The sequence below is a fragment of the Sorex fumeus genome, unplaced genomic scaffold (genome assembly GCF_029834395.1).
Source record: "Sorex fumeus unplaced genomic scaffold, SorFum_2.1 ptg000006l, whole genome shotgun sequence".
NCBI lineage: Eukaryota > Metazoa > Chordata > Mammalia > Eulipotyphla > Soricidae > Sorex > Sorex fumeus.
The window spans coordinates 62080865-62152953 of NW_026606063.1; the positions used below are offsets into that span (position 1 = coordinate 62080865).

General features: G+C 40.3%; 2 pseudogenes; one reads left to right on the plus strand and one right to left on the minus strand.

Moving 5' to 3' along the window:
- The first annotated feature begins 33887 nt into the window (after positions 1-33887).
- On the plus strand, positions 33888-34170 carry LOC130037385 (transcription and mRNA export factor ENY2-like; annotated as a pseudogene).
- Positions 34171-69885: 35715 nt separating this feature from the next.
- Positions 69886-71564, minus strand: LOC130035275 (small acidic protein-like; annotated as a pseudogene).
- Between the last annotated feature and the right edge of the window lie 525 nt (positions 71565-72089).

Genomic DNA, 72089 nt, shown 5'->3' on the forward strand with positions numbered 1-72089 from the left:
AGTTCTTGATAAGGGAGCAAGAAATGTGAAATGGAGCAAGGAAAGCCTCTTTAACAAATTGTGCTGGCAAAACTGGATGGCTATTTGCAAAAAAATATGAGTTCAGGTCTCTTCCTAACACCATGTACAAAAGTAAGATCAAAATAGATTTTTTTAAGATTAAATAAAATTGAATCTCATGACATCATGACCCAATTTTAAACACCTAAGAACTGAAAATTGGTTGTTTCTTTTGGGGCAACCAGAGGAGTCCCTTCCCCATCCCAACAGAGCTCAGGGCCACTCTCCACAGACTTGTGCCAACCCTTATCCACTAGTGAATCAGAAGAAAAGCCAGATATGCGGGACTTGTGAATGAAAACTCATGGTGTTTCACTAATAAACATTAAAAAAAAAGAACTGGAAAATGGCAGAGGAAAGACATAAAGCAAGAATGTGGTGCAAATTAAGTCCAATCTCCCTAGGAATATCCTCTGGAAGCGTGTGAAAAGTGAGCCCCACAGAGTTCTTTCCCCTTGAAGGAAAGGACCTAGACATCTTTACCCCAACATTATCATTTTTGGAACACTCCTGACGAAAACAGAGAGGAATATATAACCATGCTGGCAAGGTGATCATTCTTCAATAAAGCCTATTCTGCGGTACAAAAAAAAAGTGGGTCATATGATAGTTCCATTCTTAATTACTTTTTTGTTTCTGAGCAACACTTCAAAGTGCTCAAGGCTTATTCCTGGATCTGCTCTCAGTGATCATTTCTGGGGAACTCAGGAAAGTCTGAGTCCTCGAATCGAACCTGACAGCTGCAACCCACCCATTGTATTATCTCTCCAGCTCCAATTTTTAATTTCTTGAGAATTAAGCTCTTATACAGCTGACTGGCAAACTTACAGTGCTGTCTTTGTCTGCTTTTGATGTCAATGTAAATTTTGCCTCATAGAAATTGTTTGAAATAGTCCTGTTTCTTCAACGTTTTGGAAGAAGTTAAGAAGAATGGGTAGTAGGTTTTTCTTAACGGTTTGGGAGAACTTGCTATAAAATTTTTGTGTTGAAAAAAGATTTTTAAAACTGTTTCAATTTCCTCATTAGGAATTGGTCTTTTGGGGTACTCTTTTTTCCTAATTTTTGTTTTCTTTTAAATGGTATTTTGTGTGCTCTGTATTACCTATGTTGAGTTTATTTTATTTTTTTTGTTTTGTTTTTACTTACTTTTTATTTACTTCACGTTACTTATTTATCTTTAGAAGCACAGGACTGGGGGTGAGATGCTGCCAGCAGGTCTACCAGTACATGTGGGGTGAGTGTATCAGCAGCCTGATGGTGGCTTCAGGCTTCCTAATACCCCAAAATTGCCACTGTGCCTCGGGTCAGACCCAAAATACTCAAGACAAAGTTTCCTGAAAAATTAAAACCCAAAAGTTAGATATGTGGGAGCCACGCCCACAAATCACCTCCAGTTCACCTATACAAGGTCATTTATCTGTCTTGCTTCAGAAACCCATAAATAAATATTGAAAGAGATTTAAAAAAAATTCACAGTTAATCTCAGATCTGTACAAGGCTGAACAGACCAGGGTAAATTGGAGGCAAGCGGGTCAGCCTGGTGCTCACCCAAACAGAGACCCTTGTAGCCAGTTGCTCCCACACTCCAATATCCCCACCATACCATACACCATACCCCAGAATCTACTATCTTAGAACTAATTCTACCATCTCAGGACGGATCTCACAGAGATATAATCCATTGAAAATCTGGGTATGCAGGTTTTGTAACTGAAATTTCTAGGCTTTCTCAGGGTCAGGATGGGCTATCTGCTTATCCTATACTCCTGGAAGCACTGACAGTCTCTCCCACAAATCAACTTCAGCACCCCCATGTAAGCAATTCTGCCAGCCTTTTTTGCAACGACCCATAAATATATCTCAGAAGAGATCAAAAGCCACAATTAATCTCGGACCTGCACAAAGCTGAACAGACCAAGGGAAATTGGAGGTGGGGGCAGGTCAGCCTGGTGCCTGCCCAAACAGAGCCCCTGGAAGCTGCTTGCTTCCACAGAAGTTCTGCTATGCCCTTAACTAGACTCCACCATATCAGGACTGACCTCACAGAGATATTAATCTGCTGACAATTTGGGTATATGAGTTTTGTGACTGAAATCTCCAGGTTTCTCAGGGTTGGTATGGGCTACCTCCCTCCAACTCCTTGTACTTCCATAAGACTTGACAGTCACATCCTTGCCCCAAAGCTGCAACCCAGTTAAAAAGCTACTCCAGCCTTACCTTCCCATTACAAATACTGAATGCCCTGAATAAATATAATGACCTCCTAGTACCTGTATTACAAACCATAATGCACATAAATAAAAGGAGAGAGAAAGAAGAAAAGTGCCATAGAGGCAGGCTGGGAGTGTTATTATGTTTGGTCCCTTTTATACTTTCAGCACATATCTCCCATGGCGAACGAATCCTATAACCATCATTGACTTAGTGATCCCCTCTTTATTACAACTGCCTTCTCCCCCAGCTATAAGGAAAGCTTCCAACTATGGGGCAATATTTCTGGTCCTCCTGTCTACTGTCCTTGGGTGTCCATCTCATATTATGGTATTTTATATTCCACAAATGAGTGCAGCCCTTCTATGTCTGTCCCTCTCTTACTGACTCATTTCACTTAGCATGATACTTTCCATGACCATCCACTTATAAGCAAAATTTCATGACTTCATCTTTTCTAACAGCTGAATAGTATTCCATTGTGTAGATGTACCAAAGTTTCTTTAACCGGTCATCTTTTCTCAGGCACTTGGGTTGTTTCCAGATTCTGGCTATTGTGAACACTGCTGAAATGAACATATAGGTACAGATATCATTTCTACTGTGCTTTTTTGCACCCTCAGGATATATTCCCAAAAGTGGTACTGTTGGATCATATGGAAACTCAATTTTTAGTTTTGAGGTACTGTGCATATTGTTTTCCAGAATTGCTGGACCAGTCAGCATTCCCACCAACAGTGAAAGAATGTCTCTTTTGCCCCACATCTATGCCAGCATTGGTTACTTTTGTTCTTTTGAATGTGTGCCAGTCTCTTTGGTGTAAGATGATATCTCATTGTTGTTTTGATTTCCATCTCTCTGATGATTAGTAATGTGGAGCATTTTTGCATGTACCTTTTGGCCATTTGTATTTGTTTTTGGAGGAAGCTTCTGTTCATTTCTTCTCCCCATATTTTGATGGGGTTAGAGGTTTCTTTTCTTGTTCATTTCTACTAGTGGGCTGGAGCGATAGCACAGTGGGGAGGGCGTTTGCCTTGCACGCAGCCAACATGGCTGACCCGAGTTCGATTCCTCTGCCCCTCTTGGAGAGCCCGGCAAGCTACCGAGAGTATTCAATATGCCAGACACAGTAACAACAAAGTCTCCAATGGAGACGTTACTGGGCCTGCTCGAGCAAATCGATGATCAACGGGAGGGCCTTTACTTCTACTAGTGTTTTATATATCCTGGATATTAATCCCATATCAGATGGGTCACTGTCACTGTCACTGTCATCTCGTTGCTCATCGAATTACTCAAGTGGGCATCAGTAACATCTCTATTCCTCCCAGCCCTGAGAGTTAGCAGCCTCTTCTTACTCATCTTTTCCCAACAATTGGAGGCTCTTTCAATTTCAGGGGAATGCGGCCTTTTGTCCTTACTGTATTTGGCTTATTGAATACACCATGGAGAGCTTGCCAGGCTCTGCCTATGTGGGCAGGACACTCTCGGTAGCTTGTTGGACTCTCCAAGAAGCATAAATGGGTACGAAGTGTCTTATAATGTGTTGCACAGCCACTTTGCAGCTGTGCAGTCTAAAAAGTGGCCCAGAGTGTGGCGGTGGTTGGGTAGTGGAGGTAGCTGCTGGGGCTGGATCCCTTGGGGTGGGGCGGGCTCTCACCCACCCCACAGCATGGCACAGAGTATGGTGACATGGTTCTGGGAACCTCATTTTATACTCCTGTCTGGGAGGAGCATCCTGAGTTCTGGGGGGTGGCCGATGAGGAGATTATCATATGGGTATAGGGTAAATATTTTTTCCCATTCTGTGGGCTCTTTCTGTATTTTGGTCACTGTTTCTTTGAAGTGCAGAATCCTCTTAGTTTGATGTAGTCCCATTTGTTTATGTTTGTTTTCACTTGCTTTGTCAGTGGTGTTTCATCCTTAAAGATGCTTTTAGCTTCAATATCATAGAGGGTTCTGTCTACATTTGCCTCCATATACCTTATAGATTCATGTCTGATATTGAGGTCTTTAATCCACTTTGATCTGACTTTTTGCCTGGTGTTAGAGAGAGATCAGAGTTCACTTTTTGCAGGTAGCTATCCAGTTTTCCCAGCACCACTTGTTGAAGAGGCTTTCCTTGTTCCACTTCACATTTCTTGCTCCTTTGTCAAAGATTAAGTGGTCATATATTTGAGAGTCTTTAACAGAATATTCAACTCTCTTCCATTGGTCTGCTGGTCTGTTTCTAGACCAGTACCATGCTGTTTTGATTATTACTGCTTTGTAGTAGTTTGAAGCTGGGGAGGGTGATGCCACCCATCTTCTTTTTCCCAAGGATTGCTTTAGCTATTCCTGGGGGTTTATTGTTCCATATGAATTTCAGAAGTGTTTTGTCTATTTCTTTGAAAAATGTCATGGCTATCCTGAGAGGGACTGCATTAAATCTGTATAGTACTTTGGGGAGTATTGCCTTTTGATAATGTTGATCCTCCCTATCTATGAGCAGAGTATGTGTCAAGGGAGGATTTTTCAACTGGTCAGATTTAATTCCCAAAACAAGATTCCTCACTTATACCAGAAATCAAAGATTTACCAGAAATTAAAGCTTTAACGATGGAAGATTTTAGTAAAGTAAATGAAGCATCCCCAGAAAATTAGGGGAATTATTTCCAAAAAGAATAGAAACAATTACTCTTCTAAAGATCACGGTCACGGTCCTCCCGTTGTTCATCGATTTACTCGAGCGGGCCCAGTAACGTCTCTATCATGAGACTTGTTGTTACTATGTTTGGCATATCGAATACATCACGGGTAGCTTGCCAGGCTCTGCCGTAAGGGCGAGATACTCTCAGTAGCTTGCCGAGCTCTCTGAGAGGGGCGGAGGAATCAAACTCGTGTTGGTCATATTGACTGCGTGCTAGGCAAACGCCCTACCCACTGTGCTATAAATTTGAAATGTTTACATAAATCTATTTTATTGACAAATCATGCAAAGAAGCTATGCTTTTTCTTTGTTTTTAGAGACTTGACTTGAAGATAACTTATCTAAATTAAGATAACATATAGACTAAGAGTCCATATGTATTTCAAGCTAATGTTCTGTCTCTTGCACTTTCCCATATAATTTTCCCAAAACACTGTTCATGTTGAATATTAGTGGCTAGAATTCAATTTAAATTGGGTCAGCGGAAATTCCCTTCCATGCCTATATCAGTATATTATAGGACTCGGTATTCCTTGCATTTCCCACTCTCTAGCATTGCTGAGAAGGTACTTGAGATTCTTTGACATAAGCTTGTTAGTTTGGGACTCATTTGAGTGCAAGTCAATCTCACCAGAACATATTCTATCTGCCCTTAAAGAAAAAAAAAAATATATATATATATATTTCTACTTGGAATCACCATTCGCTTTTATTTGAGGTTAGCAATTCATTATACTTATATATATTTTCTTGTTTTTCTTGTGATTGTCTCTAATTTCTGTAAAAAAATGGTAAATGTGTGCATTAACATTTTTAATCACCTGCATCTTCGGCAGGGTGATACCATTTCACCAAAAAACTCTTCAGTGCCACCCTCGAGAACATCATGCGATGACTGGAATGGGAAGGAATGGGAGTGAAGATAGATGGTCGGCAACAACACCACCTCCGCTTTGCTGATGACATTGTTCTAATAACACCAAACATTAGCCAAGGGGCACAAATGCTGGCCAATTTTGACTGTGTGTAAAGGTAGAACTACAGCTGAATCTCACGAAGACAATGTTTATGGGAAACTATCTCATTCCTGATGTTCCATTTGCTCTCAATGGAACAAACATCTCTGAATGCAATAGTTAAGTGTACCTAGGTCGAGAATTCAACATGACGAATGATCTGGCACCTTAGGTGCATAGGAGGAAGAGAGTGGCCTGGAACGCCTTCAAGAGCATCAAAGAAATAGCTACGAGGAAAAAGACCCTCCAGCTCCAGGTGCATCTCTTCAATTCCACTGTTCTTCCTGCATTAACATATGCCTCAGAGACCTGGGCCCTAGGAAAATAGGATGAGAACGCTATTCAGGTCTCTCAAAGAGGAATCAAAAGAGCTATGCTTGGAGTATCACGCTTCACTCAAATGAGAGATAGAATCCGGAGTTCCGATCTCCATCAATGTTCAAGAATCAGGGATGCTGTCTCATTTGCCAAGGAATCAAAAATCAGATGGGCTGGACACGTAATGAGGTTTACAGACAACTGCTGGACTAGAGCCATTACTGACTGGATTCCACGGGACGTCAAAAGATTGCGTGGACGCCCACCTAGAAGATGGTCAGACTTCTTTGTCAAGACCTGAATTATCGGTTTGAGGCTCTGCATATTCCTAGAATGAGCAGATGCCATTGGGCTACGCTAGCACGCAACAGGGGTGGATGGAGACGTTACTGGCACTCGCTCAAGTAAACCGATGAGTAACGGGGTATCAAGTTATCAAGTGATCAAGTGCATCTTATATTTTTATGATGTAAAATAAATGTGTGAAAAATAGTATTTTATGGATATCAAGTTGTCTTTTAGGGACCATACCTATGATGTAAACATCGTCATACTGATAATTATATATTTATCTCTAATTTTCTATCCTTCCTTAAAGACCCATCTCCCACATCTTTAAGAAAAAGCACTCTGTCTTATTATCCCTTATATTCTGCAATTTCTTTCCACAGAACATAAGCTTGAAAATATGTTTATGAATAAATAGATACTTAGGGTAATGATATATGTAGTCCAATCATCACTAAAGGATGTACTTTAGAGTATGTAATTTAAATTTTATTTACGACAAGTGCTTCTGAGAATTATTGGTTTCTTTTTTGTTTGGGGGCCATACCAAGTGTGCTTGGGGCTTATTCCCAGAGCCGGACTCATGGACTTTCCTGGTGGAGCTGCAAGACAATAAAGGGATCAAACCTGAGTCAGCTACATGCAAAGCAAATGCCTTACCCGCTGCACATCTCTCCAGTCCCAAGTTCTGGTAATCATTGGATTTCTTTGTTTATTGCATGATATTTCAAATGTGTCCATATTTAATGCTCTTTGTACAAATGCATCTGAATACAAAAGTAACAACTCTCATTTCATTTTTGAATGATAGTTTTTTATTTTTTAAAAGAGGTCTTTCTAGAAGAAATCCGAATGGCAAAAAAGCACATGATAAAATGATCTACATCATTAATCATCAGGGAGATGCAGATCAAAACCACAATGAGATACCATCTCACACCTCAGAGACTGGCCCACATTCAAAAGAACAAAAGCAACCGATGCTGGTGCGGATGTGGCGAGAAAGGGACACTCTTTCACTGTTGGTGGGAATGTCCACTGGTTCAGCCCTTCTGGAAAACAGTATGGACGATTCTCAAAAAATTAGAAATTGAGCTCCCATTTGACCCAGCAATACCACTCCTGGGAATATATCCCAGAGAGGCAAAAATGTATAGTCGAAGTGACATCTGCACTTGTTTGTTCATTGCAGCACTCTTTACAATAGCCAGAACCTGGAAGAAACCTGAATGCCCAAGAACAGATGACTTGTTAAAGAAACTTTGGTACATCTACACAATGGAGTACTATGTAGCTCTTAGAAAAGATGAAGTCATGAAATTTACATACAAGTGGTACAACATGGAAAGTATCATGCTAAGCGAAATGAGTCAGAAAGAGAGGGATAGACATAGAAAGATTGCTTTCATCTGGGGGATATAAAGTAACAAAATATGAGATTAATACCCAAGAATAGCTGAGATCAGCACCAGGAGGATTACTCCATAGCTTAGTGGCCAGTCGGGCATTCTAGAGGAAAGGGCAGCTCAAATAGAGAAGGGAACACCAAATAAAGGGTGTTTGGAGGATCCTCCCAGGAGGGGAGATGCATGTCGAAAGTGGACTATGGACTGAACATGTTTGCCACTCAATGCCTCTTTTGCAGACCACAACACCCAAAAGGAGAGAGAGAACACAGGGGATTGCCCTGCCACAGAGGCAGGGGGTGATGGAGGAATGGGGGTGGGGGGGATATTATCCATGGTGGCAGAAAATGGGCACTGGTGGAGGGATGGGTATCTGATCATTGTATAATCAAACCCAAGCACAAAAAATTGTAAATCTACAACTGTACCTCATGGTGTTTCACTAATAAAAAAAAATTTTAAAAAAAAAGAGGTCTTTCTAAGATAGTAAGTATAGTTCTTCTACCATTGATAGCATGTTTGACTTAGAAAAGTTCAGATGTTTAAAGCCTAAGAGTTAGTATAGCAGGTAAGTGCTTGCCTTACAGTGAGTCAACCTGAATTTTAGCCCTGACATTTGGTTGCCCAATTTTACCAGTAATGATTCCGGAATGTTGAGTCAAGAGTAAGCCCTGAGGACCAGTTTTAGAAGTGGCTCCAATAAAACAAGAACAATTAAAATTTTTCAATTGTGGTTACTGCGGTTATCATTTCAGAGGCTTAAATAAATTTCTTCACTTTAGACTGTTAGAGAGATAGATAGCAGTAGATTGAAGGTGAGAACACAGATCTTATAGTTCCCGGGGAGGAGTTTATTTCATTTTTACAGGATGTCTTCTAATTGGTCCTGAACCATATCCAGTTTTTTTCTGTTCTTATAGAGACTCATGTTTTCCTTCAGCAGAGTGTAAATGCTAGTAAGATTCAATTAAATTTTTCTGGCCTCCATGCAGCAGGAAGACCAAGTTCTGTCAGAGGAATTTAATCTGCATATATATATATATATATATATGTATATATATATTGCTGAAATAGAGCAAACGTATTTGCACATAAATATATACCTGCACATGCATGTACACATACAACAACCAATATTTAGCTACTGAAGGTTTGTTAACCTATAAATATTTAACTAGTCAAAGCTCCATTTTTGAACCTCAAAAGATTTTTTTCTCTGCACATTTCTCAAACCAGTGAAAACAAAGCCAGCAGAAACTCCACAAGGAATATCAGTTGACCCCTTATAACACCTAGAGAATTCCTAATTTGGTGACAGAGTTCTGGGTGCCCAGACCACTCAGAAAATAACTAAAGTTTAGCCGTGATCACATTGTCCTTCTAAATCCAGAAATTGGCCCTCTAACCTGTGCCACTAAGAGTAATTACATAAATGGACAAGAAACTTGACCTTCAGAAAGAAAAACTCTCTATTTTAGCCCTCAACTTGCCTAATTATGGAGGTATAGTGGTTACAAGTCAGTGCTAACCATGATCCTGAATTGACTCTGCAGAATTCATATATGGTCAGAAGATACATTGAGAACTGAAGAAAAGTGACATAATCAAGTGCTCCTTGCAAGCTAATTTATTTCTTGAACATCTTGCACAATTTCCCTCTGCACAAATTTACTCTAACTTCACTTTTCATACAATATTTAAATAAAATCTCTATAAGTTTCTATTAAACTCTAGTAAGAGCATAATATATTTCCATGAAATTTTTACTTTATCTCTATTCATGTTTGCAACTCATTCAGTGTGTGTAATCAGAATGTTTAACTCATTATACCTTACTTGGTCTTTGGGAAAACGGTTTTCATATGGGGTGGGGGTAGGGCCACACCTGGCAATGTTGTTGATTTACTCTTGGCTTTGCACTCAGCAATTACTCCTGGTGTTGCTCAGGGGATCATATGGGATGCAGAAGGTTGAACCCAAGTTAGCAAGCACTCGACCCTCTGTACTATTGCTCCAGTCACTTCTCATAACATTGAAAACAAAACCATATTACTCTCTTGGGTTCAAAGTCCACATTAAAAATATGCACATCAGCAGAAACACAAGACCGGTAGACAAATTTTTCTTCTGACACCTGGAGAGAATTTATAAATTAGAACATGAATTTGATAGAAAAATACTTATTATTGGCAAGTTTAGATAAACCATGTTACCTCTATGCTTTGAGATGAGTGTATGAAAATGTGGAATGATTGTCACGTTGGCAAGTCCAAAAATAAAAGTTACAGAAACCAAGTCATTTCCTTTTTGTATCATTCTACTCTCTCACTGAGGGAAAAGAACAAATCTCTATTTTAATGTAAAGCAGTGACTAAAATAAAAACTTCCAGAAAACACTTTGTGGGTATCTAATCCAATGTCAGGATCAATACATACAGTAAGTTGAATTGCTGAATAACAAAAACAAATGTGTAGCAATTCCCTCTGTCACTTACATTTAGACAAAATTAACACTTAAAGAGGAGAGGGTGGTGAGAAAAATCTTTGTCAAGTATACAGACGAAACATCAAACGCATTGTCTGCCCATGACAAATTTTCCCTTAGATTCCTCACAGGAGGAGATAAGAAAGGGATGTATTCTGGTAATTCTGGTAATTCTGGTAATTCTGGTAATTCAGGAAATTCTGGTAAGCATGCAGATCTCATGTAACATAGAGATGTTGGTCAAATACAGCATATTAATAGGCATAGAAATTTAGTTCAAGAAACAAAGCTGACACATCACTAGCAGTGTCTAAGAAAAAACTGACAAAAAATCGAGGTGAGAGATTAGAATGTGGAAAAATAGATAACTTATGTGCAGACAAGCTATCTTGCTATCAATTTTTGTAAAATATTTTATTAATAAATATACCAGTCTATGTGTTTGTATAAATATATGTAAATGATCCTAAGTCTTTGGAGAAAGAAATAATACAACCAGATAGCACAGTTCCCAAAGGATGAGAGGCAAAAGAGATTCGAAGTGTACATACACCTATGAACAGATGAAGTCAGGCAAGGAAAATACACATTTGTGTTTGTACCCTCATACATACACAAAACTATAAAGCATCTTGTTTTGCTTTGAGTGACAGCACAACAGGTGGGATGTTTGCCTTGCACACCACCAACCCTGGTTCAATCCTCAGCATCCAATAGAGACCTCTGAACCTGCCAGGAGTAATTCCTGAGTGAAGACTCAGGAGTGTTAATTTTGGATGTGCATCTATATGCATAAAGCAAAATGAGAAAATTATGTCTCAGGAACTAGAATTTTGAATAATTTTGCTTATATATCTCAGCATTGTTTGGATATTTAATTATGCACATGTAGTATATTAATTACACAGACACATTTTATTTACAATATCAGGAAAAACAAAAAGTATTTTACTGTGACAAAGCCTTGTCCTAGAATCACCAAGATTTTAAAGTATCAATGTAGAAGCTGCCATATATAAGGTTTAGTCAGGTCACTTAAAAAATGTTTTATTGAGGTACCATGAATACAAAGTTATTCATGATTGAATTTTGGGCATGCAATATTTCAATACCTGTTCTTTCACCAGTATCCATTTCTTTCCACCACTGTCCCAAGTTTCCTTCCCACACACCATGTTACATCTGTGATAATCACTTTTTCCCTCTTCCTCTTAGGCACTTTGGTTTGCAATACTGTTCACTTAATCACTTAACTTCCCATTAGTCATCGATTTGCTCGAGCGGGCACCAGGAACATCTCCATTTGTCCCTGTCGCGTGCTAGTGTAGCCCAATGGCATCTGTTCGCTCCGGGAACATGAAGGGCCTCAAACCGATCGTTCATGATCTTGACGAAGAAGTCTGACCATCTGGTAGGTGGGCGGCCACGCGGTCTTTTGACATCCCGTGGAATCCAATCAGTAACAGCTCTAGTCCAACGGTCGTCTTTAAATCTCATTACGTGACCAGCCCATCTGATTTTCGACACCTTGGCAAATGAGACAGCGTCCCTGATCCTTAATCGTCGATGGATGTCGGAACTCCGGATTCTTTCTCTCATTTGAGTGAAACGTGATATTCCAAGCATAGCTCTTTCTATTCTTCTTTGGAAGACCTGAATAGCGTTCTCATCTTGTTTGCGTAGGGCCCAGGTCTCTGAGGCATATGTTAATGCAGGAACAACAGTGGAATCAAAGAGATGTGCCCGGAGCCGGAGGTTCTTCGTCCTCTTAGCTATTTCTTCGATGTTCTTGAAGGCGTTCCAAGCTGCTCTCTTCCTCCTGCGCAGCTCGGGTGCCAGGTCATTTCTCATGTTGACCTCTCGACCTAGGTACACATAGCTGTTGCATTCGGACATGGTCGTTCCGTTGAGAGCAAATGGGGTGTCAGGAACGAGGCTGTTTCTCATAAACATTGTCTTCGTAAGATTCAGCTGTAGTCCTACCTTTCCACACTCACGGTCAAAGTGGGCCAGCATTTGTGCCGCTTGGCTGATGTTTGGTGTTATTAAAACAATGTCATCAGCAAAGTGGAGGTGGTGTAGTTGCTGACCATCTACCTTCACTCCCATTCCTTCCCATTCCAGTTATCGCATGATGTTCTCGAGGGTGGCACTGAAGAGTTTCGGTGAAATGGTATCACCCTGCTGCACCCCTCTCTTGACATCAACGATCACTTCTTTGTAGAATGGTGAGATCCTGGTAGTGAATCCGCAATACAGCTCACGGAGGATCCTGATGTATTGGGCTTGAATGCCCTGATTGGCTAGGGCTTCAATGACCGCTTCCATCTCAAGCGGTCACTAGTAGTGGTCCATCTCAAGCGGTCACAAGTAGTGGACACTACTTCACTACCCAGCCGTCTCCACACTCCAGGATGCTTTCTGGACCCTCGCGGCTGCAAGCGGACCCACAACACATCATAAGACACTAAATACCCATCTTCTGGAATTGTCACACCATATTTGATAGGGTTCAAATATGGTAACACCTACAAGGGTGATTAGAGGTCACCCCAAAAGCCTCTATCCCTCTCGGAAAGACTGGCAAGCTACCGAGAGTATTCCGCCTGCACGGAAGAGCCTGGTAAGCTATCCGCTGTGTATTGGATATGCCAAAACCAGTAACTACAACTGGTCTCATTCACCTGACCCTGAAAGCTTCACCCACATGACAGCACTGAGAAGGATGCAATACTGTTACTGAGAGGATTTTATGCATAACACTTTACCACTTTCCAGCACCACCTCCTGCTACAAAGTGGCCACTTCCCTCCACCGTTGTTTCAAATGTTCCACTCCCTGCCCAATCCACCCCATCCCACACCACTTACTGCCCAACCCCTAACCCACGATAATTTTCCTATTGAAGATCAATTCTCTAGTTCTCAGCTTCTGTTACCTTTGTGTATTTGTTTTTCCTCCACTATGTTTCTTTATATCTCAATGATGAGAGACAACATTCTGTGTCTGTTCCTCTCCTTCTGACTTACTTTTATTTTTAATTTAATCATTGTGAGATAGACCATCACAAAGTTACTCAAGATTTGGTTTCAATCATACAATGTCCCAACATTCATCCCTCCACCAGAGTACGCGTCACACCACCAATATCCCCAGTTTCTATCCCACCACCTCCCTACCACCTCAGCCCCCTCGCCTGCCTCTGTGCCAGGCACCTTTATTCTTCCTATCTTTCTGTTTTTTTGCATTATGGTTTGTGATACAAGCACTAAGAGGTCATCATGTTTTTTCAGGGTATTCAGCATTTGGGGGGCGGGGGGAGACATACAGCTGGAGTAGCTTATTTTTTTCAACTGGGTGGCAGCTTTGGGGTGTGGATGTGACTGCAGGGACTTCCAGAATTACAGGAAGGTGGATGGAGATAGCACATTCTGGACCCAAAGATTTCTTGAGATTTCAGCCACAAAATCCACATACCTGAATTTTTAAGCAGATTAATATCTCAGTGAGATTAGTTCTGAGAAAATGGAGTCCATCCTGGGGCAGGGTTGCAATTTGGATTGTGGGAGCAAGCAGCTTCCAAGGGCTGTTTGAGCCGGCTCTGGGCTAACAAACCTCCCTCCAATGAACCCAGGTCTGTTCAGCCTTGCACAGGTCCAAGACTACTTACAGCTTTTGGTCTCTAAGATTAATGGATCTCTAGGGCAAGGTCAGTAGGAGAGCTTAAATGGTGGCACTGAAGTTGATTGAATGAGAAAATCAACTTCAGTGCCACAATGTTTATGAGAAACAGCCTTGTTCCTGATGCCCCATTCGCTCTCAATGGAATGACCATCTCCGAATGTAACAGCTATGTGTACCTAGGTCGAGAGGTCAACATGACAAATGACCTGGCACCCGAGCTGCGCAGGAGGAAGAGAGCGGCTTGGAACGCCTTCAAAAACATCAAAGAAATAGCTAAGAGGACAAAGAACCTCCAGCTCCGGGCACATCTCTTTGATTCCACTGTTGTTCCTGCATTAAAATATGCCTCAGAGACCTGGGCCCTACGCAAACAAGATGAGAATGCTATTCAGATCTCCCAAAGAAGAATAGAAAGAGCTATGCTTGGAATATCACGTTTCACTCAAATGAGAGAAAGAATCCGGAGTTCTGACATCCGTCGACGATCAAGGATCAGGGACGCTGTCTCATTTGCCAAGATGTTGAAAATCAGATGGGCTGGTCACGTAATGAGATTTAAAGACGACCGTTGGAGCATTTAGCCGAAGAGAAGGACAACATGGAGGGCGGGATCCACAGATCCCGAAGGAAAAAAAAAAAAACAGGTTCCAAAAAGAGCCGAGATCATCGGGAATTCCCAGATGGGGTCGGTACCGCATCCCGCCTCCCCCAGATGGAACCCCAGTGACCAGAAACCTCTACAAGCACAGCTCGAGTATGCGGGAACTAGGACTTTTCCTCAAAAATGCCGGGACTACACCTCCCAGGTAACCTCAGATTCCGGAAGTCACGCCCACAGCCCGCCCCCCAGCGCCATCTTGACAGCATTTAGCCGAAGAGAAGGACAACATGGAGGGCGGGATCCACAGATCCCGAAGGAAAAAAAAAAAAAACAGGTTCCAAAAAGAACCGAGATCATCGGGAAGTCCCAGATGGGGTAGGTACCGCATCCCGCCTCCCCCAGATGGAACCCCGGTGACCAGAAACCTCTACAAGCACAGCTCGAGTATGCGGGAACTAGGACTTTTCCTCAAAAATGCCGGGACTACACCTCCCAGGTAACCTCAGATTCCGGAAGTCACGCCCACAGCCCGCCCCCCAGCGCCATCTTGACAGCATTTAGTCGAAGAGAAGGACAACATGGAGGGTGGGATCCACAGATCCCGAAGGAAAAAAAAAAAAAAACAGGTTCCAAAAGGAGCCGAGATCATCGGGAAGTCCCAGATCGGGTAGGTACCGCATCCCGCCTCCCCCAGATGGAACCCCGGTGACCAGAAACCTCTACAAGCACAGCTCGAGTATGCGGGAACTAGGACTTTTCCTCAAAAATGCCGGGACTACAACTCCCAGGTAACCTCAGATTCCGGAAGTCACGCCCACAGCCCGCCCCCCAGTGCCATCTTGACAGCATTTAGCCGAAGAGAAGGACAACATGGAGGGCGGGATCCACAGATCCCGAAGGAAAAAAAAAAAAACAGGTTCCAAAAAGAGCCGAGATCATCGGGAAGTCCCAGATGGGGTAGGTACCGCATCCCGCCTCCCCCAGATGGAACCCCGGTGACCAGAAACCTCTACAAGCACAGCTCGAGTATGCGGGAACTAGGACTTTTCCTCAAAAATGCCGGGACTACAACTCCCAGGTAACCTCAGATTCCGGAAGTCACGCCCACAGCCCGCCCCCCAGTGCCATCTTGACAGCATTTAGCCGAAGAGAAGGACAACATGGAGGGCGGGATCCACAGATCCCGAAGGAAAAAAAAAAAAAACAGGTTCCAAAAAGAGCCGAGATCATCGGGAAGTCCCAGATGGGGTAGGTACCGCATCCCGCCTCCCCCAGATGGAACCCCGGTGACCAGAAACCTCTACAAGCACAGCTCGAGTATGCGGGAACTAGGACTTTTCCTCAAAACCGCGCGGCCGCGACATCTCTCTATATACAAAGTGATCCATGGGAAGTAAACCACCTAACGTTTCTCTCTGAAAATCATAGTTAAGCTTTGAGCACGGCCACAGCCCCAGAAACACAAGTACTTAATGCATAACCCAGCAGCTTGGAGCAGAAAAGTGAACGGGTTATGTGTTAACCCAGGCCATCAAGTCTGCCAGAGGGGAAAGGGTGTTGGTCCCTTCCGCCCTCCCCCCTCTGGAAAGAAAGGTGGCGGCCACATGGGAGCCTTGTGGACAGCAGGTATGAGCCGGGGGTGTGGGGGCGACTAAAACCTCATGGGAAGGGGGGCGTTCCGGTCCGTCCTTCACGCCCTACCGAGGCCACCAGTTGCCCCCCACGAGCGGCTCTCCAGCACGGCCACAGCCCCAGAAGCACAAGGACTTAATGCAGAACCCAACAGCTTGGAGCAGAAAAGTGAAAGGACTATGCGTTAATCCAGGCCATCAAATCTGCTGGAGGGGAAAGGGTGTTGCCCCATTCGCCCTCTCCTCTCTGGAAAGAAAGATGGCGGCCACATGGGAGCCTTGTGGACAGCAGGCATGAGCCGGGGGAGCGGGGGCGACTAAAACCTCATGGGAAGGGGGGCGTTCCGGTCCGTCCTTCACGCCCTACCGAGGCCACCAGTTGCCCCCCACGAGCGGCTCTCCAGCACGGCCACAGCCCCAGAAGCACAAGGACTTAATGCATAACCCAGCAGCTTGGAGCAGAAAAGTGAAAGGACTATGCGTTAATCCAGGCCATCATGTCTGCCCGGAGGGGAAAGGGTGTTGGTCCCTTCCGCCCTCCTCCCTCTGGAAAGAAAGGTGGCGGCCACATGGGAGCCTTGTGGACAGCAGGTATGAGCCAGGGGTGTGGGGGCGACTAAAACCTCATGGGAAGGGGGGCGTTCCGGTCCGTCCTTCACGCCCTACCGAGGCCACCAGTTGCCCCCCACTAGCGGCTCTCCAGCACGGCCACAGCCCCAGAAACACAAGGATTTAATGCAGAACCCAACAGCTTGGAGCAGAAAAGTGAACGGACTATGCGTTAATCCAGGCCATCAAATCTGCTGGAGGGGAAAGGGTGTTGCCCCATTCGCCCTCTCCTCTCTGGAAAGAAAGATGGCGGCCACATGGGAGCCTTGTGGACAGCAGGCATGAGCCGGGGGAGTGGGGGCGACTAAAACCTCATGGGAAGGGGGGCGTTCCGGTCCGTCCTTCACACCCTACCGAGGCCACCAGTTGCCCCCCACGAGCGGCTCTCCAGCACGGCCACAGCCCCAGAAGCACAAGGACTTAATGCAGAACCCAGCAGCTTGGAGCAGAAAAGTGAAAGGACTATGCGTTAATCCAGGCCATCAAGTCTGCCAGAGGGGAAAGGGTGTTGCCCCATTCGCCCTCTCTTCTCTGGAAAGAAGGATGGCGGCCGCATGGGAGCCTTGTGGACAGCAGGTATGAGCCGGGGGTGTGGGGGCGACTAAAACCTCATGGGAAGGGGGGCGTTCCGGTCCGTCCTTCACGCCCTACCGAGGTCACCAGTTGCCCCCCATGAACGGCTCTCCAGCACGGCCACAGCCCCAGAAGCACAAGGACTTAATGCAGAACCCGGCAGCTTGGAGCAGAAAAGTGAAAGGACTATGCGTTAATCCAGGCCATCATGTCTGCCCGGAGGGGAAAGGGTGTTGGTCCCTTCCGCCCTCCTCCCTCTGGAAAGAAAGGTGGCGGCCACATGGGAGCCTTGTGGACAGCAGGTATGAGCCGGGGGTGTGGGGGTGACTAAAACCTCATGGGAAGGGGGGCGTTCCGGTCCGTCCTTCACGCCCTACCGAGGTCACCAGTTGCCCCCCGCGAGCGGCTCTCCAGCACGGCCACAGCCCCAGAAGCACAGGGACTTAATGCAGAACCCGGCAGCTTGGAGCAGAAAAGTGAAAGGACTATGCGTTAATCCAGGCCATCATGTCTGTCCGGAGGGGAAAGTGTGTTGCCCCAGTCGCCTTCTCCTCCCTGGAAAGAAAGATGGCGGCCGCATGGGAGCCTTGTGGACTGCAGGTATGAGCCGGGGGAGTGGGGGGGGCGACTAAAACCTCATGGGAAGGGGGCGTTTCGGTCCGCCCTTCACGCCCTACCGAGGCCACCAGTTGCCCCCCACTAGCGGCTCTCCAGCACGGCCACGACTCCAGAGCACAGAAACCAATTTCTTAACTATCTGACTTTCAGTATAAATACTTCCAGGGTCAATAAGTAAAATAGCAGAAATCCAAAACCAACATTTAATTCTTGAACCCAGCTGTAGAAAGCAAATCACGTCACAATGCTTTTTCAGCATGTCTGATTTGGGGGGGGGGGGGTAAACTCTAAATTATAGTGGTGAATCTTTTATTGAAACAATGAATCTAATCAAAGCAGATAGAGTGTTAACTAGAATTCATCTGCCCCACAGGGACTGGGAGGGGTAGGGGGTGGGGTTTTATTGGGGTTCTTCATGGTAAAAAAAAAAAGTATTGGTAAAGGGAAATGTGTTTGATATTTGCATGACTGAGACCTAAACCTGAAAGCTTTGTAACCTTTCCCAAGGTGATTCAATAAATAAAAAAAAAAATTAAAAAAAAAAAATAAAGACGACCGTTGGACTAGAGCTGTTACTGATTGGATTCCACAGGATGTCAAAAGACCGCGTGGCCGCCCACCTACCAGATGGTCAGACTTCTTCGTCAAGATCATGAACGGTCGGTTTGAGGCCCTTCATGTTCCCGGAGCGAACAGATGCCATTGGGCTACACTAGCACGCGACAGGGACAAATGGAGACGTTACTGGCGCCCGCTCGAGCAAATCGATGACTAACGGGAAGTTAAGTGATTAAGTGAAGTTGATTAGTGGGATGACTGCCAGTGCTTCCAGAATAATAGGGAACTGGGGAGAGGTAGCACATCCCAGCCTCAAGAAAACCTGGATACTTCAGTCACAAAATCTCCCAATTCATACCCTAATTTTCAGCAGTTTCATATCTCACTGAGGTCTGTTCTAAGACAGTAAATCTGACAGGGTCTTGGCAGCAAATTTGGATTGTGGGAGCAAGCGGTTGCCAGGGACTCTGCTTGGGAGGGCACCAGGCAAACCCACCCCTCTCTGTTGTACCCCCGTATCTTCAGCCTTGCCTGGGTCTGAGATTAATTGCAGCTTCTGATCTCTTTCAAAATTTATTTCGGGGTATCTGAAGCAAGGAAGATAAATGACCTTGTATTTATTGTTGAGCTGGAGGTGGTTTTTGGATGTGGCTCCCGCATACCTAACTTTTGGGGGTTTAATTTCTCAGGAATCTTGGTCCCAAGTTGTTGGATTTAAGATAAAGGTCCAGGATGACAATAATAGCTGGAACTGGTCATGCTGTCTTTTGTTCGCCCTCTCTCTTTTCTTTTGGGCATTGTGGTTTGCAGTACAGATATTGAAATGTTGTCCGGTGTATTCCTTTACCTACCTTGAAAATTTAGTACTTATCCAGCATGATCAGTTCCAGATATTATTGCTATCCTGGACTTTATCTTACCTATTTTCCACCCTACACACATTTGTGATTGATTCCAACCATTGAACAGTCCTCCTAAACCGTTTTTACCCTGGCTGTGGATATGTCTTCTACCACAAATGAATGCGGTCATTCAATAATTGGATATCAGTCCCTTTCTTTCTGAATCATGTCACTCAGCCTGATATACTTCAAGTCCACCTATTTGTACATTTATAGGCAATTTCTTGACTTCAGTTTTCCTAACAGCTTAGTAGTATTCCATTGAGTAGATGTGCCATAGTTTCTTTATCCATTCATCTGTTCTCAGGCACTCAGTTTCCAGATTCTGGCTATTGTGAATAGTGCTGCAATGAACATAGGGGTGCAAATGGTGTCTCTACTGTGTGTTGAGGGGCCTGAAGGTATATTCTCAGAAGTGTTATTACTAGGTCAAATGGGAGCTTAATTTCTAATTTATTCAGAAATATTCATATTGTTTTCCAAAAAGGTTGGACCAGTCAGCATTCCCAACAACAATGAGACTCCCTTTCTCCCAAAACCTTGCCAGCACCGATTGTACTTACTCTTTTGGATATGTGCCTGTTTCTGTGGTGTGAGAGTATATCTAATTGTTGCTTTGATATGCATCTCTCTGATTATTAGTGATGAAGAGCATTTTTTCCTGTGCCTTTTGGCCATTCCAATTTGTTCATTGAGAAAGCTTCTTTTCATTTCATCGCCTCATTTTCTCATGGGATTGGATGTTTTCTTTTTGTAGAGTTCAACCAGTGCCTTGTATATCTCTGATATTAACCCCTTCTCAGAAGGGTAGTGGGTGAATATCCTTTCCCATTTCATAGGTTGTCTTTGTATCCTTGTCGCTGTTTCTTTTGAGGTGCAGAAGCTTCTTTGTTTAAGATAGTCCCATTTGTTTATCTCTGCTTCCCCTTGCTTGGTCAGTGGCCTTTCATCTTTGAAGATATCTTTAGCTTCAATGTCATGGGGGATTTTGCTGGTGGATTTTGCCACCTTTTCCTCAAAGTACCTTATGATTCTTGTCTGATGTTGAGGTCTTTAATCCATTTTTATCTGATTTTGTACGTGGTGTTAGGTAGAGGTATGAGCCCATTTTTTGTTTGTTTGCATGTAGCTGTACAGTTTTGCTAGCACAATTTGTTAAAGAGGCTTTCCTTGCTCTACCTTATATTTCTTTCTCTCTTATCAAAGATTAGATGATAATGTATTTGAGGGTGTGTATTCCATTGGTCTGTGGATCTCTCTTTGTGTCAATACCATGCTGTTTTAATTATTACTGCTTTGTAGTACATTTTGAGGTGGGGGAAGGTGATGTCTCCCATCTTTTTTCCCCAAGAATTGCTTTAGCTATTCGTGGGGACTTGTTGTACCAGATGAATTTCAAAAGTGTTTGATTAATTTATTTGAAGAAAGTCATGGGCATCCTTATAGGGATCACATTGAAAATATATAATGCTTTGGGGAGTATTGCCATTTGTCAGTTCTCCCAATCAATGAGCAGGGATGTGTTTCGATTTCCTTGTGTCCTCTTTTATTCTTGAAGTGTGTTTTGTAGCATTCTTTGTACAGGTCCTTTACCTCCTCAGTTAAGCTGATTCCAAGGTATTTAATTTTCTGAGGTATGATTGTGAACGGGATTTTTTTTATGTACTTTCTCCACTCTAATTATTTGCATATAGGAAAGCCATGGAATTTTGGGTGTTGATTTTATAGACTGCAACTTTACTATATAGTCTATTGTTTCTAGGAGTTTCTTGGTAGAAGTTCTAGGATTCTCTAAGTATCATGTCATCTGCAAATAGTGAGAGCTTGGTTTCTTTCTTTCCTATATGGATGTCCTTAATATACTTTTCTTCCCGAACTGCTGTGGAAAGTACTTCAGTACTGTTTTGAATAGAGTGGTAAACGTGGGCATCCTTGTCTGGTCTCTGATTTTAGAACAAAGACTTTTAGTTTTTACCCATTGAGATTATTGCTTGCCGTGGGCTTGTGGTACATGCCTTTGACTATAATGAGGAAAGCTCCTTTAAATCTATTTTATTGAAAGTTTTTATCATAAATGGGTGCTTGATCTTGTCAAATGTTTTGTCTGCATCTATTTATATGACCATGTATTTTATCTTTTATTGATTTGATGGATTATGTTGATTGACTTGAGAATGTTAAACCATCCTTGCATCCCTTTTGGTCATGGTGTATGATAATTTTGATCAGATGTTGGATTCTATTTGCTAATATTTTTCTGAGGATCTTTGCATCTGTGTTCATCAGGATATGGTTTGTAATTTTCTATTTATATCGTGTGTCTTTCTGCTTTGGTATTAGGGTGATATGTGCCTCATAGAAACTATTTTTGAGTGTTTCTGTTAATTTAGTTTGCTGGAAAAGCTTGAAAGGGACTGGCATAGTTCCTCTTAAAAAGTTTGAAAGAATTCACTAGTGTATCCATCTGAACTAAGACTTTTGTTCCTGGAAATACTTCTGATTATCATTTTAATTTTCTTGATAGTGGTAGTGATGTAGGCAGGTAAGTAGGGAAAGGCCCTCGGCAATGGCAATGAAACTTAGGTGAACAGAACTTCTGGGAGGAAAATCCTAAAACTGATCCTCCCTGTGGATACAGAAAACAGACCTGATAAGACCTTCAGCAGCCCCTGAGGAGATTTGACTCCTCCCCATAAAGTTCCTCAAACCCTCGACCTCTTCCTTAATCTGATTAATATGTGTTCTATCATGACAGTGCTATCGCTCCAGCCCTACATCATGTGCTACATGACAGTGCTATCGCTCCAGCCCTACATCATGACAACCCAAGAAGAGCCTATAAAAGACACCTGAACAAAGGAAGGGCGCTCAGATGCTATCTGAGCCCATGTGCTGCTTGCATCCACTGCAAGCACATGCGGTGCCTGAGCACATGAGTCACCCACATCTCCCCTCTTGATATGTGTACTTTTACACTTTCTTTTTTTTTATTTTATTTTTTTTATTTATTTTATTTATTTTTTTATTAGTGAAACACCATGAGGTACAGTTATAGACTTACAAATTTTGTGCTTGGGTTTCAGTTATACAATGATCAAGTGCCCATCCCTCCACCAGTGCCCATCATCCATCACCACAGGTCCCAGCATCCCCCCCCACCCCATCCCCCCCGTCCCATCCTGCCTCTGTGGCAGGGTATTCCCCCTTGTTCTCTCTCTCTTCTTTTGGGTACTGTGTTTTGCAAGAGAGGCATTGAGTGGCAATCATGTTTGGTCTATAGACTACTTTTAGCATGCTTCTCCCACCCTGGGAGGGTCCTCACAACACCCTTCATTTGGTGCTCTCTTCTCTATCTGAGCTTCCTTTTCACCTAGAACGTGTGGCTGGCCTTCCATTCATGGAACAAAATTCCTGGTACTAATCTCAGCCATTCCTGAGTGTTAGTCTCCCTTTTTGTTGCTTTATGTTCCCCAGATGGATGCAATCTTTCTGTGTCTATCCCGCTCTTTCTGACTCATTTCGCTTAACATGATACTTTCCATGTAGTACCACTTGTATGTAAATTTCATAACTTCATCTTTTCTAACAGCTACATAGTACTGCATTGTGTAAATGTACCAAAGTTTCTTTAACCAGTCATCTGTTCTTGGGCACTCAGGTTTTTTCCAGATTCTGGCTATTGTAAAGAGTGCTGCAATGAACAAACAATTGCAGATGTCACTTCGACTATACCTTTTTGCCTTTCTGGGATATATTCCCAGGAGTGCTATAGCTGGGTCAAATGGCAGATCAAATTCTAATTTTTTGAGAGTCGTCCATACTGTTTTCCAAAAGGGTTGGACAAGCCGGCATTCCCACCAGCAGTGAAGGAGGGTCTCTTTCTCGCCACATACGCGCCAGCATTGGTTGCTTTTGTTCTTGTGGATGTGGGCCAGTCTCTGTGGTGTGAAATGATATCTCATTGTGGTTTTGATCTGCATCTCTCTGATGATTAGTGATGTAGAGCATTTTCTCATGTGCCTTTTTGCCATTCGAATTTCTTCTTTGCGAAAGTTTCTGTTCATTTCCTCACCCCATTTTTTGATGGGGGTTGGGTAATTTCTTCTTGTGGAGTTTAACCAGTACCTTGTATATCCTTGATATCAACCCCTTGTCGGATGTGTACTTGATGAATATCCTTTCTCATTCTGTAGGCTGTCTTTGTATTTTGGTCACTGTTTCTTTGGAGGTGCAGAAGCTTCTTAGTTTAAGATAGTCCCATTTGTCTATCTCTGTTTTCACTTGCTCGGCCAGTGGCGTGACATCTTTGAAGATACCATTAGCTTCAATATCATGGAGAGTTTTGCCGACTTTGTCTTCAATAAACATTATAGATTCTGGTCTGATGTTGAGGTCATAAATCCATTTTGATCTTACTTTTGTGCATGGTGCTAGGCAGAGATCTGAGCCCACTTTTTAGCATGTAGCCGTCCAATTTTGCCAGCACAGTTTATTGAAAAGGCTTTCCCTGCTCCATTTCACTTTTCTTGCCCCCTTATCAAAGATTAGATGATTATATGTTTGGGAGGAAATGTCCGTATATTCAACTCTGTTCCATTGGTCTACAGCTCTGCTTTAGTTCCAGTACCATGCTGTTTTAATTATTACTGCCTTGTCATAGAGTTTGAAGTTAGGGAGGTTGATTCCTCCCATTTTCTTTTTCCCAAGAATTGCTTTAGCTATTCGTGGGGGCTTATTGTTCCATATAAATTTCAGGAGTGTTTGCTCCATTTCTTTGAAGAATGTCATGGGTATCCTTATAGGGATTGCATTGAATTTGTACAGTGCTTTGGGAAGTATTGCCATTTTGATGATGTTGATTCTCCCCATCCATGAACAGTGGATATTTTTCCATTTCCTCGTGTCCTCTTTTATTTCCTGAAGTAGCGTTTTGTAGTTTTCTTTGTACAGGTCCTTTACTTCCTTAGTTAAGCTGATTCCTAGATACTTGATTTTCTGGGGCACAATTGTGAATGGGATTGTTTTCTTGATGTCACTTTCTTCTCTTTCACTATTTATGTATAGGAATGCCATGGATTTTTGGGTATTGATTTTATAGCCTGCCACTTTACTATACAAGCCTATTGTTTCTAGGAGTTTCTTGGTAGAGGTTTTAGGGTTCTCTAAGTATAGTATCATGTCATCTGCTAATAGTGAGAGCTTAATTTCTTCTTTCCCTATCTGGATGCCCTTAATATCTTTTTCTTGCCTAATTGCTATTGCAAGTACTTCCAGTACTATATTGAACAGTAGTGGAGAGAGTGGGCATCCTTGTCTCGTCCCTGATCATAGGGGGAAGGGTCTCAGTTTTTCCCCATTGAGGATGATGTTTGCTGTAGGTTTGTGGTAGATGGCTTTAACTATATTGAGGAAAGTCCCTTCTATCCCCATTTTGGCAAGGGTTTTCATCATGAATGGGTGCTAGATCTTGTCAAAAGCTTTCTCTGCATCTATTGATATGATCATATGACTTTTATCTTTTCTTTTGTTGATATGATGGATTACGTTGATTGATTTCCGAATGTTGAACCATCCTTGCATCCCTGGGATGAATCCCACTTGGTCATGATGTATGATCTTTTTGATGAGTTGTTGTATTCTATTGGCTAGTATTTTGTTGAGAATCTTCGCATCCGTGCTCATCAGGGATATTGGCCTGTAGTTTTCTTTTCTTGCGGTGTCTTGTTTCCTTTTGGTATTAGAGAGATATGGGCTTCATAGAAGCTTTTTGGGAGAGTTTCTGTTTTTTCAATTTCCTGGAAAAGCTTGAGAAGAATTGGCAATAGGTCCTCTTTAAATGTTTGGAAAAATTCGCTAGTAAATCCGTCTGGGCCTGGGCTTTTGTTTTTGGGAAGACTTTTGATTACAGTTTAAATTTCCTTGATGTGAATAGGTCTATTCAGGTATTCTATATCTTCTTGATTCAGCTTTGGGAGATGGTAGGAATCCAGGAATTTATCCATTTCTTCCAGGTTCTCGTGTTTCCTGGCATACAGACTTTCAAAGTAGTCTCTGATGATCTCTTGAATTTCTTTAGTTTCTGTTGTGATATCCCCATTCTTATTTCTGATTCGATTTATTAGGGTTCTCTCTCTCTGTTTCTTTGTGAGTGTTGCTAGTGGTTTATCTATCTTATTTATTTTCTCGAAGAACCAGCTCTTGGTTTCATTGATCTTTCGGATTGTTTCTTCGTTTTCCATGTCGTTGATTTCTGCTCTAAGTTTTATGATCTCTTTCCTTCTGCCTGATTTAGGCTCTTTCTGTTGATCCTTTTCTAAGGTCTTGAGCTGTGAGGTCAAATTGTTTATGTGCATTGTTTCTATCGACTTAAGATATGCTTGCAGAGCTATAAATTTTCCCCTTAATACAGCTTTTGCTGCATCCCATAAGTTCTGAAAGTTTGTGTCTTCATTCTCATTTGTTTCCAGGTATCTTTTGATTTCATCCTTGACTTTGTTCCTGACCCACTCATTGTTCAGCATCGAGTTGTTTAATTTCCAGGTGTTTGATTTGGTTCTCCGTGTCTGTGTGTGATTCACTTCTATCCTCAGTGCATCATGGTCTGAAAAGATGGCTGATACTATTTCTATCTTCTTGATTCTGTTGAGGTAAGTTTTGTGTCCTAGCACATGGTCTATTTTGGAAAATGTTCCGTGCGTGCTGGAGAAGAATGTGTATTCTTTCTTTTTGGGGTGTAAAGCCCTGTATAATTCCATAAGCCCTTTCTCTTCTATTACTTCTTTCAAAGCCAATAATTCCTTGCTGGGTTTTGTTCTTGTTGATCTATCCAGAGGTGATAAGGCGATGTTGAAGTCTCCAAGTACTATTGTGTTGGTAGTGATGTCCTCCTTAAAATCTGTTAGCAGTTGTTTTAAATATTTAGCTGTTCTCTCATTAGGTGCGTATACATTTAAGAGTGTGATTTCTTCCTGTTGTACGTATCCCTTGATGAAGAGAAAATAGCCTTCACTGTCCCTTCTAATCTTTTTCAAGGTGAAATTAATGTTGTCGGATACTAGTATGGCCACCCCAGCTTTTTTGAGGGAGTTGTGTGCTTGCAGGATTGTTTTTCTTCCTTTGACTTTGAGTCTGTGCTTGCTCTGGCTGTTGAGGTGAGTTTCTTGTAGGCAACAGAATGTTGGTTTCTGTCTCTGTATCCATTTTGCCACTCTGTGTCTCTTCAATGGTGAATTTAGACCGTTGACATTGAGAGAGAGAATGGTTATGGGGTTTTGTGTCATCTTTCTGTGCGGGTGTGTTGTGGTTGTAGGGTTTGTCTTTTCTTATAGTAGCCCCTTTAGGCCTTGCTTTAGGTTTGGTTTTGAGTCTATGAAGTTCCTGAGCTGCTGTTTATCTATAAAATAGTGTACTGTTCCTTCGATTTTGAGGGAGAGTTTAGCCGGATAGAGTATTCTTGGTGAAGCATTCATTTCCGTGAGTTTTATAACTATATCTCGCCACTGCCTTCGGGCTTGTAGGGTTTCCTCTGATAGGTCTGCTGTGAATCTAAGGGATGCTCCTTTGTATGTGATTTCCTTCTTTGCTCTTGCTGCTTGCAGTATTGTGTCTCTATCGGCAGTATCGATCATTCTAACTATGATATGTCTTGGAGTGTTTTTGTTGGGGTCTCTTTTAGCTGGCACCCTTCGGGCTCCTTGAACCTGAATGGCTGCATTGTGCAGCTCTGGGAAGTTTTCAGCAATGATTTGTTTGACGGTGTTTTTTTCGTTGGGATTGTTTCCCTGAGGTTCAGGTAGTCCCATGATTCTAATATTGTTCCTCTTGGAATCATTTGCTAGGATTCTGATTCTCTGTAGAGCCATTTTGAGGTCCCTTGCCACTGTTTGTTGTTGCGTGTTGGCTTGTTGCAGCTGATCTTCCAGCTCACTGATTCTCTCTTCAGCTGTGGTCATTCTATTTTTAAGAGAAGAAACTGAGTTTCTCATTTCATCTATGGAATCTTTTAATCGTGACATTTCTGCTCTCATTTCTTCTCGTAATTTGTCGATTTTTTCTGTGGTGTTACTGGCTGTCTGTCTGACTGTTTCATTGAGTTGATTGAACATCTTGATGACTTCACATCTGAATTCTATGTCAGAGAGGTCCCTTAGGTGAGCTGTATTGACGGAATGTTCTAGATTGTTTTCGTTGTTCTCCCCTTGTGGTGGGATTTTCTTTGTTTCTTCATATTGCTGAGTAGGTTGGGAACTAGATTCCTTGGGGACTAGGTTCCTTAGTATGGGAAAACAACCTGCGGCCGCGTCAGCGTTGGCCCACTGGAAATTAAGCCACGCCCACTTTTGAGGCCACGCCCACTTTTGAGGAGGCCACGCCTCTACAGAACCCTGGGTTTGGGATGAGATGGGCGCCGCGGTCAGGAGTGAAGAGGGCAGGGCAGACGCTCAAAACTGCTTCTCTTCAGGCATCTCGGGGGACACCTGAGGTCCTGCAGGGAAAGATGGAGGTCCCAGGGTCACGAGCCGGCAGCTGTGCTGACCTGGATTTAAGATGAGATGGGCGCCACGGTCAGGAGTTCAGAGGGCAGGGCAGACGCTCAAAACTGCTTCTCTCCTTTTACGCTTTCTTATCTAAGTACACTTGATATGTGTACTTTTACGCTTTCCTATCCAGCAGCTGAAGACCTCCAGAAACAGCCACCACCATGCTGAGACCACTCTCCACACGCATGAATGTAACAGCAGAGGAACAAAGGCATTTGGGTCCTGGGACTGAGATCTCCAAGCCTGCTCAAATTGGGGCTGAGCATCCTCCACCCAGATCTTCCATCTTCCAGTATGCAGGGGTCACACCCACCATATGACCCCCAGCGCCGTGTAATCCCATCAATGGCCAAGACCCAGAGACTATAAAACCCAGCTCCTGGAAGCAACATCTTATTATCTCATTCATACTGTGGACAACCTGGCAGGTTACCAAATGTTACCTGCCCACACGGCAGAGTCTGGCAAACTCCCCGTGGCCTACCCAATATGCCAAATACCAGTAACAATGATGGGTATCATTCTCCTAATCCTAAAAGAGCCTTGAATATTGCATTTTTTGAAATCTCAGGGCTAGGACGAATAGACGTTACTGGGGCCTGCTCAAGGCAATCAACGAACAACAGGATGATCGTGATCGTGATCTAATGCTGGGATGTGGGTAGCTCTCTGCGCTGTTGAAGGAGCCCACATTCTCTCCGGAGCACGTTACTCTGTCTCTCTAGTTCTCCCACTTTTCTCTTTCTCCTTCCCTTCAAAATTCCTCCAAATAAAATCTTTTTACTTCACTGCTTGTCTACTCCTGAAATTCTTTTCTGCGGGCAAGACAAGAACCCAGTAATCCTGGGTCCCAGGTGTCAGAGGCAAATCGGGAGAAAGTGACTGTCTTTCTTCTCCTGACTCTTGTGAGCCACCCATGGGGTCCACCGACATCAATAGGTCTATTTGGGTATTCCAAATCTTCTTTGTTCAGCCTTGGGAGGTTATAAGAATCCAGAAATTTATCATTACCTTTAGGTTTTCTTATTTCATGGCATATAGCTTCTCAATATAATCTCTGATGATCTTTTGAATTTAGTGGTTTCTATTGTGATTTCTTCCTTTTCATTTATGATCTGTTTATTAATTATAGTTCTCTCTCTTTTTTGTGTGTCTTACAAATGTTTTAGTAATCTTGTTTATGTTTTTTTCAAAGACCCAGCTTTTGGTTTCATAGATCTTTTGAATTGTTTTGGGGGAATTCTAGATTGTTAATTTCTGCTCTAAGTTTTATTATTTATTTTCTCCTGCTTGGTTTGTGGATTTTTTTTGGTAATTTTCTAAAATCTTATTTGTGGTCCTATCTTTTGTTCTGAAAAACACTTGAAGAGCTATAAACTTTCCTCTTAACGCTGCTTTAACTCTGTTCCACAAGTTCTGGAAGCTCATGTCCTCATTCTCATTTGTTTCCAGGAATCTTTTGATTTCTCCTTTGATTTCCTCCCTAACCCACTATTTATTCAGCAATGATCTATTTAATTTCCACTGTTTGATTTGATTCTTCATTCCTGATTGTGATTAGCTTCTATTTTCAGCACATCATGGTCTGAAAATATTGTTGATACAATGTCTATCTGATTTTATTGAGGAATGTTTTGTGGCCCAGTAAGTTATTGCAATGGAGAACAAGGTGTTTTGGGGGCATGAACAACCCTAACCATAGCTACTAGCCCTCTCTCTTCCATTTCTTCCCTCAGGGCTAGTACTTCCTTGGTGACTTTTAGGCTCATTGATCTATCATGAGATTATAAAACAGTGTTGAAGTCTCCAATTACTATTCTATTGGTACCAATGTCCTCGTTGAAGTCTATTAGCAGTTGTTTTAAGTATTTTGATGGCCTCTTATTGTGTGCTTATATGTTTAGAAGAATAATTTCTTCCTGATGTCCATATCACTTGATTATTAAAAAATATCCTTTGTTGTCCCTTTTTCAACCTGAAATCAATGTTTTCAGATACATAGCTACCCCAGCTTTCTGAAGAACTTGTTTGCTTGAAGTATTGTTTTACCTTGCTGCTTGCAGTATTGTGTCTCTATGGTATTCATCATTCCGATTATGATATGGGTCCAATGCACTATGAAAGGGGCAGGCTCAAGAGTTTCCATCATCCTGGAGGCCACGCCTGCCAACACCGGCATACCTGTGGGGGGAGGGGCTCAGTATTGGCACAGATTCTCAGGAACAGTTTCAAGTCCCACTTGTATGGTCTTCTAGAAGAGGCATGGTCCCCTTTCACCTACGCACCTGTTTAGACACCTGAACATGGACCTTTCTGCTTGCTGTCGCTGCTCAACACCCCTCCCGTTGATCATCGATTTGCTCGAGCGGGCCCGGTAACGTCTCCATTGGAGACTTTGTTGTTACTGTGTTTGGCATATCGAATACTCTCGGTAGCTTGCCGGGCTCTCCGAGAGGGGCGGAGGAATCGAACTCGGGTCGGCCATGTTGGCCGCTTATAAGGCGAACGCCCTACCCACTGTGCTATCGCTCCAGCCCAACACCAAAAAGTACATTATTTTCCTACTCATTTCTATTCTTTTTCCTTTCAACAGTATTCTGACCAAAGAAAATTTAATGAATATCTAGACCATATTTAATACAATCTTTATCTTGATGACATTTTCTAACCTTTCTAGCTGCTCCTTCTGTCCTTGGAATCAACTTTTTATCTGGGTTTATCTGGATATTTGTTTCTTAGGGGTTCTTTTTTTCTGTTTGTTTTGTTTTGGTGGCCACACCCAGTGGTGTTCAGGGCTGATTCCTGACTCTGGCCTCAGATCACTTCTGATGGGGCTGTGGGGTAGTGCGAGGGATCAGACCCACATTGAGAACATGCAAGGAAAGCGGTTCTATACAAGATCTCTATTCCAGTACATGGCCATTCATTAAGGCAGCTCCCACTGTCTAGGACAGGTGAAGTGTCAGTGCATCACCATTGTTAAAAAGCTCTTTGAATTTCCTTCATTGTTCCACCCTACAGACTGCTAAAGAAAACTCATTGACTCTTCTCCAAAATCTACTCCAGAACTATCACCTGTGTCTGACACCACACACTCACTGCCTGCATCACTGCTAGCCTTATTTCTACAATTAATCACCCAAAATCGTTTACTTAATCAGACTTTACATTCCAGCAGCCTTATGTTTCACTTAGAAAAAGTGACTTTCACATGTCCTGCATGATCTGCATGAACTTATTGTGATATGATCAGAATGCTGTTATTGGACGTTGGGGCTTCTTGCTGGCTGTCCCTTGAGCATGGTGCCCTCCTTTTCTCTCTCCACATGACTGTTTCTTCTTCTCCATTGGAGCTCAGTACAATTCCTGACAATCTAACTAGAAAGGTCTCCCTGCTCTTCCAGATTACTATCCCTTTTAATTTTATTCAAAAGCTGATTCTAACTAAGCTGAAGTAGCTGTTTATCTACCTACTTGTTTGTTATCTACTGTCTGCTATTAAAATACAAGTGTCACAAGAACTCAGACATTGATGATAGTGATGCTCTGCTCCAGCATGTGGCTTTATTTCTTAAATGTTGTAGAATTATGCATTTATGTATATTCAAAACTTCTTGAAACAAGTGGGTGCTCAATAATTGCTCTTATAGAAAATGAATAAGTCTGCAAAAAAGTCATTAGTGGAGATGTATAGTATACTATTTTCTTAAAGGGATCATTTATCTTTAGATTCAGTTCTTATTTAATTTGAATGTTAACTAACTGATCAGATGCAAAATGAGACTTTTATGAAAGCCATTTTCAGAAGTATTTTTAAACCTTTCTTTTTAAAATAAAATTTAAGAATTATCTGAAAATTTGTTCTAAAAAGATTCTATGAAAGGAAGAATGATTTCAAGTTTTGTTTTTAAAGGAGAAATTATTTTTATTTAATTTGAAGCCTATGGTGCTAAATGTAAGTACCACACTATCATTACTAAGAAATCCTTAAAATTCTCTACTCACCCAATGCTTTTGATACAATTAATACATATAGTTTCATGCATATAATATTCCACCACCACACCTACCAGCTACATGCCTGTTCCTTTCACTGAAGTTCCAGAGGGACCTCGCATCAACAGCACATTCTGACAGTAAACTCAGTTCTGTGGAACAGCTCTCCAATTCTGTTAATATTGGCCATTCGCTCCTCCTTTACTAGGTAACATTGAATACCACATCTGAAAAACATCATTTTCTATCTGTCCTTTTTCTTATCAGAGACTTCACTCAACTCAATATTATACTCCCATCCATGTAGCAGCAAAGTGCATGAGTTTTTTTTTATGGTTCCATAATTTGCATTGTGTGTGTGTGTGTATATATATATATGTAAAAAATTCATGATTTATTCATTTATAGTTCAGCATTTGGGTTATTTTCATAACTTGGCTAATGAGCAGAATTGTACATATACCCTTTGAAACTAGTGCTCTTTAGTGTACTGTTGGTAAATGCCAAGAACTGACATCACTGGGTCACATCAGAAGTCTGTTCTTACTCTTTTTTTTCTTTTGTTAAAGAAATCCATACTGCTTTCCATAAACGTTGAACCAGATGGTATTTTTCCATCAGTTGAATAAGGTTTTTTTTCTCACTACAAACCCACCAACATTAGCTGTTCCCAGACTTTTTATATATGCCATTCTCAATGGCAGAAGATGTTATCTCATTGTTTTGATTTTCATTTTACTAATAATAGTGAATTTTTGCTATTGAGTTTTGTGAGTGCTTTATAAAGTCTAAGATATTGATGAATTGGTTGAAAATCTTTCCTCACTTTGATTTCAGTGTATTTTTTTAATTTTTTAGGTTAGGGAACCACACTTGATGATTCTCAGGGTTTCCTCCTGGCTTTGCATTCAGGAACTCTCCTGGCAGTGCTCAAGGGATGCCGAGGATTGATCCAGTTTAGTCTTGTGCAAGACAAAAACCCTACCCACTGTACCTTTGCTCCAGCCCAAAAACTTGAGCATGTCTCTATTTGCTTCATAACTCAAAAACATTATATTATAAAAGAAAGGTAAAGCAAAGGACAACATCAACAGGTATTGTAAATAATTGCCAATATTCATGAGAGTAAACATGTTGAACTTAATTTTTCAAGGAGGTGGAATGTGGGGAGTGGGAGAGGATGAAAGAACCTGTGATTCCTTGTGGACGGGTTATGAAAATTTATGGTGGGAACATTTTGGGTTAGAACATTGTGTTCCTATAACCATATTATTAACAATCTTGTAGATCAGGACCCCTAATTAAACATGGGGATGGGGAGCGAGAACTAGCATAGCATCTAAAGTGCTAACCCGGGATAATTCGGATTTCAATCCCAGGCACCGCATGTGGTCCCCATAGCAGCCTCCCTCCCCCCCCCCACCACCGGAAGTGATCCCTGAGACCAATGCACTCAACATAGCTGTGTGTGGATCAAAAAACAACAACAACAAAGAAAAATTAAAGGAATATAAAAAAAAAATCACTAAAGCCTAAGCCTTGAAAGAAAATCCCCTAGAAAGCTATGATTACTGGGGTGGTTTTTTTTTGTTTGTTTTTTTTTTTTTGGTTTTTTAGTGGATCCAAATATAAACTAGCAAAGAATATCATCAGCACAAGGGTCTTTGAGTTGCTAGAAAAGACCTCACCTGCTGGGATAGTGACTAATAAGATGAACAAAGATATGTAGATGAGAGCAACCACAAACCAAAAGTTGATAGAAACTGGAGAAAGAGAATACATCAAAGAGTCTTGAAGAGCAAAATTAATTGAATGTGATGGGAAGGATCAATTAACACACTGTAATGGTAATTTAAAAAAGTCATGATGACGTGTTAGCTGAAACCACACTAAAAGCCAGGGCCTTGTTACCTGACTGTGTAAAAATGAAGCTGCTACATAGGATAAGAAATCCATTTGCTCAACATTCCAATCTTTTCGATTGAATAGATCACATTGGTGGTTTTTTATTGTCAAAAGTAAACTTGCCATCAACTATGAAAAGATTTCCAAAATAAAACTTTTCTTATATGATAGTATACAGTTCTTTTAATTAGTAACTTATTGATTTGCCCTAAATACGTTGCTTTTCATAAATATGCCATGGAAGGAAAAATGGAAAAAGAAAATATCAGTTCACTAGAGAGTGAAGTACTTCCATGAAGTCCAGATGTTCTTTCCTCATAATCTTCACATACACAGCAGGAACCAAAATCCTAGAACGGAAACTTTTCCTTAGGGTTTATTCCAATACTGCACTATTTGGGGTTCAAAGATTATTTGGTGTGTCACCTGTACTTGCGATCTAGTTTTATCCTCTGATCTCTATCCTCTGGATGTCAGTAGAACTTCGGCCCCCAATTATGGCAAACCAAAGATGTTTCCAGGTAATGCCAGAATTCCTGCCTGTTTTTCCTCTTGCTTCCGTAGTCTCTCTCCTTTAGCACCACCAGGAACCATGATCTCTAAGTATAGAGCCAAGGGTAAAGCCCTGAACATTGTTGGATGTAGCTTAACCCCTGCACCCCTCGCTCCCAGAGGAAATGAGATATATATTCATTAAATTAAATAACAGTTATTATTATTAAGGCCTGTGATCATTTTTGACACAACTGTACTTATCCTGACCAGTAATTTGGTTGGATGGCTCTGGAGTCACTTTTGGTTTATCTTTTTATAAAAAGGAAAAATACGGACAACTGCTACAGTGACCTAAGTTCCACACATTTACAAAGACACATTTTATTAAATACTCACAACAATTATGAGATTTAACCTTCATTTAACATGTAATTAAATCAAAACTTTGAAAGGCTGGCACCCTGTCTCAAAGCTAGAAAGGATTAGATAGAGCCCAGGATGTAACCACAATTTTGAAAAGCCTTTCAAGGCACTCTGGGGCTCTGGCTAGGGATGTGCTCTCGGTTAATGGGACTTCATGACATTAACAAGTGAGTACATAAGATCAATACCATATCATCCATCCTTATCCCTGCCCTGATTTATACAATATCATTGTAACGGCACTTACAAAATTCCAGTCTCAGAATGTTAATTCAAAAGCAATGCTTTCCCTAAATTCATTAATCTGAGAAAGAATTGAGTCCATACTTTTCTTTTCTTTCCTTTTTTTTTTTTTTTTTGCCAAGCCAGAGTAAATTCCATATCTAAAGCACTCTTTTTCTGTTCAGATATTCACACAATATAAAAATCAAGGCCTGAATATTTTTCCTTGTTTGCAAATTGTCTTCTCTCAGAGAGGTTTCTTTTTCCTCCCCAGTTTATATACTTTCAGTGAAACAAATAATCCTATCTCTTGAGAATAGTGTCAACTTTTTCTCTCAAAACAAGACTACATTAAAAAGGTAAATATGGGATTTGGCACATTCCGTGGGCAATAAAAATTTGTCCACTTTAAAAGTATTTTCAGGGTGTATTTTAAATTATAAGGGAAACTTCAAATTCCTTTAATAGAATAGGTTTTAATTTTATTTTATTATACTTAGATACAGAGAAAATAACATAAAAATAACATAAGAAGACATAATAATCAAATATAAGGGAAATAATTGAATTCCCTTGGGCTTAAAAATTAGGGTCTTGTTTCATTTTAAAATAATCAGAAACAGAATTCCAAAACGAGTTCAACTAGGAATAATTATTATTTTTATGCAACGTCTCACTTGTCTCAAAATAAAACTCCAAAATACAATAATGCCACCTAGTGCTCTGCATAGCACACGAGAAATGATTAGAAATTCTATACTAAATCTTATTTTAACTGGTGAGAGTTTAATTTTGCAAAAGTACAAAATTCAGTAAAAGGGAAATCAAGTAACAGTGTACCTTGTCTCTAATGCTTTTGATAGTGTTTAATAAACAAATACAAAAATTCCACACTATAAATAACAGCTTTGAAGTTTTTTTTTTATAATTTTTATTGAATCACCGTGAGAGCAGTTACAAAGCTTTCAGGTTTAAGTCTTGGTCATACAATGAAGCACCCGTACCTTCACCAGTGCCCAAAAACCCCAATACACCACCATCCCACACCGTCCCCCTACCCCCCTACCTGTGGGGCAGATGATTTCCACATTACTCTTTCTCTACTTTGATCACATTTAGTATTTTGACACCAGACTCACCATTATTATTTGGGATTTTACCCCAACACTCAGATCTGCTGAAAAGGCAACAGTAGACAATTTGTGTTCTATTGCTGGTTATGAATAACATATGATGTCGTGTGGCTACAGTAAGGGTTGCGCGATTTTGAAATTCCAAAATTTTAGCACTTAAATCTGGAGGGATTTCTGACAAAAGCTGCTGGGTTACGAGATTTGTTCCAGAGTCTCTGGGATCATGGCCATTAAGCAGCTTGATCAGGAGCCAGAAAGGCCATTCATGGGAGGCGACTTGGGGTCTCATTGGGGTGGGGAGAAAAGGGCCGGATCCACCCCCAACCCATGAGGCCCCACGTGTCTCATCACTGCGGGCCCAAACCTGACTGTCCAGTGGCCTCTGGTGAATGGCGGCCCCCAGGCCACCAGGGGGATCAGGCCAAGGCACAAAACCTATTCACACCTGGGATGGCCAAGCTCCAATAACCTACTGTTGGGTCTGGATGCATTTCTGCCAAAAGCCACTGGGTTTTGAGATTTGTTTCTGGATCTCTGGGATCATGGCCGTTAAGCAGTTTGATCAGGAACCAGAAAAGCCATGCCTCCAATTATATAGCTGAGCCCGAGGTGGTTTGTGGGTGTGTCTCCCACATACCTAACTTTTGGTCGTTTGCTTTCTTGGTAAACTTTGCCCCAATGTTTTGGGGTCTGGCCAAAGGCACAGCAGCAATTTTGGGGTATCTGAAAGTCCAAAGGCAAGATCAGGCTGCTGATGCACTCTCCTCACAGGTACAGATTGGCCTGCTGGTGGCACCATACCCCACATTTTTGAAGATTTTTAAAAGCACTTGTGCCAGAGATATTACAGGTGTTAAGGTGCTTGCCTTGCATGCAGTAAGCACCCCCAGTCTCAGAGCACGGAGCTGGGAGTACATTACAACACATATTTTGTGGCCCAAGCACCCCTCATCCCCCAATAAATAAAATTGAAATGCTTTGTCACTTTATTCAATTTTTTTCATATCTTCTCAATTTATGGTAATTTTTACATGAAGTAAATTGTGAAATTGTTGCGTATTGGAGATAGAAGAGTTCCCTTGGAACATCTCATTTGGTTTGTACTTTTCATAGATTATAATACTCAATTCCAGAGAAAGAAACAGGAGCCAAATATAGCCAATGCATAATTTGGACATTAATCCAACCTCAGGAGTGTTCACCTCATTAACTTTAATGTGCTCTCTATATTTTGTTTCTAGCATGGCCTGCCAATATCAATCATTGAGTAAAGTTAAAATTCCCTAACCTGGCTTCTAATGACCACTTTTTAGCTTTATACCAGGTGTTCATAGATTCAGAGGTATGCAGGATTCAAGTAGGGGGGTTACATAACAAACTATGGGCTAAAACACAGCAAGGAAGGATATGTGTAAGAGGCATGTTTCATATGGCTACTTAAAACAATTGTCATACTGTTTGTCATAGTTTTGTCAATTTCCTATACCCTTTTCCTCTCCAGCAGAGTCTACACTGAACTAGATGTTTCTCAATGAGCAGTTAGGAACATTTTCCGTATCAAAGTCACTGTCAGTCACTGTCACTGTCCCTGTCACTGTCCTCCCCTTGTTCATCAATTTGCTCAAGCGGGTCCACTAACATTGTGAGACTTGTTACTGTGTTTGGCATATCAAATACGTCACGGGAAGCTTGCCAGGCTTTGCCGTGCAGGCGAGATACTCTTGGTAGCTTGAGGGCTCTTCGAGAGAGGCAGAGGAATTGAACTTGGGTTGGCTGTGTCGGCCACATGCAAGACAAACACCCTATCCACTGTGCAACTGGTTTTTCTAATGACATGTCTTAAGAAAATGAAATCTTGCCTTTTTTGCAACATGAATTGAATTTAAGGTATATTGCTGCTGAAAACATGCCAGATGATTTTATTCATTATATATCACTTGATCACTTGCATTCCATTACTCATTGATTTGCCAGTAACATCTCCATTCGTTCCTGTCGCATACTAGTGCAACCCAATGGCATCTGCTCGCTCCAGGAACATGAAGAGCCTCAAACCGTTCGTTCAGGGTCTTGACAAGAAGTCTGACCATCTTATAGGTGGGCGGCCACCCAATCTTTTTACTTCCCTTGGAATCTAGTTGGTAATGGCTCCAGTCCAGTGGTCATCTCCAAATCACACTACATGTTCAGCCCATCTGATTTTCGACACCTTGGCAAACAAGACAGTGTACCTGATTCTCAATTGTTGATAGATGTTGGAACTCTGGATTCCTTCTCCCACTTGAGTGAAGCGTGATACTCCAAGCATAGCTCTTTCGATTCCTCTTTGGGAGACCCGAATAGAGTTCTTATCCTGTTTTCGTAGGGCCCAGGTCTCTGAGACGTATGTTAATGCAGGAAGAACGGTGAAATCAAAGATATGTGCTCAGAACCGGAGGTTCTTCGTCCTCTTAGCTCTTTCTTCAACACTCTTGAAGGTGTTCCAAGCTGCTCTCTTCCTCCTGTGCAACTCAGGTGTCAGGTCATTCGTCATGTTGAGTTCCAGAACTAGATACACATAACATTATATATACTTTATTTATTTATGTACACACACATATCCCTTTAGTCAGAGCTAACCAGCTTTATCAAGCTTTCAAGAGAGCCATATATTACCCCTGAAATAGGGATAGTCAGCAAAGAGAAGAAAAAAAATGTATTATTTTCAGAAGTATACATAATCCAGGAAAAAGAAGTTATAATGCAATTTTACATCATGACCCATATAAGCACTTTTCCAGGATCAAATCTTAACTGTAAATGGATGATAATTAACCCAATAAACCATAAGCCAGCATCTACTCAGCCCCAGTTCTCACTCACCCCATATCTTCTTCTTTAGCTCATCATTCTCATTCTTGCCTGAGTAATTCACCTGGAATTTAGTTTTCTTGTGTTACTATGCTTTCATGTATGGATGGTTGATATAATGTGTATTTCTTATGCTATATATTCATGATTTTTACACAGACAATGGCTCCATATCAACACACTAAGGAATTGATAGTATTCTTTTTCTCCTTCAAATAAATGTCATTTTCTCATGCTTAAACATGAAGACAAGTGGCTGCATCTCTTTGCAGATACTATTAATGATAGTATTATCATTAATACTCTACCATTGTTAAAGCTCAATCTTTATTATGTTCACTGTATTATGCTAATGTCAAATTACTAGCCTTAGTAATTCTATAGATATATACAAAGGTAAGATTAGGGTAAATTGGTGAAGGTTGAGTGAAAACATCATTATTTAGACTTCACTATAAGGTTAAAATTAATTCACATAGGTCTTATAAATAGTCATAAATAGTCACAGGAACTGAGAGATGGTAAGGTGCTAATCTTACATGTAGCCAACTCTGATTAGATCCCTGGCTCTGCATGCAATATTCCAAGTAATACCAGGTGTTGGGCACTGAACACAGAGCCTAAAGTATGACATAAAGACCTCTGGGGGTGGCACACACACACCGAGGAAAGTTGTCGTCAAAACAAACAAAATGAGGGGCTGGAGTGATAGTACAGCGGGTAGGGTGTTTTCCTTGCACATGGCCGACCAGGGTTCGATACCCAGCATCCCCGAGCACCCCAGGAGTAATTCCTGAGTGCATGAGCCAGGAGTAACCCCTATACATCGCTGGGTGTGACCCCACAAAAAAGAAAAAAAGTAAAATCTATCTTCGTACAAAACATTGAATTTTTCTAACACTAATTCATATTCTCTTCTTTACAAAAGGATTATCTCCATTTGTACTTAAGCACTTAACTTCCCGTTAGTCGTCAATTTGCTCGAGTGGGCGCCAGTAACATCTCCATTTGTCCCTGTCGCATGCTAGTGTAGCCTAATGGCATCTGTTCGCTCTGGGAACATGAAGGGCCTCAAACCAATCGTTCATGATCTTGACGAAGAAGTCTGACCATCTGGTAGGTGGGCGGCCACGCGGTTTTTTGACATCCCATGGAATCCAGTCGGTAACAGCTCTAGTCCAGCGGTTGTCTTTAAATCTCATTACGTGACCAGCCCATCTGATTTTCGACACCTTGGCAAATGAGACAGCATCCCTGATTCTTGATCATCGACGGATGTCAGAACTCCGGATTCTTTCTCTCATTTGAGTGAAACGTGATATTCCAAGCATAGCTCTTTCTATTCTTCTTTGGGAGATCTGAATAGCGTTCTCATCTTGTTTGCGTAGGGCCCAGGTCTCTGAGGCATATGTTAATGGAGGAAGAACAGTGGAATCAAAGAGATGTGCCTGGAGCTGGAGGTTCTTCGTCCTCTTAGCTATTTCTTCGATGTTCTTGAAGGCGTTCCAAGCCGCTCTCTTCCTCCTGCGCAGCTCGGGTGCCAGGTCATTTGTCATGTTGACCTCTCGACCTAGGTACACATAGCTGTTGCATTCGGAGATGGTCGTTCCATTGAGAGCGAATGGGGCGTCAGGAACAAGGCTGTTTCTCATAAACATTGTCTTCGTAAGATTCAGCTGTAGTCCTACCTTTCCACACTCACGGTCAAAGTCGGTCAGCATTTGTGCCGCTTGGCTGATGTTTGGTGTTATTAAAACAATGTCATCAGCAAAGCGAAGGTGGTGTAGTTGCCGACCATCTATCTTCACTCCCATTCCTTCCCATTCCAGTCGTTGCATGATGTTCTCGAGGGTGGCACTGAAGAGTTTCGGTGAAATGGTATCACCCTGCCGCACCCCTCTCTTGACATCAACGATCACTTCTTTGTAGAATGGTGAGATCCTGGTAGTGAATCCACAATACAGCTCACGGAGGATCTTGATGTATTGGGCTTGAATGCCCTGATTGGCTAGGGTTTCAGTGACCGCTTCCGTCTCAACACAATCAAAGGCCTTCTTTAAATCAATGAATGTTAAACAGAGCGGCATCTTGAACTCCCGAGAAACCTCAATGAGCTTGGTTATCGTGTGGATATGGTCGATGGTGCTGAATCCTTTGCAGAACCCGGCTTGCTCGCATGGTTGTCCTTCATCTAGTGTTCTGCCAATCCTATTTAGGATGACTCGAGTGAACAACTTGTAGTTGACAGACAATAGGCAGATCGGGCGATAGTTGCCAATGTCATGGATGTCTCCCTTCTTAACAGTAGTACGGTCCTGCTGGTTTTCCATTGGGATGGAACCTTGCATTCAGACAGGTAGCGAGTGAAGAGCCGAGCCAGTGTATTGATGAATACTGACGGCAGGTTCTTCAGGTGTTCAGGTCTGACCTTGTCTGGACCGGGTGCTGTTTGTTTCTTTACCGACGAAATGGCGTGTCGGATTTCAGAAGGGAGAATGTTGGGAACGACATATCCATCCTGTGGAATTTGGTATGTCAGCAAGTGGACATGGCTATCGAAGAGATTTGAGTAGAAGTCATGGATAATCTTCTCCATTGCCATTCTGGAGGATGTGATGGATCCATCAGGACGTCGGAGGGCAGTAATCTTGGTCTTGTGGTTGGCAAAGGACAGGCGGGCGTTACGAATACTTTTCCCGGCTTCTGCCGCATCTACCAGTACTTCTGCTCTTCTCTCTTTGAAGTCTTCCTTGATCGCATCTCTGCACTGCTTTGCGAGCTCGGACGTTAGCTTGCGGTTGCCTGAGGCATGCGCCAATCCATGCTGGCGAATTAGCTCAAGAGTTTTCGAAGATAGGCGATTTTTTGTGGCTATCTCTCTCTTGGCGTTCCTCGCACATTCATGGAGGTGCTGAACCAGTCGATCGTATTCCCCGTCAATGTTGTCAACAATGGCATCTTCCTATGTTGCCGCAATAGTCCCAAAGAGTTCCCAGTTGGTGGTCATTCTGTGAGTTCTCTTTTTGAACTTTGCAGCCCTTTCTCCCCGCTCTGTGAAGTAGAATTTTGCACGAAGGAGACGGTGGTCCCGATCCATTTGTACAGATTGTGAAATTCAATAGGATCTAGGAAACTCATATAAGTACCTCCAGAAAGCAGGGAACAAGAAGGGAAATACAGTATTGCAAATAATTAACAAAAATAATTAAATGAATGAGTAAGTAAATATAGACTGGGCTTAAACCATTAGTAGCTCTTTAATATTATAACCTGCTTCTCAAATTTACAAATTTGATACGTGTCTGTGTTGATACAAATGCTTTTGTGTATGTGGCAGACAAGGTACTCCAAAACACACTAAAGGAAAGTTTCCCTATTCCTTCACCTTTTTTGGGGGGGATGGAGGGTTGTTTGGTTTGGTTTTTGGTTTTTTTGCCTATTCCTTCACATTACAGGTTATAAAATTGTATTCTTAATTACAATATAGAAAAGACAAAAGAAAACTCAATGACTGTCATATTTATTACTTATGCTGCTATTTTGGGGGTCATTATGAACTCCATTTAGTCTGGCACATGCAAAACCAGTTGTGAAACCAAAGAGATAGTGTAGAAGGTAGGGTTCTTGCCCTGCACACTGCTCTCATGGGATCAATTCCCTGAGCCCCACCTAGAATGAGCACCCAGCCAGGTGTAATCATTGAGCACAGCTGCACATAGCAGAAGAAGATGTCGATGAGGACGGCAATGACGACGAAGAATAAGAAGGAGGAGGAGGAGGAAGAAGAGGAAGAAGAAGAACAATAAGAAGAACAAGAACAAGAGAACAAGAGGAAGAGAAAGAAGATCTGCGGGAAGCATAACCATACCTAATTATAGAACCTTAAAAGTACTAAGCTTTATGTTCCTTTAGCAATTTCTGTTTCATCTTTTCCTTGAAGGATGGAAGATTTTGATGATTCACAGGAAATATTCTGATTGTTTCTACTATGAATACCAACTAATTCTGACTGATTATTTATTTTTAGGTAATCAGCTAGTGATTTTGACTTAAAAACGTTGTGCAAACGATTATACACATCACAGGGAAAGAAGCACAAAATATTATAAAGGTTTTATAATAAGTAAAATAAAGGCAAGACAAGATCTCTTCTTCATTGATATGTTTATGTTGGTAGAGACAAATGGGATCTTACAAAATTTCAAAATTAAAATAGAAAATTTTTACAAAATTGATAAATTGCTTAAGTTAATACTCAATGGCTGAAAATGATATGAAACGATTAGGCTTACCTCTTCCCAGCAGTTTGGCACAATGTTTTAGGAGAGAAATTTTGTATTATGTACCAGCTTTTAATGCTGCATTTAAACTTAATCTAGTGATTTCTATTTAGGAAAAAAATGATAATAGGTAATAGATAAATAATCTAACTCTATAGAGAGACAGCAAAAACAATGGAACTGATCAAAATATTACTTGCAACCACTAGAAATGTCTATACAAGTATAGGAGTGTGACATGATCAAATTGGAGCTCATGCCACCAATTTGATCATAGCCTTTCCCTGGTTTGCAAGCAGGCTTCCTGATAGAAAATAACTTTGTAGAAAAGATGTTATAAACATCCCTTACATTACCAGAAAATCTATCCTTCTATTTCAGGGTTTGCACATTAATGGATGAGCAGAATTCTAAAACAACACTGAAAGTGAGATTACAGACGTAAAGTTTCAGTATCTGTTGAGAGGACCAATCCCAAATTTAAGAAAATCCAGTGATTATAGAGCTTCTTGAAAAAAATTTTCCTGTGGAGAAGTTAGATGAAGAGTATATTCCTCTGCTGATAGATAATTCCAATATTATTTTATGTCCTTTCTGACAACTATCTACCCAGGATTGCAATTAGGCCTCAGAAAATTTGCAGGAAGCAAGTTATACACTTCCTTAAAATTTCTAGTTAATCTGTGATGTCTTGCTGGTCTTTATATATCTAGTGAACTGACTGGATCTTTAGTATGACGATACTGAAAGGTAGAGTGTAGAGGGAGCTTTCCTTGATTTTACAAATTCAATACAGAACAATGACTTCTGCTCTTTCAAGAGAATAAAATATTTTTTTAACCTTGAAGCTAAGTGAGTATATTCCACTGTTGAAACACAATCCAAATATTAATCTATCTGACTTATTAACTTAGGATTTGAAGCCATACTCAGCTTATGCTCACAGTTGTGCACTCAGGGATCACTCCTGGGAGGGCTCAGATCTGTATGTAGTGCCAGGGATTGAACCTGATCTGCTGCGTGCAAAAGACCCTGGGCTGCTGTATGACCTCCCCCTGTTCTACTCTTCTGTTATTGATCATGTTGAGTGCACAATTAATGATCTTCCATGGTCAGTTGCAGGTCACATAGATAAATTTATAACTGGTTTTTGCCATACATTCCCCGTAAAGTTATAGTGCCGTTTACCAGATTCTGTGCATCTAGTGAGATGATTAGATGTCTAGAATGATGACATTTGAAGGTAAATTGTGAAAAGAAATTTCATGTGTTGAACAGGCATAAATTCAGGACAGCACAATGACTACTGCTATGAGAAAAATATTGAAGCATGGCCATTTTGTCTAATATTACTCTCTGTAATTTTCCCTCTGTTGAATGTACAACACTCTCACTTAGCTTGTAAGTGGGGCTCTTAGAAAATTCAGAAAGAAGGTTATGTTTATTACTGTCCTTTTATTTTGGTTTGACAAAATAAAGCTTGTAAGTGGGCCTCTTAGAAAATTCAGAAAGCAGGTTATGTTTATTACTGTCCTTTTATTTTGGTTTGACAAACCCTATTCAACATTTCTTATAAAGTAGCCTTATAATGAATTTCTTTAGTTTCCAGTCAAGGAAAAAATTTTTTATAACTCTTTTAATTTAAAGGTCTAATTTGTTGGGGTCTGGGATAATACAGCAGGTAAGGCACTTGCTTTACAAGTTCGATCCCAGGCATACCATGGGGTTCACAGAGCACTACCAGGAATGATTCCTGAATAGAGTACAATGTTACTTGGTAAATCATTCCTTTTTATTTCTTTTGGTGTTTTGTTTGTTTTGGTTTTGGTTGGGGGCCACAACAGTGGTACTCAGGGCTTACACCTGGCTCTGCACTCAAGAATTACTCTTGGTGTAGGGAGGGGAAATTATATATGACAACTATCTCTTCAGTCTTCTGGGTAATTAATTTCATATGTCCCTTTTCATTTCAACAGACATTGCAGGCCAATAGGAGGTTTTTAAAAAATGACAAAACTTAAGATGAAATTACGTAGTCCTGAGTAACCCAAGGTATATGTCCCTTTGAAATGCAAATCCTGAACTCTTTGGAGTTAGGTGCACTGAGACACCATACAGAGGTGAACCCTGTCAGAAAAGGAGTTACAAAATAAATAATACAATGGTCATGATGAGAAAATGAAAGGATCTTACCTGTGATATATCCATACAGCTTTCATGTCTGCAGAGAACCCCAGGCTAAAAAAATTGAGAGTTTTACATAACCTTCCCCAAAAGCCATTCAGGGCTTTTCTCCCCATCTGGAGAAGCCCTTATTTTCCCTTGAACATAAATTTCTCTATTTCTCTTTTCATCACAATCTGTAATCTATGAATAGTGAGAGTTTTGCTTCTTCTCAATTTGACTTCTCTTTTGACTTCTCTTCACTAAACTTCCTTGGCAAGGACTTCCAAAACAACATTGAATAGTAGTGGGAAAAATGGATTTCCTAGCTTATTTCTCAGTCTGAGGGAAGGATTTCAGTTTTATTTCATTCTGCATGACATTGCATATGGGTTTTTTATATCATACCCTTACTAACTTGAAGCACTTTTTTTATATCCCTCTTTTGTTGAGAGGTGTTTTTCAATCACAAAGGGGTAATAAATCTTTCCAAAAGCTTTCTCTGCATCTATTGAAATAATTATATTATTTTTATCTTTATATTTGTTGATAGGTTGTATGGTTTTGTTCAATCATTTAATTTACAATATTAAATTTTAAAAATAAAAATGAACCATTGTTGTATCAAAAAATAACTTTATGATCACCTTTGAGACTACCTTAAAGCCATTTATTCAGTACAATACTCACCCATCATTCTCTGGGTTTCCAACAGGTGAGTTCATTGTTGACATAGACAGTAAAAAAGTTAGTGAGCTCAGTATACAATTGGTACTTGAAGATGAGATGCTAATGTATTTACATAGCTACAGGGAGGCACCCTTAAAATATAAGTTATGGAGCTGGAGCAACAGCACAGCGGGTAGAGCGTTTGCCTTGCATGCGGCAGACCCGGGTTTGATTCCCAGCATCCCTTATGGTGCCCTGAGCACCTCCAGGGGTAATTCCTGAGTGCAGAGCCAGGAGTGACCTCTGTGCATCTCAGAGTGTGACCCAAAAAGTAAATATAGGGACTGGAGCGATAGCACAGCGGATAGGTCGTTTGCCTTGCATGCAGCATATCCAGGTTCGATTCTCAGCATCCTATATGGTCCCCTGAGCACTGCCAGGATTAATTCCTGAGCACAGAACCAGGAGTAAGCCCTGTGCATTGCTGGGTGTGACTCCAAAAAAAAGCCAAAAAAAGTTGAAAAAAAGCAAATATATATATATATATTTATATATATGTAATGTATATGTATATTTGTGACTGTTTCCTATTTTATTTTTGCCCATGTACTCCATGGACCCAATCTAAATGACCCTAAACAGTTTCATTCTATATTGTCCTGATCACATTTTCAGCAAATATTTGGGTTTTTTTTCCTCTTCTATTATATTATTGCTCACTGGTGCATTTTTGAAAACCCTTTGCAAACTTAAACACTCATTCTTGAAATGTTTTATTAGGGGGTATGGAGTACCACATTCATTGTATATTCGCATACATAGACCACACAAACTTGTACATACATAAATTTATATGACACAGGTTATAATTTACATCACATAATACATAATAATTATTAACCTAGTTCAGTATCTATCACAACATGGTTCCACCATCATTGCTAGAAGTTCGAAGCATCACCACACGTGTCCCTAGATGGCACCCATCTCCCTAACCTTCCCCCTCTCCTCCTCTCTTCCCCGTCCTCCCACCGCCACCAAGCACCAGTTTAAGCAGCAGAGCATCCTCAGGTGCTCACAATAAACCATCAAGATTGATCTTTCCATGACACACACGTGTACAAACACACAAAACACACACACACACGTATGAGCACACAGAAATAATACCTTGAAATAATAACTGGGAAAGCTTTAGACAACCGTCTAAGAAACATGACCAAACTTTGGACGTTTAGTCAGAACGACTAATCTTCAATTTCAAAGATGAAAGTTTACTAGGAATAGTGAAGATAACATTTTCTCCAAAGCTTCTCTACAAAAGAATAAAATACATAGAAAAGATAATTGTTCTTGAAATAACCTTAAACATTATTAAAGATTTAGGCTCTTTAATAATGTTTAATAATGTTGTATCTTCTAGGGAATAAATATGAAGAAATCATGAAAAATCAGACTTCTAATTGTGATCACAGAAAACAAAATAAAAATATAAAGATTGAAATAAGGGAAAGTGATCAAATGGCTCCACGACAGGCTTTGCATAGGGGAGCCCCAGGTTCTATCTCCAGCACAATGAATGTAGGCCCTAAGCACTGCTGGATCTGACCCAAAAGAACAGCAACAACACAAAAAAATAGGTTAAAAGAAGCAGCTGGAATCTGAAATAATTTAATAAAGAATTGATTGCTGTTTACAAGTCAGACATAATAGAGATAGTCTCCCGAGAAAAAGGCAATAATACAGTGCTGACATTATCAGTACTGGATAATCTATGAGTGCTTTATTTTTATCTTTCCTTCAAATAATTTTTCATTGTGTGTTTGTATGTTAATGTTAATAATAGCCTGCTTAAAAATAGGCTTCCAAAATTGCTGTAGATGTTATGGTTCTGAGAACTAGTTTATGATGACTTCAGAAAATATTGTCATTCCATTATTGGATGGTGTTATTATGTATGATGCAAGTAAATTTCATAGAATCATATTCTACAAATATTTAGATTTGCTGTGAAAGAAATTTGTGCAATATTTCAATACTTAAGATCATGTTTACTGTGGAAGGTCAGTATAGTACTCCAAGCACCAAGTCAGCTCACAAACATTATCCCTCATAAGTTGATCAACTCATTGTCATGGTACAGCAGGAAACTTTATCATTCATACCAGGGATAATGAGACCATCACCAATTTCTGGGCCAGAAACATTTACTCCTGCTAGGTAAAAGTATTCATTTGCGTTTTTTTCTAAGAATTTTACTCTGACTTTGTTCTTCTCTACTTAATAGTCATATTTTTCCAACTCTCTTTCCTCCTGACTGAAATAATGTCATGCCACACAGACTAGAATAAATAACCTTTATCAGGGAATGGCTCTCAGTGAAATCCCTGATCACTGTATCACTGTCATACCATTGTTCATCGATTTCCTCGAGCAGGCACCAGTAACATCTCCTTCGTCCTAGCACTGAGGTTTTAGAAAGTGCCACATTTGAGGCTCTTTCAGGGTCAGAGGAATGAGAACCATCATTGTTACTGGGTTTTGGCATATTGAATACGCCATGGGGAGTTTGCCAGACTCTGCAGTGCAGGCAAGATACTCTTGATAGCCTGCTGGGTTCTCTAAGAGTAAGAATTAGGTAATAAGAGGTCGTGTGGCCACAAGTGCGCTTCCAGGAGCTGGTTTTTTTTTTTCCTTAAATTTTTATTAGAGAAACACCATGAGGTACAGTTGTAGACTTACAGATTTTTGTGCTTGGGTTTCAGTTATACAATGATCAAATACTCATCCCTCCACCAGTGCCCATTCTCCACTACCACCAGTCCCAGTATCCCTCCCACCCGCCATCCCCCCAGGAGCTGGGTTTCATAGTCTCCAGGTCTTGGCCATTGATGGGATAACACATGCCGGGGGCAGTTGGTGGGTGTAATGCCTCAGCCCTGGTCCCTCACATCTGGGTTCCTCTGCCAGTTCCTTCATGCATGAGGCTCATCCAAACATGTGGAGAGTGGTCTTAAACATGGCTGTGGCTGGTTCCAGAGGTCTTCAGCTGCTGGGGCTCTGCTCAGGGCTAGGAGAGAAACTCAACCCGCCCCCCTCCAAGGGGCCCCGGTGAGAAAATCCCTGATATCCTTAGAAACACTTTGAGAATGGAGTCTTTTTTATAATTGCTTTTTCTTTTTGAAAGCATTATACATACAGCAGAATCAAGTTAGTATTCTCTGCATATTATTTGTGACTGTATCGCAGTCATCCTGTTGTTCATCGATTGCCTTAACATCTAGTAACATCTCCTTTGTCCTAGTCCTGAGATTTTAAAAAGTGACACATTCGAGACTCTTTCAGGGTCAGGAGAATGAGACCCATCATCGTTACTGGTTTTTGGCATATTGAATACTCCACAGGGAGTTTGCCAGACTCTGCTGTGTGGGTAGGATACTTTTGCTTAAGACCACTCTCCACACGTTCAGACGAAACTGGCAGAGGAACCCAGGTGTGCAGGACCCAGGGCATAGTTCTCCAAGCCTGCTCGGATTGGGACTGGGGCCTCCTCCGCTCAGATCCCCCATCTTCCAGTATGTAGGCGTTACACCCACCAACTGCCCCTGGCGCCATGTAATCCCATCAACGGCCAAGACCCAGAGACTATAAAACCCTGCTCCCAGAAGAGAACAGTGCAGAGTCTCCTGCCTCCTCGCCTGGCTGTCCTCATCGGGGCCCCTTGGAGGAGGGTGGGTTGAGTTTCCCTCCCCACCCTGAGCAGAGCTCCGGCAGCTGAAGACCTCCGGTTCCAGCCACAGTCATGCTTAAGATCACTCTCCACACGTTTGGACAAGCCTCATGCATGAAGGAACCGGCAAAGGAACCAGGTGTGCGGGACCCAGGGAGTAGATCTCCAAGCCTGCTTGGATTGGGACTGGGCTTCCACCACCCAGATCCCCCATCTTCCAGTATGTAGGCATTACACCCACCAACTGCCTCCAGCACCTTGTAATATGTGCATGAATCAATTTATATTGGTCATATAATAACATTTATTATTTCTATATGGTTAGTAATTGAACAGTTTACTTTAAATTTAAATTAATTTAAATTTTTTAAATTTTTATTACATATAAATATTTTATTATATATACTTTTAATTATATAATAAATACTTCACATTTCTTCTTTGGAACTATTGGCCTTAGACCATCATAACTGCTGTTTTAATTACGTGGATGTCCAAGACTAATCAGGGTAGAGTTTTCAGATTTTAAAATATTTGGAAAAAGATTTTAAAATAGAGTTTAAAATAGTTGGAAAAAAGATTCTTATAATATAATCCGATGTTGATTAAGTTACTGATAATGAAGATTTTGTCCAAGTTGTAAAACAATATTTTAAAACAATATCTAAAAACATTATTTAACCTCTCTTCTGGTTCCAGCACTCGGGGAACTGCCATAGTGGTGCAGACATGGCCAAGTCCAAGAACCACACCACTCACAAGCAGTCTTGAAGATGGCACAGAAATGGCATTAAGAAATCTCGGGGGGGGGGGGGGGGGGGGCTGGAGTGATAGCACAGCAGGTAGGGCATTTGCCTTGCAGGCGGGCAACCCAGGTTCGATTCCCAGCATCCCATATGGTCCCCTGAGCACAGCCAGGAGTGATTCCTGAGTGCAAAGCCAGGAGTAATCCCTGTGTATCACCGGGTGTGACCCAAAAAGCCAAAAAAATAAAAAGAATTCTTGGTCACAGAGATATGAGTCTGTTAGTTAGTCTGATATGAGTTAAAGGGGTTGACTCCAAATTCCTAAGAAGCATTTTGCCAAGAAGCACAACAAGAAGGGCCTGAAGAAGATGTGGGCCAACAATGCCAAGGCCATAAGTGCCCATGCCAAGGCCATCAAGGCCCTTGTGAAGCCCGCCAGGCCCATGATCACAAAGAAGAACAGTTGCAAGCTCAGTCGACTTGCGCATATTGCTCACCCTAGGCTTGGGAAAAAAGCTCGTGCCCACATTGCCAAGGGTCTCAGGCATTGCTGGCCAAAAACCAAGGTTGAAACCAAGGATCCAACCAAGGTTAAAGCCAAGGTTCAAATGAAGGCTAAAGCCAAGACTCAGATGAAAGCTAAAGTCAAGCCCTAGAGTAAGACCCAGACGGCTGCAGCTCCAGCACCAACTCAAGCTGCCAAAGGTGCCAAAGGGAGCCCTGCCAAGGCTCCCTAAGAGGCTCCTGTCAGTGTGAGCATGAAAGGACTGGTGCGATCTCTGGACTGTCTCCAGTAGGGTCCTGTGCTGTTTGTACAAATAAACATGAGAGCAGGGAAAAAAAAAAAAAAACATTGCTTAAAACACAGGGGTATGGTGCCTCCAACAGGTCACCTGTACCTGCAGGGTGAGTACATTAGCAGCCTGATGTTGCCTTCAGATTTCCTGACACCCAAAAATTGCCACTGTGCCTTTGTCCAGCCGCCAACAATTTGGGACAAAGCTTACCAAGAAATTAAATGACCAAAAGTTAGGTATATGGGAGCCATGCCCACAAACCACCTCCGACTCATCTATACAAGCTCATTTATTGGCCTTATTTCAGAGACCCATAGATAAGTCAGAGATCAAAATCCACAGTTAATCTTTGACCTGCACATGGCTGAACAGACTGGGGTAAGTTGGAGTGGGGGGCGGGTTTACCTGTGCCCACACAAACAGAACCCTGGCAGCTGCTTGCTTCTACAATTCAATATCGCAACCATACCCCTGGCATAACTCCATCTCAGGACGGACCTCATCAAGTTATAATCTGTTGAAAATTCTGCTATACGGGTTTTGTGACTGAAATATCCAGGCTTTCTCGGGGTTGGGATGGGCTACCTCCCCCCCCCACCTCCTTGTACTTTGGAAGCCTTGGCAGTCACATCCACACCCCAAAGCTGCCACCCAACTGAAAAGCTACTCCAACTTTACTGCCCCGATAAAAATACTGAATGCCCTGAAAAAACACTATGACTTCTTAGCACCTGTATTGGAAACCATAATGCATAAAAGAAAAAGGAGAGAGAGAGCAAGAAAGAAAGTGCCTCCCATAGAGGGAGACTGGGGGTAGGGGGTGGGGTATTAGGGGATGGTGGTGGGGAAATGGGGGACATTGGTGCAGAGAAATGTACACTGGTGGAGGGACGGGTGCTGGATCATTTTATGACTGAAACCTAATTGTGAACACTTTGTAATGGTCTGTCTCATGGATATCCAATTAAAACATTTTTTAAAGTAATGTGGAGTTTATGCCCAGTTCAATCAGCTTAATCAATGACTGAATAAATAACAGTACTCCTACGTTAAAAAAACATGACAATAAAACATGGCTTAAAATAGTTTCTGCATATTCATCATTGACTATGATGTTAGATCAAGAGAATGTAAGAAACACAGAACTTATAGATAACTGAACTTCATCAATAGCAATGACAATATTAGCCAGAACAGAAAAAAGCTAGATGAAAATCACCAAGAAGGGTTATCACTGTTTCAGTACAGATACTAACAGAGTAACTTGAGAACTTGAAAATGAGTTATTAATATTATGGATTCACAATCATTATAAGGATAATCAAAATATCTTCTTAAAAATTCAATTAATCTTCGAGTAAATTTTAAGCAAATTGATAAACATGTATATTGAGATACTCAGCCCAAAAATGGCAGAGATCTCAATTCCAGTGCAATTTATGTTCAACTTTTAGAAATAAAAACTGCTTTCAGAATCTCATGAAAGTATTGACACACTCTTTAGGACTGCATATTATACATATATTATAATATATAATATATATGTCAACATGAGTTTCTATATTGTGTATATAATAATGCATAACTATTTACCCCTGTGATTTCCGTATTGACATGCAGAGAAGCAAAGAGTTTAAGCCTCACTTCCTCAGACTACAAGGACTTGGCAGAAGAATGAAGAATTAGCTGGACAGGTTGGTGAGGCTGCCAAACTTGCTGCACATTCCTTGATTTGACAGCAGAGGGCGGTGAAGCAAAAGAAAAACAGACCCGCAGCACTAACAAGAAGCCCTACAAATGCTTTTGCCCCTTAAAAACTCAATTTTTCTGCCTTGATATGGCCATGATAGTGAGGTAAGGTGGCCTCTCATTCTCATTGTATTAATTTGTCTTTGGAAAGCACTAACGACACCTCAAAAAAACTATGAATTTAGTTTCCACCTAACCCACATATTCAGCATCTTGACATCTAACTTGCGTGTTAACACAGTTTTGTAAATACTTCTATGCCCCTATATATTTTTTTAAATTGAGTCATTGTGCGATAGAGTTACAAAGTTTTCATGATTCAATTTCAGTAACACTATGATCAAACTCCCATCCCCCCAGCAGTTTGCATTTTCCAACACCAATGTCCCCAGTATCCTTCCTGCCAACCCTGCCCCATCCCACACCTTGCCTCTATGGCAGGCACCTTATTTCTTTGGTGCATCATATTTTGCAATATGATGAGGCCCTCATTTTTGACCCTTTGTCTACTTATAGCACACAACTCTCATCGTAAACGATACCTCCAGCCATCATTGACAGTGTCTCTTCTCCATCCTACGTAGCTTATCATCCAGCTTCCAAACCGTGCAGCAATCCTACTGGCCCTTGTTCTCTTATGTCCTTGGTTGATAGTCTCATATTATGTAATTTTATATTCCACAAATGAGAGCCGTCATTCTGTCTGTTCCTCTCTTTCTGACTCATTTCACTAAGCATGATACTTTACATATCGTCCACTTATAAGCAAATTTCAATCTAACAAAATATATAAAGACAAAAAAACCATAGAAATATAAATATTATAATAGAACCTAATGTAAATCAAAGTATTAAAATGATGTTGTGAATGTAACAAAGCAGTTTCCAATCTTCTGAATAAAGTTTGAATAAAGTGGAATATTTTATATCATTATCCTATATCGTTATCCTAATGCTTTTACATCATTACCCTTCCACACATCCTCACAACTACTACACCTTACAAAATTCACTGCCTCCAGCCTTTCTCATACTGACAACCTACACTTCTCATTATACCCCACTGTAAATCTTCTCACTTTCCCTGTGCCACACATTCAATACCTCCACACTCCCCTTCCCATTCTTATCCAATAACCACTGAAGAGTTCCCTGCCCCTTAAAATAATATAAAGTCATAATCAAAGGAGTTGACAATTACGTTTATCTGCCTTCTCTCTAGGAATGTTATTTTCTATTATTTAATTATTTCATTACATAATCCATGGAAATTCATACTCAAATTCCTTAAAATTGGAATTTCCATTATTTAAATTTTATTTATGATACTTAAATACTTTTTAAATGTTCCCAGTGTCTTTTTTCTTTTTTCTTATACTTTTTTTTGTCTCACTAGAAGGTGTTCAGTCATAAAACATACCTATATCATTCTTTCTCCACAATATGATTCACTCCTTTGAACCGGAAGTTTTTCTGGGCACAGGCATAGAATTGCTGTGTTCAACAAAGGTGAGGGCAATTTTAGAGAAAACCACAAGCTCATTAAAGAAGCTGGAAAATTAATGGATTCTTTTTCCTTCTGCAACATGATTCTTGAGGATGTGACACTGTAATCAAAACTGCTGGTTGGGGAACAGGAATGGAGGTAACCCCTGATAAATCATTAGAGATGGTTTCATCCTGCCAGGCCCACAGAGTATCAGAAGAGGACAGGATTCCCAAAACTTGTCCCTCCCCACTGGAACTTGTTTCATTACTTTGCTGCTTATCTTGGCACACACACACAAAAAACGATGTATCTCTGGAATAGCCAGCTGTATAGACTTCTGAAACTGCAAGTGTCCTATATGAGTCCAAATTGTGATGAATGAAGGCTATCAAAAAAACGTTTATTCAGCGATGTTTAATATTCTTTTACCATTGCAACAGTGATGCACTTACCCGTTTATAGACTGACATACTAGTAAAGCTCAAATTATGAGAGAAAAGTTAATGAATATAGCCAGAATTTTAATGCCATCCAGGAAAAAAAGCAAAAAGAAATTAAAAACAAGAAATTATATGTATGAAAATATCTGGTTAAAGTACCATTTCCTTACCAGAGGAAAAATTTCCCTAAAGCAAAAGAAAGAAGCACACTAAAAATAAAATAATAAAAGGAAAATAAAATAATCTATGGAATATCAAAATATAATAATCATGTCAGAGCATCAAAAACTTTTCACGTTCAAATTTAAGATTTATTTTCTCTTATAAGATGATGATCTCTAGTTAATTTCAATTTTAAAAAAGATATTTAATGATACACCGTATTTTTAAGGCTTAATTAAATAAATACTTGAGGCAGGAGTACAGCAAGTACTTCATAAGGATGACCCATTTTTTTTTTTTTTTTTTTTTTTTTTGAGTCTCCCGGTGGACGATTCCACAACGAAATAGACCACATCATATTCAATCGACGGTTTTGCCTGACTGATGTCGCTGTTGTCCCAAAATTTCGAACGGGATCGGACCACCGTCTCCTTCGTGCAAAATTCTACTTCACAGAGTGGGGAGAAAGGGCTGCAAAGTTCAAAAAGAGAACTCCCAGAATGACCACCAACTGGGAACTCTTTGGTACTATTGCGGCAACATGGGAAGATGCCATTGTTGACAACATTGACGAGGAATACGATCGACTGGTTCAGCACCTCCATGAATGTGCGAGGAACGCCAAGAGAGAGATAGCCACAAAAAGTCGCCTATCTTCGAAAACTCTTTTTTTTTTTTTTTTCATTTTTTTTTTTTTTTTTTTTTTTGGATGACCCATTTTTTATCAGTGGAATCTTCCGAGTTTATTAGAAGTAGTCTCTGAGCAAGAGCTAGGAGTATCTTCAGGTGTGGCCCCCAAACAACAAAAAAGCAAAGAAAAGATATACTTTTATGTACCATGAATATAAATATACCTGGTACCATGAATATATTTCTTTATATATTCTTCATATAATAAATGTCAATTTTGCATGTTAAATTAGTTCTTTTATTTTTTGTTTTTGTTTTTGTTTCATGCTATCATACAATGTCTAGCTCCTTCTTAATTCTATGCTCAGGGATCATACCTGAGTATGACCAGGATGACCATATCTACTGAGATCATCTGATGTTCAAACAAGGGTATCAGTCTGAAAAGCAAGTTCCTCAACTCCTGTACTATATCTCTCGGGCTCTTCTTGATTTGTACATGACATCTTTAAGGTACAGGTGAAATAAAGGAAATTCTTCCTGTTCTGGCATTTTTATCAAGTGAGGTGTCAGAAGAACTGTCCCGCTTAAAGAAAAAGAAAAAAAAACCCTGACTCATATCTGTTCTATATACTCAACATGTGCCAACCAAGGAAAAACATTTGTTACACCGGAGAGGTTGGTGTGGTTGGATTGGTTGAGGTTTGCTCTGACCTCAATAGTGCTAGCACAACTTAACCATCTTGATGAATTGCCTGAGACTAAAGTTTGAAAGCTTCACATAAGCAAAAAAAAAAAAAGAAGAAAGAAATAAAGGAAAGAAAGAAGGAAGGAAAGGAAGGAAGGAAGGAAGGAAGGAAGGAAGGAAGGAAGGAAGGAAGAAAGAAAGAAAGAAAGAAAGAAAGAAAGAAAGAAAGAAAGAAAGAAAGAAAGAAAGAAATTACCAAAGAAAGATGCCCAGAGAGAAGCACTATGGGATAAACCCAAGACAAGAGCTCAAAAGCTGGTTTCCTTCTACAACAAAGCTATTCACACACAGAGGAATTCCATGGGGCCATTAAAGAAGCAGGGGAGCAGATTGTTTATACGCCACATTGGAGAAGTATCTATGCCCTGCAGTATGCCCACCTTACTATCTTACAGAGAGTACTATCTTACAGAGAGTGACTGCTGTGTTCTTTTTGCCCATTGTCTTAGTTTGAGGGTCCCACACAGCAGTTCTCAGGGTTTACTCCAAGCTCTGCACTCAGGTTTAACTCCTGATGGGCATCAGAGGACCATATGGGGTGAGAGCAAGGCAAACAACTTATCTTCTGTATTCCTGAAATTGGCAACTTTATTAGAAAAAAAAACTTTTTCACTAAAGGATTCACATTCTAAAAGAAAAAGAAAACAACTACTAGATGAGGAAGAAGACCCAAAATCCAGTGATAGAAATAGATAATGAATCCTCATGGTAGTCAGTTAGATTAGATATTTGAAATATCAGGGCTCTCAGATAGAAATTGAGAGATTTACTATAAGCATAAAATCTAAGCTAATGAAAATGAAATTGGTTCGTGAAGATCACAGACTCACTGTCACTCTAGTTTTCACTCTTTTTCTCTTCCTCATCTACATTCCATTTAAAATAAATATATAAGTAAAAGTTCTAAAAATTTTCTGCACATATCATAGGGGTAGGGGTTACAGACAGGAAAGGTTAAAAGAGCTGCCTGCAATTCCCCTTTTGCCAGCAAACATACCACTTGAGTTTCTCATCTCATTAGGGAATCAGGAGGATCAGAAGGTTCTTCACTCTGCTGTCTGTAGACAGAATCCCAGGCACTGGACCCAGACGAGGATCTGCAGAAGGTAATTGACAAAAGGCTCCAGGGATCCAGAAACCACGAGTGTGAAAGAACATGACAGATGGAAATGCACTGCTTCCACACAGCTTCTACTGAAGGTTGTATAAATGGAATGTCTACAAATCAAAGGGACATATGTACCATGCTCAAGGATTTGAATTTAAGTCACAAGAAAAACAAAAACCGAAGAAGAAATTACCCAGTAGTGCTTTCTATACAAATCAGTGCAGAGATCTGAAATTGAAGTGGTAATGACTGCAAGGTGTAAGCTGCTCCCTACAGAAATCTGATTGAGATTTCTGTAGTGAGCTCAAGAGAAGCTTTAATTATATTAGAAAATGCAAATTTAGCTACAAACATAGGAGTGTGCGAGAACAGAGTCAGAACTAAAGTTTTCTTGCCTTTGATCCTCACTTGTAAGTGGTACCTTAGCTGCAGGATATAGGGTTCTCTTACAGTTTTTTCTTGTTTTTTAGGTCTCACCTGGTGGTGCTCTTGGGTTACTCCTGCTTCTGCATTCTGGAATTACTCCTGGCGGTGCTTGGGGGACCAGAGAGGATGATGAGGATCAAACCTGGGTCAGCCGCATGCAAGGTAAATGCTCTACTCGCTGTACTATTGCTCTGGCCCCATTTTACAGTTGTTTTTGTTTTTTTGGTTTTTGGGGGGTTTTTTTTTTAGTGGCAGTCTAAGTGAGGAAGACTCTGGAGGCATGGGAATCAACACTTTAGATGTAAAGAAAAACAGAAGCCTGTAAACCCTTGAGAGTATATGGAGCCCTGCAAGCGTAAATGTAAAGTGGATTTATCCCCGATCTCTTGTATTCATGAGAATTTTATGAAAGAATTGCAGACAAAACCCAGGCGCATGCGAAGTTAAAGTTTATTGTATTGTTTGAGAAGATAGGTCCAGATCCCTCAATACAGGCCTGGCCTTTTTGCCCATGTACAACAACTTCAACCATTCTCTCGGTGCACCATGAAACATTACATTTGCCAAGATGACCTCTGATAGTGGCCAAAAATGGTCATAGTTTAGGCTGCTCTTTAACTTCAGGAAATCACCTCAGTCCTTGTTTCCACTAAAATTATAATTATTCTACTCTAATTCACTTGCTCTGGGCCAGAATATAGTACAGCAATTAGGGCATGCACACTACAGGAATTCCCATTTTGACCCCAACAACACGTGGTTCCTGCAGAATGGTCTGGAGTCCAAGGCACTGAGTACACCAACTATGGCCCTGAAGATGAGCATCTGGAGGCTAGTCTAGTTGTTGCCAGCACTGCAGGGGCAGAGCACCAGCCAGTCCTTACTTTGTCATTTGGTTGACCAAGAACTTCTTGCATGATCACTGGACCTCCTGATCATCACTTTGGAGACCTCCTCCCCAAATAATTTGTTCTATTTTTTTACCCATATAAACTAAAAATTAGTGTATACACTTTCTATTCTCATTGAAGTATGTCTACACATCTGACTCTGAGCACTATTATTTATGCCATATGTTCCATAATATGCCTGAATGCCATAATAAAGTTTTCCTAATCTTTGTTTCTCTGACTTGTTCAATCCTGTATAGATTAAAGAACACTGGCACCACATAGATGTTTAATGGGCTGGGTTCAATCAATCCTTTCCAGGATCAGTTTGATTATTAGGTACTGATTTATGATGTCAAAATCATGGTAAAAAAGTGTTTTCAATGAAGTTGTGATTTGAATTTTTTTACAGAAAATATTTGATAAAATCACGTTAAAGTTGGACAAATCATAGAATTTAACCCTTAATTTTCTCATCATTGACACACTAATATTGACAATGTTGTGTAATGGGCATCTAATCTTTAGCACCAAAACTTTACAAGGACATATTGCATATTTGTAAGGCTAACTCTTTGCTGATCTAAATAGTTCTCCAAATGTTGTGTGGAATTAACTCTGCTGAGACTAAGGTTGAATTTTGCAGTGGTGGTGAGAATTAAGTAAGAATCCTGGTACAGCTTGTTATGCTTTTGCTCCCCTAAACATCAAAGCATAGCCATATACCATGGCCCTTTTGCAGTTATGAGTCAGATCATGATTGGCAAAGTCAACTTTCTCAAGAACTAAATTGTAGAAAAGTGCACCTCTACTAAATTTAACTCCATCTCATCTCTCCTCTAGCTGGAGCATTAATGTCACTAGCCTATTATTGGCTTGGAAATTTTAATTTCTTTAATATTTTTAAAATCATTACTATGAAGCAGAGTGAGATATGAAAAGTATTCCAACTTGATAGATCCCTGGGAAGAATCCAGATTTTTAATAGGTCTATCACTGCCTTAAAATAAAAGTTTGAATCAAGGAAAGTTGCTTCCCAAGATTTGATTTAAATCTGTGAGTCAGGCAATTGAACCTGGAAGGCAATGGTGTGAGGAGTTTTTGAAGAGCTGAATTGTCACTTTGCAAGAAATAATTTTGAAAGGAGAGCATCGAGGTTAGTGAAAAAAAGGGAAATTTTGGTTGCTTTGAAAAGAGGAAAACTTTTGAAAAAGTGTAATCCTCTTAAAACCTTGATTTCCTTAGTTCAGGGCCAACACTTTTTCAATGATTTCCTTTTCTAATGTTTGCATTCTGAAACATGATATTAAGGTAAATGGACAGTGTCATGTCTCTGTAGGAAAAGACATCGCAGTCTCCCCTGGAGGCGTGGGTTCAAATCCCACTCCTGACAGCAAGCTCGTTTTGCTTGTTAAGATCTGGAAAGGAAAAGACATGATACAAAAAAAATTAATAACAAATGCTGACTGGGCATCTGCTCTGCTCTGATTTTTATAGTGAAGGATTTAGAACTGTTTAGATTCTTCCTGAAAATTTCCAGCCTTAACTATAGAGAAAGATCTCTTTCCTCTTACCTGACTAGATTCTATATAAGAAATATAATCATGATAGATAAAACCAAAATAACTAAGTTTTCCCATACTGATAGATATTATTAGAGCCTAGATTGCTGATTGTTTTTTTTAATATGCAGTGAGATATGTTTCTTCCCACAATGGAGGTGACAAATTAAAGCCAAAGAGATAGGGGAAAATAGTTAAAGAAAGACAGTTAAATATAAATTTTAGATAAATTATATGATTCCTTAGAATCTTTATAAACCTATGGTTATATAAATATGTGGGACATATTTATATTAAGTGACTATATCTTGTTTAACTGAAATAAAATTTACCTGGACATGTTGTATTTTTTACATCTTGTACATTCTAATTTAAAATGCTTTTTGAGTTCAGCAGAGAAAACATAATTTTGCTTCCATAAAGTAGCTCATATTCTTGCTCATATTCGAATAAGTGCTCATTCCTTTAAAGCCTCAGAGTAATTACTTATTTCTGAGCACAGGAAACAGTTTATCAGAGTATATGTTCTCTAATGCCTCTCAGCCTGTGTTGGTACTGGGATTTGAACCCAGCACAGCTTCTGCACCAACACTTAACCACTAATGCCATACTTTTATTCTTGATCCTAATACTCTATTCCTATGTATTATATGTCACTGTCACTGTCATTGTCCTCCCGTTGTTCATCAATTTTTTCGAGTGGGCCCAGTAACGTCTCCATTGTGACAATTGTTATTGTGTTTGTCATATCGAATACGTCACGGGTAGCTTGCTAGGCTTTGCTGCCCAGGAGAGATACTCTCAATAGCTTGCCGGGCTCTCTGAGAGGGGTGAAGGAATCGAACTCGGGTCGGCCATGTTGGCTGTGTGCAAGGCAGAGGCCCTACCTTGGCTGTGCCATTGCTCCAGCCAATGTATTCTATGTATTCTATGTATATTATTGTTATTCAGAACATTTTTCAGTATCTTAATATTCTATTATGTGATACAATGAAACTCTGAGAGATTTAATAATGTTGCATGTATTCTTTAATTTCACAGTTCTTAAGCACTTAGTCACAACATGGCTCACAGCAATGTTTTGCTATGTTTATTACTATTTTTAATTGCTAAAATAATATTAATCTGATGTCAAAACAATCCCAGAGTTCAAATAAAATATATTTTAACTCTAAAGTTTTTTATACTACTTAACTACACTGAATTTTGGCAAAAATTCTTCATCTTTTCATTTAATTTCTTATAGATATTTAATATCATTTTAAAGTTTGTAATAGATGAATCTTCAAAATCTCTTTTACATCCTTCCTCCCACATCTTATTAATATCAGTTTTCCCTAGTTATTTAATAATAACCCATTTGTCATTTATGTTCCATGATAAGTAATTTGAGGATCTATGTGAAGTTATTTTCCTCAAAAGAAAAGTCAGTTTCAGTTCTCAAAGGATAAGTCCCTTAAGAGCACCAAAGTGCAATAAAAAGGATGAATTGAATGGTTAACAATACTATTCGACCTCTGTGGTTAGTTAATTCTTATAATGCTATAATGTAGTGTTATTTAAAATTGCATTTTCAGTGATAAAATCATATGATCTTCTATTCTCTATCTGAACATCTACCCCAAGGGTACCAAAATTCCATTTATAGAAGGCAATTGTACTCTTATAATATCATTGCAGCACTACTTACTAAAATATGGAAACAACTCAAGTGTCCATGAACAGATGACTGGGTAAAGAAACTGGTATTTTTATAACATGGAATATTACTCAGCTATAAGAAAAGACAAAAATCAAGCAATTGGAAACAAAACAAAAAAAAAAAAAACCCACTGTTTTCTGCCTTGATTTCAACACTAATACAAAGAGAAAAAAGGGAGGGGGCTAAAATCAATCCAAAGAAACATCACTTTGGTCTACAACTTTATATAGTTTTCAAACATTTTTTTAAAATTTTCTTCTTTTATATTCTACAGTAAATTGAACCAAATTGAAAGCAATAATTCTCTTAAATATTGATATTGAACATGAAGAGTGAATCACAAAGCTCGTGAGGATAACTTCCTCTGGGTGCAACTTAGCACTCAATGGCCATGATCCAGAGATTCACAAATGAATCTCAAGAGACCAACACCCCACAGTTGTTTCTTCCCCATCCTGAACCTGACTGACAACGGGACATCTCAGAGGGGGCAGGTTTGTGCCTCCGCCTACTGCGAGACAGCCACAAACCTCAAGAACCCAATCGCCATCACATTCACAGCTGACCTTCAGAGGCTCAACCCAAGACCAACGGAAGAGAATAAAACTGCTAAAAAAAAAAAAACAGGTATGTAGGACTTGTGACTGAAAACTCCAGGCTTCTGGTGTTATCAATGGGCCCCTCCTCACATCTCCTATGCTTTCAGTTTCCAGGCAGTAATGCCATGAACTGCCTCTGGGCACCATTTAAGCACATTAATATAACCATGATCCTAAGACTACAAATGAATCTTCGAAGAGAGCTACAAGCTCAGAGATGCCTCTGATCTGAAAATCACCACCCTGTTAAAAAAATATATATATATGCATATATATATATATATAAACTCCATTTCTAGCATCCTATGTAAAATTTTAGAATTCCAGAAGCACAAGGCCACCAACAATCACAAGACATTCTTGGTGCGCCACTAATATTTATTAAGACAATTGTTCATATCAAGCCTTTAGAATCTGCCTTTGGGGCTGGCTTTGTGGTGGTGGGGAATTTCAAAATGACAGTAGTAGGAAGATGTAATGGTGGTAGGACTGGTGTTGAAATATTGAATATAATCAATTGCTGTGCACACTCTTTGAAAATAAAATTTAAAAAAATAAAATATAAAAAAAAATTTTAAGCTTGTGAGGGTTTTCAGAGACACTTGGAAGAGGACCAGCATGGAGACATCTCATAAACATAGCATGAAGACTGTGAAAGGGAAAATGTAGAAGAAAAGGAAGAGGCAAGAGGGGGGAAAAAAGATGACAGGAAGGGAAAAGAGGTAGAAAGAAGAAAAGGAGTCCTTAGTTTTACATAGTTACCTCTTGAGTTAATGTTATATATAACTTTTATCTTGAAAATTGACAATGAGACATCATTTTAATACCACGCAAAGAATAAAACAACTAGCGCTGGGTGAGTGCGAATGTACAGTGGGTAGGGTGCTTGCCATTCACGTGGTGGACCTGGATTTAGTCCCTGGCACCACTTATGAACATAGGAAGCGTTATCCCTAAGAGTTATCCCCAAGAGTAAAAACTAAACATACTCTGCTGTCTACAAACAAAATGCCCCAAATATATATCAGATATTTTATATTAGATTCAGTGGTTTATATTAACTGTTTCTCATGCATATGATACTTAAAGTTCTGAAATATAAGGGTGTAAGCAAAAACTAAAAATTATTTTAAGAAATAAAAAGAAGTAAAACAAACCATAGGATGTTTTCTATATTCAAAGTTAAATAATTAAGACCTTGAATATAAGTAAATATGTAAAGTATAGACTTATGTTGTATATAGCAGAAAATCAACATATGTGAGTAAATTGTATAGTTATGATAGATATTTGAGAGAAGAGGTGAATCTGATAGTAGTGATGGTGAAGATCATTATTTTAATGTCAGAGTACTGGTATTTTTTCAGCCATTGACTAAGATGATTGATTGGGCTTGAGCTCCACATTACTTTTAAAAAAATTTTCATTGATTATCCATGAGATACCATTACAATGCTGTTTATGATTGGACCTCAGTCATACAATGATTCAATACTCATCCCTTCACTAATGTACATTTCTCACCACCATTGTTCTGTTTCCCTATCACCATTCCCCAACAACCCACCACCACACTCCCAGCCACACTCTATGGGAGGCACTTTCCTTATTGCTCTCTCTCTCTCTCCTTTTCCATTTGTGCATTATGGTTTACAATACAGGTGCTAAGAGGTCATGGTGTTTGTTCAGGGCATTCAGTAATTTTATCTGGATGGTAAGGCTGAAGTAGCTTTTCAATTGGGTGGCCGCTTTTTGTGGATATGACTGCTGAGGTTTCCAGAAGTACAGGGAGGGGGAGAGGGTAACCCATGCAGACTCCAATGAAGCCTGATATTTCAGTCACAAAACCCACATGCCAGAACTTTCAGCAGATTATGTCTCAGTGAGATCCATCCTAAATTGGTGGAGTCAGGCCAAGGGTATGGTGACAAGTTTGGATTGTGGAAGCAAGCATCTGCTGGGGGCTCTGCTTGGGCGGGCACCAGAATAACCTGCCCCTCTCCAATTTTCCCCAGTCTGTTCAGCCACTCACGGGTCCGAGATTAATTGTGGCTTTTGATCTCTTTCGAGATTTACTTATGATCTCTGAAATAAGGCCAATAAATGAGCTTGTGTAGCTGAGCCAAAGCTGGTTTGTGAGTGTGGCTCCCACATACCTAACTTTTAGCCACTGAATTTATTTATAAATTTGGTTCCAGTTGTTGGGGTTCAGCAAAAGGCACAGTGACAATTTTGGGGTATCAGGAAGTCTGAAGGCACCATCATGCAGTTGATGCACTTGCCCCACAGGTACAGGTCCACCTGCTGATGGCCCCATAACTGCCTAAAGATCATTTTTTAATGGTGAAAGTCTATGCATTTCTTCTATATCGATGGAAATTATGAACATAAAAAGTTAGCACATTAATACAAAGAAATGAATTAAATTCCAAGTTATCTTAGGAAAAGCTGAGATTTCTCTGGATTGTGATATTAAGTACTTAGTCTTAGAAGGTTATGCTCCTGATGTTTTTTGCCCAAGTTATAGCATGGCCAGGTAAATATTGTTTGGGAATCTAGAAAGTCAACCTCCCCTATCATATATGGAATCTCTGTGCTCCACAGATGTTTTTGGTACATCGTTCATCTGTCCCTGTCCCATATATTTGGATAATGAGTCACTTGCTAGCAATGTAATCATCTGACTAGTTCTAAGGAGTCATTGAAACAATTAATTGATCTTATACCTGAACATATACTTTAACAAAACTTGAAAATCTGTGAGGAAAAAAAAAGATGAACCAGTGGGTGAGAAGTAAAAGCTCATAGTTTGGCGAATGGGGTCAAGGGCAGTAAGAACTGTCTATACGAGAACTGTTTGTATGAGCCCGCAATTTGCAGCCAATTGCCCTGGTGTAGCTTTGGGAAGGAAACAGTAACCTTGCTTTCTCTCACCACTACTCATCAAAAACTAAGAGCAAATGCTTGAACACCAGCCCACGCAGGGTATTTTTCTGGAGTTGAGCACTTAGTAGTGTGAGGGGCTCCTCTCAGATAACAATGTCTTTGGGAAGGTTGAATCTTCAGCTCAGGGACATGGAAACACCAATTACTAATATCTGTCACTTCCTTCTTTTAATTGTGCTTCTTTTAATTTGAAGTGACATATTGACCAAAACAGAAGATTTCACACCACCCCGAGGATGGCACTACTGACTCCAGTCTGGTTTCATGCACAGCTGACAGATGGCTCTGTGTTACATCATTTTTTTTTCTCCAAGGGATTTGAGAATTTAATGACATAGGGTCCAAAAAGTAGTGTTTAAAACTTTTTCTGGACCAAAACTGGAAAAACTTGTCTCAAACTCCACATGATCCATGTTATAACAGGTGACTACCTTTACTTTTAAAATTAGGCCAATTTCTACTATTTTAATGTTTTATGTGGTATTATTGTCCTAACTAGAGGGCAATACCTTTCATAAACCTAATCAGGCAGCTTAAAAAAGACTTCAGTCAAACAATGCTTAATTAAATGCCTCCTTTTGAAAACTGAGGTAAAATGGGTATTATATTCCGTGGTTGTCTCACTGACAAGTATGTAATTCTTTAATTCTCAGTAGTCACAATGCCTTACAGCATTCAAGTTCCACATCTCCAATGGACTCTTAAAGCCTTTGGTACACAGAGAATACTGCTTGATTGCTAGTTATGTATTAGAAGTTTGCTGCTAGATGTTAGAGTTATGCATGCCAGTTAGGTCCATAGTAAATTCACAAAATAAAGTGTGAAGCTTTTCAGGACTTAAAACTTTCTAAATCTAAAAGTGCTTAAAATTACTCAAAATTTTAATAGATATATAAAGGAGAAGCAGAGATATGTTTCTTGATTTATTAGAATACACAAATGTTTCAACATGGGAAGGATCTTGAAAAGCACTTTTTCTAACTTAAGAATACAGGTCCAGGCTGTTTCACTCGGGGCGCTGTTTATAAACTAAAATATGGCCTGTCAAAGATAACATAACATCTGTTCTCTTGCATGGAGAAAATTATTAAACCACATGAGACACTTTCTGATACTAAGAGAGGGTAGGCTCTAACTTTCAAAATCATTAATCCTCACTTTCCTGGGGGTCATTTTCTGCTGATGTGAAGTCCCCATGACTCTGAAGTACGATGGTGATTTTTGAGTCAACTAATTCTTATGAGAGATATTGGGATTATAGTATGAAGTGCAGTGGGAGAATATTAGGATCATTGTGCTTCTTTGCCATAAAATGAAGTTAAAAGGGCCGGAATGATAGTACAGAAAGTAGGGCAATTGCTTTGCACACAGCCCCTGGGGTTCAATCTCTTTTCTCAAGCACAGCCAGGAGTATTTCCTGAGTGCAGAGCCAGGAGTAACCTCTGAGTATTTCTGGGTGTGACCCAAAAAAAGCAAAACAAAATAAATATTAAAATCAGAGTTGTGATCTGCAGCATTGATGCTGCTAGAAACTATTAGCATATATTTAAAATACTGGGTTTCCTTTGCCTAAAATTTCTCATTCAATTCTGCGAACACAGAAATAACTGTGAAACGTGTGGTAATTGCACTTATAATTTGCTTCATAGAGCTTTTATTCTTAAAAAATTAAAAAGGGACATTTAATTCTTTCATTACACTAATATGTTATCAGTAAATTTCAAATTAGTTTGAACAAGCACCTTTAAAGTTAGTACTATGCCAGATGCCTATTAGTATGTTATAGTCCATATCCATTAATAATAACTAGATTTAAAGAAACACAAAAATAAATGAATGAGGGACCTTCAGGGGACTGGGAAACAAGGCAGGACACTGCTGCTATTAGGACTTAAAGCCGAAACAACCCAATTTCTCCTAATCCGGGACAGAGCTAGGAACGTGTGCATGCAAAGCTATGGCAGTGCATGGGCAGGGGTAGTTTTCAAAGATGAACCTCAAGGGAACAGCATGTCAGATAGGACAGTGCCACCATTTTTCTCCTAATTTAGGTCAGAGACCCACTGGTTTGGTGTCCGGAGCCACAGCCTCGAGTTAATCTTCCTGTCCATAACACAGAAGAACCAAAAATAGCTCTGGGGGTACTTTCACTAGAGCAACCTGACCACAAAAACCACTTAAGGCAAATAATCCATTGGCCCCTAGCTCAATACTACACCAAAACCACAATAGTAACGGTCAAAGTGAAAGTCCAAACTGCACAGGTCACAGTGGTAAAGTAAACACAGGAAACCTCCAGTCTTAGTGAGTCAAGGCTCACTAAGTGAGTCAAGACATCTAGCACAGTAGACCCAATCAATAATAGTGAGCTATATAACCTCTCTGACAAGAAATCAGAAGGAAGATATTAAGAATGCATACGGAGCTAAAAGAAAAAATGGAATACACTGCCAATGAAATACAGGAGGATTTGAGAGCAGAAATGAGAATAATGCAAACAAAATTCCAAACTGAAATGACTGACCTAAAAAACCTGGTAGGTGAAATGAAAAACTCAGAGGATGACCTCAGCAGCAGAATGACAGCTACTGAGGTCAGAATCAATGAACTCCAAGATGAGGTGCAGAGCATCTCCAGGCAACAGAAAATGGAAGAGCCTCAAAAATTAACAACAGATAACAAGGAATATCAGGATGAATACAAGAGGAATAACATAAGAATCACTGGAGTCCCAGAGGGACAGGAAGAGGAATACTGATGAAGAAACTCTCAAAGAAGTAATTTTTGGGAGATTTCCAGAGCTGACAAGTGCATACAAGCAGATTCAGGAGGCCCAAAGTGTACCAACTAAAAAAAATCCAAATAAAAATATTACAGGACACAACCTTATCAGAATGACAAAAACCAAGGACAGAGATAAAATTCTGAATCAGCAAGATCAAAGGTAAAAATTGCATACATAAGAGCATCCTTAAGATTTATTGTGGACTTTTCTTATAAAACCTTCAGGGCCTGAAGACAGTGGTGAAATGTAGTGGGGGGAAAAATCAATGAAATAAGCGCCTCACCAAGAATATTTTACCCAGCTAGACTTGCATTCATATTGAAAGGAATAATACACAGCTTTACAGACAACAACTCAGGATACTCTAAACAATGGTTACAAGAAAATCTAAAGGGGATACATTTTTTTAATGGAAATACTCATTTTTTAAATACTGGTCTCTCTGACACTCATAAATCAGTCTTGACTGACTGCTTAAATTACTTGTAATAAGCAACCCTATAGATGATTGAAAACCCATGGCCAAATATATTCGCTGATGCCTAATTTGTTCAAAACAAGTATTTGTTGAAAGTCATACATACTAACTACTACCCACTGACTCAGTGTTTTTTACTCTGTGGCTAACACCTATTATTAAATATGACAAAAAAGAAAAGTGGAGTGTCTTACATATGAAAATATTTCAATGTAAACTACATAAACCAGGAATTATCTGTTCTACATTACTAACATTCTCAATTTTTAAATGACAGGAATAATTCTCTTTAAACCCAACACAGCAAACAGATACTTAAACATCTAGATGTATAAGTATAGTTCAATGAACCAGCAGTTTTGACTCAAATCTCTGAACATGTTACTTACAAACATTAGGATCCTGGATGCATTTATTCAAAGATGGCTCTTAAATAATGCAGCCTATGTTAATGTTCTATATAACTATTTGAAACCTAAAAGCAATCAAATGATTCTAATTTTACCCTACCAGGATGAATAACAAAATCAGAAAGCAATACTGTCTTTAACCAGGATAAAACTAATTTGTTTCACGTATTTGTTCAAAGGTCTGTTCCTCATTTTAAGTTAATGAGGACAAAGGTATCACAACCAAACATGGGAAACTTCTTTCTCTTTATTTAGGCCTTAGTAAGGTAATTAACTTTGGTCACATATTAACCTAAAAAAAATCCAGTTTTACATAGTTCTATAGAGATAGGACCAAATGATCAGAGAAATAATTTCTTCTCTAAAAAATGGCCAATTTTTTTCTTCAAAAATCTAACATACAATGTAATTCAAATAATATAAAGACTGCTTTGGCAAATAACATTCCAAAAGTATAACCGCTGCAACTTTATCCTAGCAGTTTCAGACATATTTGCTCTTGTTGCTTTGGTCCAAAAAAGTAGAGCTGAATCAGTAAGAGTACACTAAGTCCCTATTTTTCTTCTCAACTTAATTTAGCTTGTATTGGCAGCAGAAATATCCATGATGAATAGTTCTACTATAACAAAGTATAATAAAAGAACATCTTTCATGAACACATTACAGTATCAGAATAACTTTTCATAGGACAAAAATATGAAGAAACAAGATAAAACTGCTACCACAAACAAATCTCTTTCCCCATAACTACACTTGAAGGGGTAAAACATAAGATTAGAGGTTTGATACTAATATGAAAGAAAATTGAGTACTGTATTTATTTCTTATTTTATACAACTCTTACTCTTTACAAAAATAGTTATAGTCATGCCCATAAAAGTGTAACCCATGGCATCTGAAAACAAACACTCTTTGTAATTATTTGAAAGGCCTTTTTTAAAAAATTATAATATGAAATTCTGTGCTCTATAAGCAGTCCTCCACTGTGCATTGTAACAATAAGTCTTACTTTTAATACAAAGACTAAGTGTTTGAAAATTATGAACCACTGGATTTAACAAACATCATTTTATAGTTGCTTTTCACATCTTTTTTGTTTTTCGGATCTTCCACTTCATCAGGATGCTCAGTAGCTTGAAGTTCCTCAGTGGACTCTTCTCCCTCTGACTCTGAGTCACTTTCCAAGTCTTCTGGACTGTTAGGATCAGGTGAGTCGTCGTCGTCGTCATCATCATCATCCCCAGTCACATCACCTTCTCCATCATGTTCTTCTACCTCACTGAATCAGAGTCCACAATGTTGTCTGTATCTTCTGGATAATTTACTGTCCATACTTTGTTGATATTGAGACTCCAGTTCTTCATTAATTTTCTTGTCTTCTTCCCCTGCCCTGGGCTGGAGCGATAACAGAGCGGTAGGGCATTTGCCTTACAAGCGCCCAACATGGCCAACCAGAGTTGGATTCCTCCACCCCTCTCAGAGAGCCTGGCAAGCTACCGAGAGTATCTCACCCGCATGGCAGAGCCTGGCAAGCTACCCGTGATGTATTCGATATGCAAACACAGTAACAAGAAGTCTCATGATGGAGATGTTACTGGGCCCGCTCGAGAAAATCGATGAACATGGGAGGACCCCTGTTCTAAAGTGAGATGTTGATTTGTGATCTCCTATATCAAGACCAGTATGTTCTTTCTTTCCTTCAACCATGAGTTTCAAGAACTTCTGTTTTTTATTTTCTTCATTACCTAAGTCTGCTGCCTCCCAATTGCTAGGTCCAAGATCATCATCTGGGGAGGCAGAATGCTTCACCCCATGCAAATGGGACTCCCTGGCTGCACTCATTGTTTCGAGGACAACCCCAACGGGAACTGCAGAACCCACTCGCAGCTCTCGTCGCCCATGGCACCAGCAACTGACTCTCTGGCACTGGTCCAAGCACAAACACTCCAGAACGCCACCACGCTCATCACCAGCATGGCTGTAGCCCCTACTTTTTTTATGTTGGAGTGCTGCTGTTTATTCAGCCTTTGGTTAAGCTGATTGAATTGGGCATGAACTCCACATTGCTTTTTTATTTTTTAAAAATTTTTTAAATTGAAGGGGCTGGAGCGATAACACAGTGGGTAAGGCATTTGCTTTGCATGTGGCTGACCCAAGTTTGATTCCCAGCATTCCATATGGTCCCCTGAGCCAGGAGTGATTCCTGAGTGCATGAACCAAGAGTAACCCCTGTACATCACTGGTTGTGACCCAAAAAGCATAAAACAAACAAAACAAACAAACCAAAAAAAAACATTTAAATTGAATATCCATGAGATAGACCATTACAAAGCTGTTCATAATTGGGTTTCAGTCATACAATGATCC